This window comes from Microtus pennsylvanicus, chromosome 2 (assembly GCF_037038515.1).
Source record: "Microtus pennsylvanicus isolate mMicPen1 chromosome 2, mMicPen1.hap1, whole genome shotgun sequence".
NCBI lineage: Eukaryota > Metazoa > Chordata > Mammalia > Rodentia > Cricetidae > Microtus > Microtus pennsylvanicus.
The window spans coordinates 142415298-142476245 of record NC_134580.1 but is presented as its reverse complement, the minus strand read 5'-3'; the positions used below and the strand labels follow the sequence as shown (position 1 = coordinate 142476245).

Here is a 60948-nt window from a genome sequence, read left to right as displayed (position 1 = left end):
TCTGCAACACAGGCATTTGGAGGTGGAAGCCGTAGAATCAGAAATTCAAGGTCATCCTCCTCTATAAAGTAAGCTCCAGGTCAGCCGGGCTACCTGAGATCCTGTAGCAAGCAAACAAAACCCCCTAAAAAAGGCTGAGTGCATGCCTCAGGAAGGTTCTCAAGCCCCGAGCACCGTCCAGTCTCATCAAACCTCAGGTCCCCCGTAGCAGCAGCGACGCCGGAAACAAGATTGTAGCGGCCCACAATTTGACCTATTGAGGCCTCTCGGGTGTTTTTAATTCTTAATTCAGGTACCCCATAACAAAGAATAACCCTCGGTTCATATTCTGACTCAGCAGCTGAATTGAACTTCAGCTCTGGGCTTCTTAATTTTCACATTAATGACCTGCTCGCTACGTGGTGAGGACGCAGAGAGAGGGGAAGCCATCGAAGAAAGGCGCCGGGTCCGCAGCCCTTCCCCCTCTTTGCTCTCCCAGCTCAGCGTGGTCACCCCGTGCCCCGGCGCCGAACACCTGCACACCTCCCCGGTGCCCGGCTGGGAGGGACACGCAGGTTGTCCCGCCCTCGTGCTCGCTCACTGAAGACCGGGGCAAAACCCTTCCCGCCCGGCTGGTGTGAACCAGAGCGGGCGTCAGCGGCATCGTCTGCGCCTGCGCTTGCGCCTGCGCACCAGCGCTCAGCAGAGCTCAAGGGGGGGTGAAGAAGGGGCCGGCCTTCGAGCGACAGCGACGCAAGATGGCAGCCACCACAGGCTCGGGTGAGCGGAGGCGCCGGGCGTGCTAGCGGAAGGGGTGCGGGCTGGCTGGGCCGGGCCCGGGGCTTGCGGAGGCCATGATGAACCGGCCGGGGCTCCGCGCTCTCCCTACGGCTGCTCTTGGCGGCGCGGGACGAGCAGGCGGCGGCCGGAAGCCCGGGCGGGGGCAGTGGGGCCGTGGGCGGTGCGGCCAGACCGGAGGTTCCTTGGGCGCCTCCGGGGGGGTGGGGGTGGGGGAGGCCGGCCGAGGGGCCGAGCGAGCCCGGGAGCGCCCGGACGAGGCCCGGCTGAGCCGGCCCGAGCTACGGGGATCCGCAGATGCTTGTTGGGGGACGCGGGCGCAACCCTAGGGAGCACAGAAGGAGACGGAGCCTCGCGGGCCGCAGGCGAGGCCACCTCAGGGCCCCGCGCCAATTTGGGGTCGGGGCTTCGAGATGGAGAGCTCATGGTGGTCGCTTCCTGGGGAAACCGGGACATCTGCACAGGCAGAGGCAGGGCGTCCGCAGCGGGAGCAGGCCTGGGTGGTGGAGGAGACCAGGGTCTGCCCAGATAGGTTTCAGAGGGCGCGCTGGGAGCCGTGTGCAGTATGGGGTGGGCACGAGCAGGTGCCTCAGGAGCTCTGACGGGAGAGGGGGGGTCTGTTGGGGCGTGTCATCGATGGGAAGCCTCCTGCAGTGGGGAGCATGGGATGGGTGCAGTCCGGCAGATGTTTCTTTTAAAGAAGAAAAACCTCTTCCTGCACTGGGCGGATGGAGGAAATGCCTGTTTGGTGGAAGCGCTCACTTAGATAATTGGAGAAAAAAAAACATATGGGTTCAACTCAGAACCTCCCCACAATCTGGATGGGTGGGAGAGGAACACTGAAATGGGAACCTTTGGATGACACGGAAGGACTAGCAAGGAGGGGAGGAAGGGTGGTTTTTTAGGGGAGAAGCTCTGCCAATCTCTGGTGGGCTAAGAGAAGCCTGCAGGGTCTGCCTCCGTGCTGAGAACTTACACTTGGATATTGGAGCCTGAGCTCTGTCGGTCTGGGGGTGGGATAGGCATTTGCAAAGGAGATCCCCTGGGGTCTGGGCAGGCAGGAGAGCCTGGCTCTTCCAAGTGAGGGATTCAGGAGAGACTGGGTGCCCCATTTTGATGAGGAGCTTCACCTTCAGGAGTCTGGCGGTGGAGGTGGGCAAGGGGTAAGGATGGGCCACCAGCCTGGACACTGGTTGGCTTCTTGGAGCTGTGGGCAACCCCAGCAGCAACAGAATTAGGGGTGGGTTGGTTAGAGGGAAGTTTGTAAGGGAGCCATCTTTCCAGGGTCCTTGCAATTGTATTCCAAGGAGCCCTCCTTGTGTGGGGGGGGGAGGGGTGGGGGACGGGCAGGTAAAGGAATGCAAAGCAGACAGCCTCTGCCTGGAGTCTCCTGGAGAAGGCTGTGCCCGGTGCTAAATCAGTTCTTTCATCACATGGCAGTGGACACTCCAGGAAGACCAAGGCTGAGGCAGGCTGGACTGGGTTGAGGCAGGAGCAGTGTCCCTGCCAGGCCTGGGAGTGCAGTGCCCGGCAGCCAGTATTGGGGTGCCACTGGCACTTGGCTTGTAGCTACTTGAGACCATCTCACAATCAGGTTTGACAGCTACTTCTGACTTCTGAGACCCTGCCAGTGCTTCATAAGCACAGGGGAGGGAAGACACAGACAGCAGCAGCTGCGGTTGACTGGAATCCGAGCGCCTGGGCTGGAATGTGGCTCATGGTAGCGTGTTCATCTAGCATGGTGGCGGCCCTGAATTCCATCCCTAGCATGGCAATGAAACAGAGTGCCTAGCTGCTTAGACACCATAGGGTAGGCTTTGAGGTGCAGCTCTCCTCTCTTCCACAGATAGCTGCTGGGCCCTGTTGTGTCCTGTTGTGGGCAGCAAACGAGATAGAGGCAGTGCTATCCTTGAGTTTCTTTTATTTTTTTAATAAATATTTATCATTATTTTATGTATGTTGGTGTTTTGCCTACTGGTATGTCTGTGTGAGGGCATCAGATCCCCTGGAACGGGAGTTATAAACAGCTGTGAGCTGCCCTGTGGGTGTTGGGACTTGAATCCAGGACCTCTGGGAGAGCAGCCAGTGAGTGCCCTTAACCACTGAGCCATCTCTCCAGCCTGCTATCCTCGAGTTTCATTCAAGCCAGACAGAAGGCCATTCAGGGTGTAAATAAAGTGACTCCAAAAAGCAGGAAGTGCTGTGAAGAAAATTGTGTGCTGTGATAATCGGGCAGGCTTCTAGGGCAACATTTGAATAGACCAGTGGTGGGGAAGGACTGGTGCAGTGGCCGTAGTGAGGACGACTTGTAGAGGTGAAAGATCAAATTAAAAGGCATGGAACCAATGAGATGGTTCGGCAGTAAAGGTCCTTGCTGAGCCTTGGGCCACGAGCTTGATCCCCAGGACCCACATTGTTTGAGGAAAGAACCAGCTTCCACAAGTTGTACTCTGATCTCCATAGGTGCTCCTTCCCCCTGTAAGTAAATGTCAGGGGAGAAGATTTAAATGCCTTAGTGTTGAGCTGGAGAGAGATGACATGACTTTGGGTTTTACTAAGTGCAGGGGGAAGCCATGGAATGGAACAAGTGTCTGGTATGAAGCAGGCGCTCAGTGTATGTTGAGTGAATGCTTGCCTCGAAGAGAAGGAATGATGGGGTCTGACCTGTACCCCAAGGCAACAGGAGGCTGAGTATGGAGTGTTAGAGTGGAAGCAGGACTTTGGTTGGTTAAACTGGAGCTTAGCCTGTGCTCCCCTCTACATCCTTCAGGTACGCTCAGGCCTGTCCACCTTTAGACTGAGCGTTTTCATTAGTCTGTGCTCTGGTTGCCAGGAAACCACTGTGTAGCCTTGGAGTTCCTGTAGGGGTTGAGCTCGGGTTTTGTGGTCACTGCTGCTGGCACCTTCCCACATGGTTTGCTCCCGTGATCTTGGCCTCGGTCTCAGAGAGAGGCAGAGACAAGCACACTGCAACAAACCATCAAGATGTCTGCAGTGGTAGGTAACTTCTCTCCTGTGGTTCCAGGACTGCAGGATATCACACAGTGGCCCTTGGCTGCCAGGCTCTTCCTCTCATCCAGCAGCCCACATACTGTGCTGCCCTGCCCTGCCCTGACAGATAACCAGATACCAAATGCCAGAGTGACAAGCCTTGGCAGGGTGCCACTGTAAATATGCATGCAGGGGCGTGGCCTCATGCACACATCCAGCTTCTAGAAATGTCACCATCTGGGCAGTAGAGATTGTAGTCTTTCCTTCCATTCACGGGTGTCCCCAGGCAGCTGAAGATGGGAAAGGAGCCCCAGTTCCCTTGGGTCTCACTGTGAGCCATTTCAGGTCCCTCCCAGCCAACACCTTTTCTCCTCCATGGCCTGCCCTCAGGATAGCTGCTTCCTAATATGTTCAGCCTGAGAAGCAGAAGCCTGCCCCAAAGTGGGATCTGCTTGATGAGCCAGTCCAAGGGGGATTTCTTTTCTTTTTTGATGTTATTTTATCCTTTTAAGACAGGATCTCATGTAGCCCAGGTTGGTCTTCAACCCCTGTGGAGTTGAGGATAACTTTGACACACCCCTGATCCTCCTGCTTCCATCTCCTGAGTGCTGGGGTCACAGATGTGTGCTACCCGCCACCATTGCATCAAGACTTACCACTTGAGGGCTGGCGGGGTTGCTCCGTGATTGAAGCACTTGCTGTTCTTCCAGAGGACCAGAGCTCTGCTGTCAGCACCCACTTAGGGCAGCTCACAACTGCCTGACTCCAGCTTCAGGGGATCCACTGCCTCTCTTTTGGCCTGTGGGCACTTTGTACATATGTGTCATATACACAGACATATACATATAAATAAAAAAGGCCAGGATAGAGCTTCAGAAGAGAATTGCCAAGTGAGTTTTCATGGAGCTTTTGTTCTTTGTGTTAACTTACGGGGCTGAGAATTTAGCTCATGTAGCATACCTGCCTAGCACAGCCTTCGGTTTGGTTCCTCACATCAACAGAACGACAAAATCATATTTACCTTCCTCTACCTTCTCCCTCTCTTACTCTGTGTCCCGAGTTGAAACTGCAGAAGTTTGATGACAGTGGAATAAATACAAGCTAGGAGTCCTCAGCGTAATCATGAAAAGGCCACAACACCTAGAGATCCCTCCTCCCCAGAGGGTCTCACTATGTAGCCTCCTGGCTGACCTGGAACTCACTCTGTAGACCAGGCTACCCTCAAACTCATAGATCCACCCTGCCTCTGCCTCCCCAGTGGTGGGACTTACAGGTGTGCACCTTCTCTGAGTAATCTGCGCCTGCTGAGCTAGGGGCAGCTGTGTGCCCACATAGAGAAGTAGGTCCTTGTCCTCATCTGTGCGCAAGCCTTCAGGCTTCTTGATTTTGTTGGGGTTTGAGTGTAGTATTTTTGTTACTGTTGTTTTGCCTCATGATCTCACTGTGTAGCCTAGACTGCTCTCAAACTCAGGCGTTCCTTCCTGAGCCTGGGATTACAGGTGAAGCACTGCATGCCTCACTCTAAGACTTAAACTTGAGCTTAGAGGGCTTACTGGGTGCCGGGTACTGGCTTGAGCACATCTTTTAATTTTGCCAAACCTGTTGAGGCAGAAACCTCTTGGGATGGTGAGGGAACTGAGGCCTGGGTGACATAGCAGGTATTCAGTAAACACCATGGGCTGTCGTAATGAGTTCTCTGACCAGACGCTTGCAAGGGAAACTGACAGGGTGGTGAGGAGGTGTGGAACTCCAGTGTGGGACTGTCCCTGAAGAAAGGGACAGAATTCAGTGCTCCTTTTGAACTGGACTTCTGGCTCCTTCTACCCCATCAGAGAAAATCTGATCTTTACTTGGTCACTGAGCTACCAGCAATCTTCTGTCCTGTCACACTAAGTTGTAAAGATTGGTAGACATGGGGACTGAAGAGATGGGCTCAGTGGTGAAGAACACTGACTGCTCTTGGAAACCACCCGGGTTGGACTCCCAGCACCCACAACCATTAGTGAATTCAGTTCCAGCAGATGCAATGCCCTCTCACTTCTTAGGGCACCAGGCACACACATGGTTCACTTACATACATGCAGGCAAAACATAAATAAATCTTAAAAAAAAATAACAGGCTGCCATGGAATCTTCCATAGAAGACTCTCTATCCTCGGACAGTTTAGAGGCCTGTCCTAGACATTGCTGGACCACGCTATGAAGCTCTCCTCCTGGATTCCCGGAGGACATCCCAGGCCAGCTCTCAGGAAGACTGGCTATCAGAACAAAAGGCATCATTTGGCCGCTGTCCAGCTTCAGTAATACTGCCTCCCAGGGCACCTTCCAGGCCTTGTCACTTCTGAGGCTAGAGCAGCATTCTAGTCCTGGTCCCTGAACAAGCACCTAAACCAACAACTGGTCTCTCAGGACCCAGAAGTCCACCCTCATAAACTGGGGCCTGAGCCAGGCAGTGGTGGCACACTCGTTTAACTCCAGCACTTGGGAAGCATAGGCAGACAGATCTCTGTGAATTTGGAGCCAGACTGGTATACAAACTTAGTTCTAGAACAGCCAGAGCTGTTACACGGAGAAATCCTGTCTCAAAAAAAAAAAAAGAAAAAGAAAGAGGGCTGGAGAGATGGCTCACAGGTTAAGAACACTGACTATTCTTCCAGAGGTCCTGAGTTCAATTCCCAGCAACTACATGGTGGCTCACAGCCATCTATAATGAGATCTGGTGCCCTATTCTGTCCTGTAGGCAGACATGGAAACTAACACTGTATACTAAATAAATAAATATTTTTTAAAAAGAAGAAAGAAATGCTAGAAAAGTTAAATTGAAAAACAAAAAAAAGGGAGGGGCTTGGGTAGGACACACAGTCTGCCAGAACTAAGAACCATGGCTATATGATCACCAGTTCTCCAAAGACATTTGTATTGTAACTATTTATTTGTTAGACAAAGTCTTACTCTTTAGTTCAGGCTGGCCTGGAACTTGTGATAATCCTCCTGCTTCAGCCTCTTTAGTGCTGCAGTTACATATATGAGCCACTGCATGAGGTTCCCAAAAGATACTTTTATTTTTTAGACAGAGTTTCACTACAGTTGTAGCTGACCTCAGACTCAGATACTGCCTCTGCCTCTTGGGTGCTGGGGTTAAATCCATGTGCGTCCTTGTCTGTATAAACCGGGCTGGCCTCAACTCACTGCGAAGTCCAGGCTGGCCTCCAACTCAGAGATCCGCCTGGCTCACCTGGATTTTTTGTGCATTTGTTTTTGAGGCTGTATTTCATGATATCAGACTGATCTGTGCTTTCACCTCCTAGATGCTGATGTTACAGGCGCACACGCTATGCCTGGCTTTTGTTGGTGCAGACTCGGAACTTGCATCCTCAGACTTGCATGCTAAGCTCTTCACCAGCTGGGCCTGCTCCCCTCTGCCTTTTTAACCTTCAGTTTGTTTTAGAGACAGGATCGTGCTGTGTAGCCCTGGCTGGTCTCAGTCTCCCTGCCTCAGCTTCCTGAGGGCTGAGATTGTAGATGTGTAGGCACACCCCAGAATCCTTTTCCCAAGATTTAAAAATGTTTCTTTTTATATTCCTTTTATTTATTTTTTAAATAAATCTTTATTTAAATCTATTTATTATGTACAGTCTTCTGTCTGCATGTATGCTTGGATGCCAGAAGAGGGCACCAGATCTCATTATAGATGGTTGTGAGCCACCAACTAGTTACTGGGAATTGAACTCAGGACCTCTGGAAGAGCAGCCCGTGCTCTTAACCTCTGAGCCGTCTCTCCAGCTCAATTTAATATATTTCTGTGCTTTGAATTACTGTGTTACCCTAGGATACCGTGTAAAACATTCAATGCTTTTTTAACCTGCATGTCGTACTTTTTTTTCTTAGGAGAGTGGTATATGTTGTGGTATACTTTTGGAGGTCAGAGAACAACTTAGTGATAATTGGTTCTCTTCTTCCACCATATCAGTTTCAGGGATTGAACCTCGAGTCAGGCTTGGTGACAGCTTCTTCACCTTCTGAGCCATATTTCGAGCACCTAGGTTATCACTGCCTTTTGTTTTTAGCTACTTTGATTTGCTTTGTGTGGTTACATGTACCTCATTGCAGGGTTGGAGGTCAGAATCTGCATGGACTAATTCTTCTGCTATGTGGGATCCAGGCTAGAACTCGAGGAGTCAGACTTGGCAGCCGGGCCTTGACCCTTGATTTCAGTTCTTGATGTAGCTGCACATCTCATTTTGACTCAGTCAGTGCTTGATTGTGCCCTGGGGTCCCAGGACTGAGGTGCCCTCAGGCCATATGGTTCTCAGCACTTTGTTAGCTGCATTAGCTTCCTGTGCCTTTCTAAGGTGTGGGACACCAGTGACACACTCATGGTTTTGCCCCGAGGAACCCTTTCTAGGTACCGAGCTTTGGAGAGGCTCAGGCCCAGCACAGAAAAGAGCCCTTTTCTTGTGAGGTTTGGTGAGGAACCAAAGCAAGACCTAGTGACACAGACTGGTAAACCAGTCCGGCTGCCGGAAACGCAAAGGCAGGAAGATCAGAAGTTGAAAGCTCACTTCAACTGGAGAGGCAGTTCAAGATCAGCCTGCAAACCAGTGAGATGCTGCCTCAAAAGAGGTGATGTCATAATATAGTTCCACCGTAGAATACTTGACTGGTCAATCTCCAGCACTTCTGCTCCATCCCCCCCAAAATAAGTTTCACTCGGATTGCTAATTTTTTTTTCATGGAGAAGGCTTTTGGAACCATCTATAGTGTCGCACACCTTTAATTCCAGCACTGCTGCTGCAGAGGCAGGTGGATCTCTTGAGTTTGAGGCCAGCCTGGTCTACAGAGGAAGTTCGAGACAACCAGAGCTATATAGAGACCCTCTCTCAAAAAAACTAAATATAAATTTTAAAAAGCTGGGCAAGTTGTGACATATGCCTTTAATCCCAGTGCTAGGGAGGCAGGAGTAGGTAAATCTCTTAAATTCAAAGCCAGCCTAGTCTACATAGCAAGTTTCAGGCCAACCAGGACTATAAGCTAGGCTGGGGACTGGGAACAAATTGCAGAGGAAGGGCTCTTGCGGCCAAGACTGACAACCTGAGTTCGTTCCCAGGACCACATGGTAGAACTGACTCCTGGGTGCTACTACATGGCCAGCTGTGGCACCAGCACATCCAAACACAATATGCATACAAAATAAAATGTAGTCATTTAAAAAGCTACCAGATTTTATGATAAAACCCTCTGAGATGACTCCGTGGATAGAGGTTCCTGCCACAAAGTCTGGTGACCTGAATTTACTCCTTGGAATCTACATGGTGGAAGAAGAGAGAGCTGGCTCCTGAAAGTTGTCCTCTGACCGCCTCAAGTGCATCATGGTACACACAAAATAAGTAAAATGTAACTGAGGACAAAACCCTGAGATGGAGCCAGCGAGATGGCTCTGTGGATAAAAGCATTTGCTGGCTAAACCTGGAGACTTGAGTTTGATCTCCGAAACCATGTAAAAGGAAGGAGAGAATTCTGTTCACAAAGTTGTTCTCTGACCACACACACACAGTAAATTGAAGACACTCAGATACCTCAGTTGTATGATGTCATCATCTATTGTTATGGTCTCGTATGTCCATCCCGGAAGCATTTATTGAGCACCATCGCTTGCCAGGGGAGGGGCAGGTTGAATGAGTCACCAGGCGCAAAGATGGTGTGAGATAGATAAAGAGCAAAGTGGGGGAAACAGAAAGAGAAACTGCTGTGTTGTAAGGAGCCACTCAGCCCCAAAATAATCACACAGAAACTGGTTCATAAATCACTGCTTGGCCCATTTGCTCTAACTTATTATTGGCTAGCTATTATATCTTAATTTAACCCATTTCCATTAATCTGTGTATTGCCACGTGGTTGTGGCTTACAGGCAAGGTTCTACACATGGCTACCTGGCTTCTCTCTGACTCTGCCCTCTTTCTCCCAGCATTCCGTTTCGTTTTCCCCACCTAGCTCTGTTCCCCTATAGCTCTACTATAGGCCCAAAGCAGTTCCTTTATTAATCAATAATATTCACAGCATACAGAGGGGGATCCCACATCAGTACTGGTGTGTGGGACAGAGCTGGTAGGGCACGGTGCATGGCTACAAGCTCCCGTTGGCCTCTGCAGTCAGAAGATTGACAGCTATAACGCATGTTCTGTATGCATGTGGTATGGAATTTTGCTTAACTTAAAATTCATCCTTAACCCTTTGATAAGATTCTTAAGGCAAGCACGATGGATGCACATGTAATGCTAGTAGGACTTGGGAGCGGAGGCAGGTGGGTCAGGGCGGCCTGGGCTGTGTAAAACCAAATATTTCCTGTATGTGTTTTCCAGAATCTGTTAGAATTTTGTGAGTCTGAGGGCTTGTCAGCACACATCACATACCTGTTGGAGAAGACAGTGAGCAAACAGACTGACCCGAGCTCTCATGAGCAAGTGTACTCAGATGGGAGGCGAGACGGATGTGTTCAGAGTGTCCAGTTGGCTTACATTTGCTGAACAAGAGACGAGGGAATGCACGTTGAGGATGAACTAGTAACTAGCAGTCCTCTGGCCTGGGAGCAACCACAGTGAGCACAAAGGCTGGAAGAAGACAAGCCTTCTGCAAAAGCCTGAGGAGCTGCTGCTGTAGCAGCAGTGGGGCAGAGCCCGGCTGTACAGGGCAGTCGGTGGTGGCTTCATATAAGGAAATGACAGTGTCCTGTCCATGGAGAACAGGCAGGACCCCCGCAGTCATGAATGAGGTGATGAGCATGACAAGAAGACCAGCCTGAGATGGCAGGAGCCTGGGGATGACAGAGACTGGGGTGGGAAGTGTCTAGTGCCTGAGGCCTGTTGGCAGGTGTCTAGGAAGGCCGTTGGCGTCAGTTTATTGGGGGCCATGGCTCCTCTGGAAGCACTTGAGCAGTGGGGCCTATCAAGAGCTCAAGGAATGGATTCACAGGCCAGATTGAGTTTGGAGGCAGGAGTTGAAGGGGCAGGGGCATGGAACTGACTGTCTCATCTGATGGTCAGGGACTTAGGTACAGCCTGTCCTGATGTGGATGACCCGGTGGAAGGTACAAATAGAGCTCCTGCATGAATGACCTTTTAGGATTTTAACTGCTGAGCAGGAGAGGGTATGGGTCAGGGTATGTTTTGGTATTTGGAAGATGCTACATTGTACTGAGGGAGGGGGTACCATAGCAAGGTGGCCGTGTACCAGGCATCATCTCCACAGAACTCTCAGGGCGAGTATTGTGCCCCCTGCCATCCTGGACCGAGGGAAAGTGCTCAACTCACAGCAGAACTGTTGTGGAATGAACAGACTGCACACACATGCGCACTCATACACTGACCTCTTGGTTCTCATTGGTGACAGCGTGGGTGCACTCTGATCTGTGCCTGGTGGCTGCAGTGGAGCTCAGTAGAGAAGTGTTTTCCTGGCACGTGCAGCTGTCATACATGCTCTGCACGCTTTACTTTTCAGTCTTGGGTGTGTGGCAGGGGCAAGTCTCCCTTTGTAGCCCATGCAAGTGCCACCAAGCCTGTCTTCTCCTTTTTGGTGCTGAGCGGAACCCGGAGTTTCACACAGGCTGTATGACACAGTGTTCTGAACTCTTTGTGCCCTCACTCCACTTTGCACTTTCTAAATATTTTGAGATGGGCTAAGTTGCCCAGCCAACCCTTGAACTTGCCAAGCCTTCAGCCTCAGCCTCCTGAGCACATGGGTTGCAGCCCTGTATTGTCACACCAGCTTCGGTTTTATCAAGTGCGTATCTGAAGCCTGTCAAGTCCAGAATGAGGGCGTGGAAGTATTGCCCCTTTGGTAACCTGGGAGTGACGCCTTGCACAGCGCTGTGCACAGCACATGCCTCCCACCACCTCCCCACCATGGTGTACACAACCTGCTGACTCAGTTTAGATTCCTCCTTAATACCTGCCAGGCCTGCAGGGAGTCAGTGGCAGGTGATTGTCACTTCCTCTTCTGGCAGACACCATCCTGAGCCATGGTAGAAGCAGTCCAAAGCTGGGCCATGCCTGCTGGCTCATCCTGACACTGGCCAGAGACTTGGTTTCCCTTTTCTCTGCTTCTCCTCAGAGCCACGTGCAGCTCCCCACATATCCTTAAGGGGTGGCCCAGTCATTGGAGTTCCCATACCTGTCACTTCAGAGCCTGCCAGCATCCATGGTTAGGAAGGCTGTTCAGTTTCCTCCCATTGGCTGCAGTTAAATGTTGGTTTTTGTACTGAGATTCTATGTTCTTTCCTGCTTCCCATGTTGTCTGGCATGGTGCTAGACACAGGGCTGCCACACTGAATGAGAGTGGATACCCATTGTGTTGTTGATTGTTTTTGAGACCAAGTCTTATTAATTAGCCACGGCTGACTGGAACTTGCTATATAGACCAGACTGACCTTAAACTCACAGAGATCTTCCTGCCTCTGCCTCCAGAGTGCTTGACTAAAGGTGTGTGCCACTACATCCATCCAACATGTTGATAATTTACTTAAAAGGGTCCTGTTGTTTATAAACAGGGTCTTGAGTAGTCTAGGGTAGCTTCAACTCCCTTTTATGCTAAGGATGACTTTGGACTTCTGGTCCTACTACACCAGCCTCCAGAGTACTCAGATACAGGCATTAGCTACTTCTCGGCTGTCCAGAGGTGAAGAGCCTAGACAGCTTTCCCCTGCAGCCCATGAGGGGTTGGCACAGGAGTTCAGTGCATCCTCAGGCTAAATGGCTGTCCTGTGACCCTCACTCCTGATTTCAGCCAGCTGTCACTATTCTCCCAAAACTTTTAATCAAAATTTTAATGAGAATTAAAACTTGTTTAGAAAATAAATAAGTTGTAGCAAGGCATGATGACACACACTGTTAATCCCAACAGAGGCAGACAGATCTTTGTGAGTTTAAGTCCAGCTTGGTCTACATAGTTCCTGGACAGCCAGGACTATGTAGGGAGACCCTGCTGTACAAAAGAAGTGGGGGAGGAGAATGAATTGGAAGGTAACATACTAGCCAGAGACAGTGGTGCAGACCTGTCATCCCAGCTGCTCCAACTGCTGAGGCTGGAGGATCAAAATCATTGGTGAGTTTGAGATCAGCCTGAGTTACAGGAGACTGTCTCAACAGATACTTTGGACCCGGTGTGTGTGGGGGGGTATCAAGGGCTGGTGGAGTACTTGGGGTATATGTGTATGGGCATGTGTGCCATGGCTTGAGGACAACTTGTGGGAGTCGGTTCCTCCTTCCACCATGTGGCTTCCAGGGGTAGGTCAGATGGTCAGGCTTGGTGGCAGCCACCTTTACATGCTGAGCCAGCTCACTGGTCCCCAGCCCGACAGAAGAAAACAGATTACTAAGATCAAGTGTTCTAGATCTGAGTCCCCGGAGAAGGTGAAGGAGTCTGTCTTAGGGCTGTCAGAAGGACGTCGTCTATAGAGATTAAGAAGTGCAAAGGCTGGGTGGTGGGACCTTGCTAGGAGTGCCGTGGATGCACACGCTTGCACGTGAGCTCACACACACCATATTTTCAGCTAAGGAGGCTGAGGCAAGAAGGTAATGTAGATCTGGGCCAAGGCGCCGAAGGAAGGAGGGAATCACTGCAGCCATTGTGTCCACAGATGCCTCTGCTAACATTATCCCAGTCTGTGTCCTTCCCGGCTTTCTTGTTATCGTCCACCATCTGAACTGCTGTAACCAGATACCCAAACACACACACCTCTCTCTCTCTCTCTCTCTCTCTCTCTCTCTCTCTCTCTCTCTCTCTCTCTCTCTCTCTAAGAAGTCCAGAGTCAAGCCCTCTGATGTCTTCTGAGACCCCTCCCTTTTGCTTGCAGGTTGAATCCTGTGTCCCTACGACCTTTCTGTATCCTAATGTCCTCTTAAGGAGTCTGTAATTTGGTTTAGGGTCCCAAGCTGCCTCCTCCTTAGTTCAGGAGGAACAAGAGTTAGTCCATGGATCCATGACTGTCTTACCTTTACCTTGGTAGGGTTGAAACCCAGAGCCTCATGCCCACTAGGCAGGAACTGTTGCTGAGTTGGGCCTGGACCATAGACTGTCCACTAGCAAAGCCCTTCAGATAGGGTGGTCATGGCGGTCTAGCAGTGTAACTGGTGCTCTTTGGTCCTTCGTTTCTGCTCTTGTGGACTATAGTGACAGCCAGGAGTGATATGCAGTCATTTGTACAGCCACGTTTGTATTATTATTAAACATTTAAGTTTAGGGCTGATTTAAATTTAATTTTGGAGGCTCACGACCAGCTATAACTCCAGCTCCAGGGGATCTCTCTTCTGGCCTCTGTGGGTACTGTTCATCCTGGTTTGGAGCTTCATCGTGTGTGCCTCAGAGAGCATCTGCCCTGGAGAGGGGAGCATGGCGTCTCTGAGCTCACTTCCTCTTCCTCCCAGCATTCTGTTCTGTTTACTCCTCCCACCTATGTTTTAAACTATCAGGGCCAAGCAGTTTCTTTATTGCTTAACCAATGAAATCAACAGATTGATATATGACACTCCCACATCAGGGTACCACACTCAACATGCACAAATACACTTTATCTATATCTATGTGGTTTTGTTTTATTTTTTTGTTTGTTTTTTGTTTTTAATTTGGCTTGATTTTGTCTTTGTTTTTTGGTTTGGTTTGGTTTTTCAAGACAGGGTCTCTCTGTATATCCTTGACTGTCCTGGAACATGATCTGTGTGTCAGGCTGGCCTAGCAAACTCAGAGATCTGCCTGCTTCTGCCTCCCCAGTGCTGGAATTAAAGGTGTGCACCACCACCACCCGGCTATATGTGATTATTAAAAAAAGAAATTAAGACCGGGCGATGGTGGCACATGTCTTTAATTCCAGCACGGGGAGGCAGGTGGTTCTCTGTGAGTTCAAGGCCAGCCTGGTCTACAGAGTGAGTTCCAGGGCTGGCTCCATAGATACTGAGAAACCCTGTTGAGAGAGATGGGGGGGGGTGTGTGGTACATGCCTTTAATCCTAGCACTTGGAAAACAGAGGCAGGAGGATCTCTTTTGAGTTTGAGACCAGCCTAGGCTACATATGAAGACCCTGTTTCTAATAGCAGTAGTAGTTAGATTTAACTCTGAGGCGTGCAAGCACATGAGAATGCAGGCACGCACACCTGTCCACACGGTACAGGACACAGTTTCACAGTCAGAAGCTCGCCTGACTCCATCCAAGTGATGGGGTCACAGGCACATAGGCTTGTTCACCCATGCCCCAATGTCTACATGGATGTTGGGATTTGAACTCAGGTCCTCGTGCTTGCAGTGCAAGTGCTCTTGTCATTGAGCTGTCTCCCAATCCTCCCCTCTAACAGAATAATTGTGTTGTTTTTGTTTTGCCTCTGATATCCAAATCTCTTTTAGCTTCATGTGTGCTGTAGAACGTCACCAGCCAGACCATGCAGTTGGCTCTCCTGAGTGTGACAAATGCGGGTGGTTCCCAAGCCCGTGAGTCAAGTATGCTTTTAGATTTTTGCTGTGCCGTTTGTCGTCACCCGGCCCCCAGGACCACATGTGCTGTTGTGTAGTGTTCTCAGTCAGGTGGCTCTTTTGTTTGCACACTTGTCCTGAGGATGGCTCAGGTAATACTGCCTTGTAAGACTGCTGACTTGGTTTTGAGCTTCAACACTCAAATAGAAAGCCAGGCAGACAGGCATGGTCTATGATCTCAGTGTTTGGAGGTGGGGGCAGGATCCCTGGGGTTCAGTGGCCAGCCTTTGTAGTCTGTCGTGAACGTCAGGCCACTGAGAGACCCTGCCTTAAAAACAAAACAAAATAAAAAATAAAAGCGAGGTGGCCAGCTCCTGTGGAATGACACTGAGGTACATGCATGTGCACAGTTCTTTGAGACAGGGGGTCTCTGTACAACCCTGGCTGCCCTGGAACTCACTCTGTAGTCCAGACTGGCCTCAAAATCTGCCTGCCTCTGTCTCCCGAGTGCTGGGATTAAAGACATGCACCAGCATTCCCAGCTTCAAGCATGATTTTTTAAAAAAGGACCTTTACTGTTCCTGTAAATGAGAGATAGGATAATGTTATTTGCCTTAAATAAATTCTGTAGTACTGGAGATAGAAGTGGGAGCTGCGTGCTGGGCCATGCTCTGCCTCTGAGCTACTGCATCCCAGCAGTAAGAAGTCACTCTCGCCAGGAGGTGGTGGCGCACTCCTTTAATCCCAGCACTCAGGAGGCAGAGGCAGGTGGATCTCTGTGAGTTCGAGGCCAGCCAAGGCTACACAGAGAAACGCTGCAAAAAAAATAAAGTCACTCTGATTTTAGTGAGAATGGAATCCAGATCCTTTCAACTGGTAGGCCCTGTACTGCTCCTAGCCCAGTAAGTCACAATAATTGTGGCTCTGGAGGATGAAGCACTCCATCACTGCCAAAGTCATCTCATGGTCCATGAGCAAGTTTGTTCCAGATACTCACACCAAACCTTTGGATGCTAGAGTTGATCTCTCTTAAACACCACAGGCCACTTGACAGAAATCCTGTCCGCTTGAACCATGCACTCCTTGCTACATGGCCACTGGTCCTTTTTGGCACCTCCACCCCCAATAGCACTTGGAGTCTGTCTGAATTGGGAGAAAACCTCAGGTCACTCTGAGGGCTCCAGTGGCCTCTCCTGTTCCCCAGGTGCTGCACTGTCAGAGCTGTTTCCTCTGCTGGGTTGGCATCTGCACTCCGCTCCTTGGCACTTAGAAATATCAGAACTTATTATGTCTGTCCCATGCCTCCCCGGGGTGGTGGGCTCCATGAAAACAGGCACCGCTCTCTGCCTGTCTCCCAGAGTGTGGGACATGGCTGCCACAGTGGGGCAAGTGAGCTGGTGCTGGCCTGTGCTTTGCACGTGAGGAAGCTCAGGCCGCACCAGGAGCTCTCTTCTGGTCTCCTCGGCCTTTCCTCGCTGTGCTACAGAGTGAGTGCTGGAGTCGGGTAGGTGAGGGGCTCAGTGTTCAAAGAGAGCCTGTGGCTTGTGTAGATCTTATGGGTCCCCCCCCCCCTCAGGGAAAGTCCAGGGGAGTCCAGGAGTGAGCTGTCAACTGCCACCGCTGGCATTTGTGCCCCCAGTTTGAGCTCTGTACAAGACACCTTGCTTGACCTTGACATGGTTCAGGGCTCAGGCTCAGTTCAGGGGCTAATATGACCTGGTAGTGCTTCTGTGTTGCCTTCATACACAGCTTGCTGGGCTTTGGGACTAAAAAGTGAGTCAGAACCAGCTGTTCTTGTGGCATTTTTTACAAATGAGGAGAGGAGCCCTGGCTTCCCAACTGGGAAAGCCTTGAGAGCCTGTGCTGACAGCCACTTGTCGGGACAGCATTTCTTGGGGTACAATGCTTGTTCCTCTAAGGCCACGTGAGTCATCCCAGCTAGGAGCATCTCCAAGTCTCTGCAGCCTCCAAAATGTGCCGTGCTGGGACCAGGTGAAAGAACGCACTATGTTCCAGGCCACAGTTTGCATTTGGTGTGGCGTTTCCTCTCAGCCAGCTCTTGGACCCAAAGGAAGCAGCATCTAGATTGGGAGTTGGGATGGGGTGTGTGGAAGGGCTGGGGTGACTGAGCACCCCTTCAGCTTCCTAGGGTTCAGTGAGCGCTGCCAGGGAGACCTGGAGTTGCCTGCATGCTGCCCTCCTGTTGAGACAGAGGCGATGAGCAGCCTGCTCTAGGCTTTCAACTTCCCCTGGACTTGCTAGCATCTTGAATTTCTTTCCATTTGTTTTAGGAGTAAAAGTCCCTCGAAATTTCCGACTGTTGGAAGAGCTGGAAGAAGGCCAGAAAGGAGTAGGCGACGGCACAGTTAGCTGGGGTCTAGAGGACGACGAAGACATGACACTTACCAGATGGACAGGGATGATAATTGGGCCTCCAAGAGTAAGCACCAAGCCATGACTGCAACTGTCTTTGTCTTAAGTGCACTGTGCCTCCTTTTAAAGCAATGGTAGCCTTGTGGGCAAATGCTCACCAGCAGTGTTTTCTGAAATGTGGCTGTTCTCTCTCTGGCCAGTTTCAGTTTATACATTTGAGCCCCTCTGGTGAGGTCTAACCTTGGGTGAGTCGATCCTGTACAGTCTGTAGTATGAGTTTATATGACAGTGTAGACCTTTGAACTGGCACGTCTCAGGCTGAACAAGCTCTGAGCACCTGGGCTGCCAGCACACTCCTGAGGCAGCAGCCACCACTGCCCAGCTGTGCCCTGCTCATCAGCTGAGCATAGGTTCTGTTTCTGCCTGTCAGCGTTGCTGGGTCCAAAGGTATTTTTAAAAGCCAGGACCTGTGAGAGCTCTGGTTTGTGAGGTCCTGGCCAGTTGTGTCTGAGTGCATAGTTAGCCCTCCAGAAGTGTATTTAGTGCTGTAAGGTTGTTGTCAGGTCCTCCTACAAAGCCACATTCCATGTCACAGGTGGGGAAGCTGACCCAGGAGTGAAGTCACCTGCCCTGGGTCTGGTTGCCAAGCCTGTGCTCTCTGCCTACTAGGCTACACTGACACGCTCCACTGGAGAAGTTGAGTTTTCATTGGTCAGCCCTGGGGGGGTGGGTAGATGTACGTCTACTTCCTGGTGCAGGAGAGAATCTGGCAGAAGGAAAGACCCTAGAATGGGACACTCCTGCAGATGAGCACTGGGAGGTGTGGCCTGAATGTGGCTAGACCTGTCTAGTGTGTTTGTGCCTAAGGGTGACAGCTTCCTTCCTTTTTAGCTTGAGCAAGGTGCTGCGTGTGCACTTTGGAGATAGGAGGAGTCCAGATGTAGGCAGCAGGAGCTGACACCTGCCGCAGGCTCGTTTGCATTCAGAGACTTGAAGTTCCTTTTAGAGGATCATTGATACTGTTGGGGAATGGCTAGCCCTGCACCTTACTGTGGCTTCCTAAGTCACATTCATGATTCTGTTGCCGGGTACAGAGAGTTAGTACAGTCTGATTGTGCCCATTTCCCTTCTCCCTGTGACAACAGCATACTGACTCCCTAGGGCACCAGGGTGCTCATATAGATGGCTCTGCAACCCTTTTTTTGCTGAGGGGATTCAGCCTCTAGAGAGTCCTTCTCTCCAGAGTATCTGCACAACTGGGGGTCAAGCAGTTGCAACGGCTGTGAACCAGCAGACAGGTTCCCAGGCTCAGCAGGCTGGCCACCGCTACACTGGGTGCTGATTCCTGTTGAACTTGCCGTGGCTACAGTTGCCTGAATCCGCATGTGGCAGTGGAGGCAGGAGGGTCCAGTCGTGGTAATCTTTATCACGTGGGGAATATCAAGCCAGTCTGTATCCTTGATGCTATCTCAAGAGACAGGTGGGCTGAAGATGGCTCAGAGGTCAGGAGCGCTCGTTACTTTTGCAGAGGACGCAGGTTCCATCCCGGCACTCATGTGATGGCTCACAAATATCCATAACTCCAGCTCCAGGACCCACATAAATGTGAGCAAAACGAAAGGAACAGGCAGACAGAAATCTAGAACAGCCCATAAATGGTATTGAAAATACTCTGCTCTGTTTAAATGCGGGCTGGGTGTGGTACAGCGCACACCTGTAAACTAGAAGGGGAGGCACAAATGCTACAAGTTCAAGGCAGCTTGGGCTACACGCCAAGGCCCTGTCTCTAACGAGCAGAAACTGATGGATTACCCTTTTCTGAGAGGGGCATAGAGCCGAGAGAGCTGCTACAGCACCGAGTGCTCTCCCTATGCTACTGTGTACGCCTGCCCTGCAGCCCTGGTATGACAAGGCCACATTAGACCTCACAAATGCTTGCTTGGCAAATCATGCATCGTGCCACTGAGCCACACCCCAAACATGCCTTTTATTAAGACAGGGTCTTGAGCCAGGCGATGGTGGCTCGGACCTGTAATCCCAGCTCGTGGAAGGTCGGGGCAGGATGATCACTATTGGTTAGAGGCCAGCCTGGGCTACATAGCCAGATCCCATCTCAAAAATAGAGCAGGATTTTGCTTTGCAGACTACACTGGCCTTGAACTTGGCATCTTCTTGCCCCGGCCTCCCAAATGCTGGGGTCTAGAGCTTTGCACAAGGCGGGCAGGTGCTCTGCCACGGGGCTTTTCTTAGTTTAACTGCGTGTTTGGTATAGGGAATGTGTCTGCAGATGCCCAAGGAAGCCAGAGGTATTGGATTCCCTGGAGCTGGATTTAACAGGAAGTTATGATCTGCCAACAGAGGGGCTGGGAACCGAGTGGGTCCTCTGCAAGAACAGAATAAGCTCTTAATAGCTAAGCCGTCTCTGGCCCGCAGTCCTTGATTTCTGAGATACAGGTGGACAGTGTAGTGCAGGCTTCAAACCAAGACTCTCTTGCTCTGCTTCTGATGTACTGAGATTACATGTATGTCACCGTGCTTGGTTTAGAGTGTGCTCCTAATATGTATAATCTTTTAGATTATACACTTTTAGAGTGTGCTCCTAATATGTATAAGTTTTTCTTGGTGCCCTGACAAAAAGAGGAGAGGGTTGAGAGCTGGTGCTCAGTAAGCACCCTCCATGTGGTCTGGGGCCCCAGTCAGTGATGGTGTTACAATGTACAGAGTAGCTCAGTGAGCAAGGAGCTACCATGCCTGGCAGCCAGAGTTCAATGTGTACACACATGTGCACACACAAATTAGTGAACAAATGGCATTCAGCTAACAAGACCACCACAGTATCCGTCACTTAACATGCTGGCGGTGACTTCTTCCCCCTCCCACCCTGAGCTGCACCTGCAGTACTTTGTACCTTTGCACCGCCCAGAGGAACTTCATCCTGGGTGTGCCTGCTTAGTTTACCCGCTCATCGTGGTAGCATTGGGACTGACACCTATGGCACGTGATGAAATTTTTTGTGTTTTCAGTTTTTTGGGTTACATACCTAGGACTGGCATTGCCAGATTAGTGACAGCTGTTCAGCGTCTGAGGAGCTGTCTGTCCCACTGTTACTAACACTTTCTTTCCTGGTCCTTTCTTCTTTTAATGTTTTATTCGAGACAGGGCATCTCTGTGTAGCCTGGTTGTTCTGGAACTCGCTCTGTAGACTGAGCTAGCTTGCCTCGAACTCCAGAGTTTCATGTGCCTCTACCGCCTAAGTGTTGGGAGTGCACTGGGCATGCGCCATCCCTGCCCAGCTGGGATGTTTTGCTTTGTTCGTTCTCAAGACAGGGTTTCTCTTGTATAAATGGCCTTGAACTCAGGGATCTGCCTGCTTCCACAGCCCTAGTGCTGGGGCCAAAGGTGTGCTTCCCGTCTACCCAGTCAGTCTGTTCTCCTTTTTTATTCATTTATTTTTTTAATTTTATTTATTTGTCTCTTTGCAGAGTTTTTTTGTTTTGTTTTGTTTTTTTGAGACAGGGTTTCTCTGTGTAGCTTGGAGCCTGTCGTGGAACTCTCTCTCGGTAGACCAGGCTGGCCTGGAACTCACAGAGATCCGCCGCCTGCCTCTGTCTCCTGAGTGCTGGGATATAAGGCTTGCACCACCACCAGCCAGGTTTTTTTTTTTTTTTAATGTGTGGGTACTCTACATGTACAGCTGCAGGCCAGAAGAGGGCATCAGATCCCATTATAGATGGTTGCGAGCCACATTTGGTTGCTGGAAATTGAACTTGGGAACCTCTGGAAGAGCAGCCAGTGCTCTTAACCACTGAGCCATCTCTCCAGCCCCTGTTCTCCTTTTAAAACCTATGCCTTCATTGTTTTGCTTTAGGAGACATTTTAGAGTCTATAGCCCAGATTGGCCTGGAATTTAGAGCAATCCTTCTGCCTCAACTTCCCAAAAGCTGAGTCATTGTCGTGAACCGCCACACCTGACATCCCAATAGTTTTGATTAAACTTGGTTCTCTGATGTTAAAAACAGGGTCATACAAGCAGCTATTTCTAGGTTCCTGGTGTGGGTGTTCTGCTCTATGATTGGCTCATAAGGTGTGTGCTCTGGAACTAAGAACCAACTTGGTGTTTTGAGTTGGAATCTTATGTAGTATAGGCTGATCTTGAACTCCTGAACTTCCTCGTTCTACCTCCCAAGTTATGGGTATGTACCGTAACCCCCACATGATCTCTGACATAATCAGATTTTTTTTAAGATAGGCAGAGGCAGGTGGGTCTCTGAGTTTGAGGCCAACCTGGTCTACAGAGTGTGAGTTCCAAGACAGCCAGGGTTACACAGAGAGACCCTATCTCATAGCATCTAAGATAGGGTCTCAGGTCTCAGTCGCTGCTAGCCTGGAACTCACTATGTCAGTTTAAACTGGCAGAGATGTGCCTGCCTCAACCTCCTAAGTGCTGAGATGCAAAGTGTGTGCAAGCAACTTTATTTATTTTTAGCATCTAGTTGTTTATGGGGCTGGAAAGAATGGCTCAGCAGCTAGAGAGCTTGCTACTCCAGAGGATCACGATTCCATCCCGGCTTCCATGCTGTGGTGGTCTTGTTAACTGAATGCCATTCGTTCACTAATCGGTGTGTGCGTGCGTGTGCGTATGTACACTGAACTCTGGCTGCCAGGTATGGCAGCAAGTTCCACCTCAGGCCTTTCTGGCTTCCATGGGCGTTGCACACACATACACAAACAAATTTATATATATTCATAATAAATTCTTTACACATATTTACCTTCATATGCATTATATGTATGTGCATTACAGCGTGCATGGGGTCAGAGGCCACTCTGACATTCTCTTACCCTGTGGATCCCAGGGAAGTGAGCTCAGGTGTCAAACGTCTTTACCTGCTGGATCAGCTCACTGGCCCTTGGCAGAGCATCTCAGTAGAACCCCTAAGGGACTCAGCTCTTTGCTTATTCATTTTAGTGTTGGGGACTGATGTTAGGGCCCCTGCATGCCAGGCAGGTGCTGTTTTTGAGACAGTTCCTCACCACAGTGCCCAGGCTGCCCTTGAAAACTCTGTAGCCCTGGCAGGGCTGGAACGTAAATCATTTGGCCTCAGCCCCCTGTACCTCAGTCACAGGCCTGGACTTCCTGGCCCAGGTTGCTTGTTTATTTTTACTAGTTTGGTTGGGTTTTTGTGTGTGTGTGTGTGTGTGTGTGTGTGTGTGTGTGTGTGTATTCATTTATTTGTCCTGTGTTAGATGAGACCGCCTTTGCACAGAGCTGTAGGTGTACATGCAGATGTACATCACTGCATTAATGAAGCTGTAGTTGTGTTGGTTGGGGTTTTCTGCTGTGATGGGGACGGAGCACAACACTGTGTACACTAAGCAAACCATACCCCAGCTGCTGGGTTTTTAAGAGGGCTAGTCTTTTATGTAATGTATTAGCCTGCATGTGTGTCTGTATACTATATGCATGTCTGGTGTCCACTGAGGGCATCAGATCCCCTGGAACTGGAGTTACAGGCAGTTTTGGACTGCCATATGGGTGCTGGAGCTGAACCACGGTCTTTTTGGTTTTTTCGAGACAGGGTTTCTCTGTGGCTTTGGAGCCTGTCCTGGAACTAGCTCTGTAGACCAGGCTGGTCTCGAACTCTCTGAGATTCGACTGCCTCTGCCTCCAGTGCTGGGATTAAAGGCGTGCGCCACCACCGCCCGCCTGAACCACGGTCTTATACAAGAGCAAGAGCTCCCTCGTTTGTTTGTTTGCTTGTTTGTTTGTTTTTGAGGCAAGGCCTTACTCTACAGCTCTTACCTGGAATTTTGCACTTTGGCAATTTTGCCTTGGCTTCTCCTGGATGTCCCTGGGGGTTACGGCTCTTCATGGAGTCTGTGCTGGGAGCTGAGAGGCTAACATGCAGGCTTAGGGAGACCTCAGCGATGTGAACCCACAAGCTGTGAGGGCGCTCTTCCACCCAGACCCCCAGCCCTGCAGCTAGGTTTTGGTTGACCATGCTGGATAGCTGGGTGGCAGCACTCCCTAGGGAGGGAAGGAAGGAGGGAGAGAGGGGAGAGGTTGAGAGTGGCAAGATCATGTTTGAGCACTGGCTTAGTCACTTGGCGTGAGAATGGTTTGCGTAGGTAGGTGAGTGAGCTGTGATGAGTGACCTGAAGAACTGGCTTCTTAGACATGTCCAGTGGTTTTTTAAAAGACCCTGAGCCCAGTAGATGCCACTGTTTGCATAGGAGCAACTGTTGTGCATGCAAGACTCCTAAGGAAGGGACACTGCCATGTGCGAAGGGCTCACGAAAGAAGGGTGGCCCCTGATTCAGGGCCAGGCTACCATCGGGGCGGTCATGGCAGTGTTATCTGAGGGCGCAGAGTCAGTGGTGCTAGTGTAGGGGTTGGGCCTGCCTGTGTTCTCATGAAGGCATGATTGCCTTTTTAGAGACCAGCAGACATTGTTCGTACTCTTTTCCTCCTTTCGCCTTGGCAGACTTGCATAGCAAGCACCTCTATCCACCAAGCCATCTCCACAGCTCTCAACAGTTGACATTTTTGTTTATTTGAGACAGAGACATACGTAGCCCGGATTGGCCTCAAAGTCACTGTAGTTAGAGATAGCCTTGCTCTTGGGGCTACAGGTCTGCACCACGATGCCCAGCCATGGCTGCCATTTCAGAGTTGATGCGGCCGCTGGTGATCCGGTGCATCAGCTGCATGGCCTTCTCGCACTAGATGCTGGTGGCTTCTCATGTCAAGCGTTACTAGGACATAGAAGGTTCTGTGGCCAGGTGGCACATGCTGTAGGAGATGTGGCCTCGGGCTGGACTTGTTGACCCTCACACCTGGGCGACGCCAGCCTCGTACATCTGTCCTTTGCTTGTTTCTTCAAGGTCAAGCTGTGGTCCAAGGGCAGCAATGTCTCAGAAGTTGTCACAAGTTGTGCGTCTCTTAGCTCTTTGTAACTGATATCTCTGTACCCTTTTTTTTTTTCCAGACAATTTATGAAAACCGAATATACAGCCTTAAAATAGAATGTGGGCCTAAATACCCAGAAGCACCCCCATCTGTAAGATTTGTAACAAAAGTCAATATGAGCGGCGTGAGTAGTTCAAATGGCGTGGTAAGTCCCTCCTGCCCACGGTGCTCTGCCGGCTTATCCTCTGCAGGTTATCACAGTGTGTCTTCAGCACTGGGGCAGGGCTACTTCCATTGTGTCTTGTCACTCCTCTGAGCTCACCCCTGGAGTCCTGTACTGTCGCTGATAAGAGTGTTGACCGGATGCAGAAACTGAGGCTTAGCCTTTCCGACATCTTTACATGGCCCTTGACCACTGCCATGCGACGGCTTTAATTTTATTTATTTATTTACTTATTTACTTATTTACTTACTTACTTACTTACTTTGTGGCATTGGTGTTTTGTTCGTTTATCCTTGTTACAGTGTCGGGTCCCTGGAAACTGAGGCTACAGACAACTGTGAGCTGCCATGTGGGTGCTGGGAGTTAAACTCAAGTCCTCTGGAAGAGCAGCCAGTGCTCTTAACCGCTGAGCCGTCTTTTCGGCCCGTTTGCTTTTTCTTTCTTTTCCTCTTTCTTTCTTTCTTTCTTTCTTTCTTTCTTTCTTTCTTTCTTCCTTTCTTTCTTTTTCTCTTTCTTTCTTTCTTTCTTTCTTTCCTGTCTTTCTGTCTTTCTTTCTTTCTCTTTTGTTTTTTGAGAGGATCCTGTTCTGTAGCCATGTCTAGCTTTGGAACTCAACTATGTAGCCCAGGCAGTCAGTCCTCCTGCCCCCTCCCAAGTGTCTAACTGGGACCTTACTTTCTAAGTGCATTTTTAAAAAAGATTTACTTATTTATTATGTATACAATGATCTGCCTGCATGTGTTCCTGCAGACAGAAGTTGGCACCAGATCTTATTACCGGTGGTTGTGAGCCACCATATGATTGCTGGGAATTGAACTCAGGACCTCTGGAAGAGCAGTCAATGCTCTTAACCACTGAGCCATCTCTCCATCCCCCTTAAGTACATTTTGACAACAGAATCTCAAATCCAGGCCTTGCCCTGGACTTCGATGCATTAGAGCCCAGGGCCTTACTCAGGCTAGGGATCTGCCATGGAGCCACACCCCAGCCACAACTCCTGAGTCTATGTTGCTTGCCAGAGGCTTGGGGGCACCATGCCTCTGTCCTTGAAGTCTTGAGAAGATGGATCAGAGAACTAGAAATGAACTGTCCTGTGTGTTGCTGTATTGGAGCCACCAACCCCTTGGTAACCTGAGAGACCTGGCTGCTCTTGCTGCCACTCCCATCTTTATCAGCCTCACCCTGGGTGGATAGTGGAGAAAGCCAGGGTGTGGACGCCCAGGTGCTGATCCATCAGGATGGCCTGAGTTTGACCAGGTTAAGACTTCTGTTCCACAGAGCTCTGTTCGTTCTTCCGTGGTGGGTGGGACCCAGAAAAGGGAGGCGGGCTGGCTACAGGGCAGGGAGGGTGGCTTGGCATGGCCTCTGTGTTGATGGAGTCATGTGGGCTCAACATAGCAACCTCGGGGAAAGCTTTGCTCTGGAGTCCAGGGTAATGTAGGTGTTTCCCCTCTTTGCAGGTGGACCCAAGGGCCACAGCGGTGCTGGCAAAGTGGCAGAATTCCCACAGCATCAAAGTCATCCTGCAGGAGCTCCGACGCTTGATGATGTCAAAAGAGAACATGAAGCTGCCACAGCCGCCAGAAGGACAGTGTTACAGCAATTAGTCACCAGGGCCCAGGCCTCCCCTCCCCAATCCAACCTAAGTCTTCATTTTCCACAGTAGTGAATTTTCTAGATTCATCTTGTAGACCTCAAAGTCCTGGAGAGGAAGCTCCACTGAGACTTCATCCTGAGACACTGTTCTGATACTAATTTCTGTCCATTTGAAATACCTGAGTTGTGCTGTGTAACATCTTCTGTCAAGTGTAACCGCTGGCTGCCTAGTTGAACTTCTGGGATCAAGAAGGTGTGTTGAAATCAATTTCCTTTGGGAGCGGTGGGCACAGCTAACGCAACTGTGAACAGACACGTCACACAATCACCTGCTGCTGACACATGGCCTGGGTCTGCCTTTGCCCGCCCCGCCCTCCTGCCACAGCTGTGTGGTGGCCCTTAGACTAGATGGGAAGGCTTCAGGTAGCAGCCGTGGGACTACTGCTGGGCTTGGGGTGCTTTGGCTGTACCCCTGCTTCCTTAAGTCTTAAGTGATGCCCCGTCCAAGCCATCGTCCCCCCATTCCTCCACTCCCGCCCTTGGCCAAGTCTTAGATTGTAACCCTCCCCTCCCTCTGAAATTGGCCGTGGGTGAGGAATTCAGGGCTTCCCTTATCCCCACCTTTATCAAGGGGTGCTGCTTTTCCCCTCCTCAATTCCCTTGTTGCCCATCACCACCCAACACTTGCTGTGGCCAGAAGCCATCAGATGAGGTTGGAAGAGCCTGGCCTCCCTCACTTAGCTCTGGACCACACATTCACTTGCCACCAGCCTGGGAAGGGGTGCTGGGTCCTCAGCCCTGCTGCCACCATCAGCCGATGCACTTTGAGCTCAGGTCTCGAGGTGAACAGAGCAGTCACGAGGCAACAAACCTGCCAGTGTTCAGGGTCCTTGGTGATTCCGCCTAGAGAAAGGCCATGCGGAGAGTCCTAAGCGCACGGGGTTCTGTGTCGGTTCCTTTTCTCATAATCGCTTTGCTTTTACAAACTGAAGAGGTTTGGACAGGGCTCCCTGGCCACCCATCCGGTCTGATGTGGAGCCTGACAGCTGGAACAGAGGCCCTGACCCTGTGGACTCAGGTTTCAGTGTTGCTGCTCCTCAGACCCTCGGCAGGGACCTGGAGGAGCTCCGTATCACGAGTTTTCAGTGGGCCTAGCCTCCTGGCTCGTTGCCATGTTCCTCACTCTGTTCAGGACCACTAAATGTTGAAATATGGATGCATACCGAAATAAAGGCAATTTGTTGTGTTGCAAGGGTTTTTTTGGGTTTGGGTTTTTTGTGGGGGGGTGAGCATATATGTGAACCCACCTGTTGAAGCAGCAACTATCAGGTCTGAAGTGTGGCTCCTGTGGCCATTGGTCTTTCTGGGACAAACTGTAGCTGTCCGGGCTAGGCATCCTGTAAGTCAAGTTTACCAGTGTTCCATAAGCAGTGTGCTGTCGGTCATTGCCTGGTTTTACTGTAATAAACAAGTGTGCATTGATACAGAGTAGGCTGTGCCCTTTTTCCGCCAGGCTTATTCAGCCAGAGGGTCAGATGCTTTTGATGCTGTGAGAAGAGCGTGTCTGAAAGCATCAGGTAGAACACTCCGGGTGTTCCAGCCAAGACTGGGCTCTTGATCGCTGAGCTTGAAGTAAAGGGACCCTGCCAGGGGCATCTGTGGGTGAGGGTTGGCCTGTGCACCAGTTTGTTGTCCTGTCTCAGAAGAACTGAGGGGTTTTTGTTTGTTTTTGAGACATAGTCTCTGTTGTGTAGCCCTGGCTGTCCTGGAACTCACTTTGTTGATCAGACTGGCCTTGAACTCTCAGATTCTGTCTCTGCCTCTCAAGTGCTGGGATTAAGGGTGTATTCTCTACTGCCAGCCAGAAGATGAGTTGTTTTTATTTGGGAGGTGGCGGCAGCAAGGTTAGGACTTTGACGAGGCCCTGCGGGAGACAAACAGCTGGTCATGGTTGTGCATATGTGTAGCTCTCATATTTGGGGGTGGAGGCACCGGTGAGCCCACCATGCCTCAGTGTATGACCCTGGCTAAATCAAATGACCCTTACCAAACACTGGGTATGAAAGGGGCACTTCTTGGTAAAGGCTAAAAATGCCAAGGTGAGTTTGGGGTCCTCTACCTACTCGATTCATTGGGAAGAACCCGCAGTGGCTGAACTTTGAAAGCCAAAAGTAAGAGTACTAATGCGTTGTCATAGCTGTAATATTACAAACAAGAATTTTGATTCTTGTTTTGGCAACTGGTCCACAGCCGTCCACTATGCAAGGAGTGAGGACATGTCTAGCTGCCTTGACCCAGGAGCTGAACTTCATCCCGTGGATCTGCTGTCACTGGAAACAGGCCAACCTGCAGGAGGAGCTGGCCATGGGGAGAGGCTGGACCAGACCCCAGGTGGATAACCACTTTGCCCTCTCTGGTGCCTGCCAACAGGTCCCCTGCCCTCAGGGGACCCCCCAGGGAGCAAGAGGGTGCTGACACTCAGCAGTTTGTAGAGCATCATGTTCTCTTTTGGGAGGTGACACCACCATGAGCCAACAGGACCAGCTCTGGGCGGTGGCATCCACATGGATCACTTGATATCCACCAGTTGCAATGGCTTGGGGGACAGATCCTCAAGCTGGAGCCAGCCTTGCAGCTGCTGCTATCAGCTGTCATTGAGGGGGGCACTGCCACACAGCTGTGAACATCAGACCTCTGCAGAAGCGGATGTCATGTGATGTCTCCCCGCAGCCTCTGCACAGGGCACCTACCAACCCCAGGTCCTCCTGTGATGCCTGACATGCCTTTGGCTTCTTGGGAACCATGGGCCTAGGAGCTCTTTGAGGAGCATGCTATGGCCCCAGGAGCCTGGGTGTTGGCACCTGTGTTCACAGGCTGGGCCCTAAATTGCCCTGCAGACTCCAGAAGCTGACCAAGGTACCATTCATTAACAGCTACAAGATGCCAGTCATTGTGAGAAAAACTAGATATGCAGTAAGAAGATGGGGCCCCAGTGTCATTTTTAATTTCTTTTAAAATAACATGAACAGTAAATGGTTTTCATTATGACATTTTCACACATACTGATATCTTAATTATAGGGACCCCAATGACTCTCGTGATTGCAAGATAAGGTTTCGTAACCCAGGCCTTTTGAGCGTCCCCAGTGTATCCTGGGCAGATACAGAGCTAGACCATCCCCACTGGGGACTAGCTTTATCTTGGAGGTCTCAGGGGTACCCCTTCTGGCTGTCGAGGACACTGGGTTCTGAGCACAGTGATAGGACCCCATCTCAGATGTTTCGGGTTAGACATGTGACTGAAACTGGGACAGACTGAGGCTCTATCACACCCGATAGGGACATATTTACTCCTATTGTTTGCCCGTACCATCCCACTGAACGTCAGCCATGAGCAGCAGGGCAGGGCCTATTGTGTTGGTACTGTCTGAGCTCACTCTGGCATTCCCTAGGAACTCCATAATACTAGTGATTGGGAGTGGGTGGGTGGGGACAGGCATTGTTGAGGACTCCAGGCTAGGCTCTGCTGTGTGACTCCAGGCAGGTTCACTAACCCCTCTGTGTCTTTCTACCTACACGAGTTATTCTAATGCTTAGACAAGATTTTAGGTAGAGAGCGCTCACACACAGCTGGTGTCAAAGCTCTCCTTCCTGGCTCAAGTCTGCAGTTCTGACCTCCAGGTTCAACTCAGGCCTTCGTACCCATTGGGGCCAGCAGAGGGTGCGCTTGCGCTGTAGAACTGCCGCCTTGAAACAGTTTCCCCGGCAGCAGTACTAAAACAGGGACAAGTGGGGACAGATATGGCCACTAAGCAGGAGATGAACTGGTGGCTCCCAGGTGTCCTAAAAGTCAATACCCCCAGGACCCTGAAATTCCAGTGAAGGTGGAGGCGGGGATGGGGGTGTCCTCCAATGGCCACTGACTGCAGTCAAAAGCAAAACCCAGAGGGCCCAAGAGAAGGCAGAAAGTGAGTGAAACACAAGCCCCATGGGCCAGCCTTTCCCCTCGCAGAGAAGCCAGGCTGCAGGTGAGGGCTCTTGCTCCGTGGGAACGGTGGACTGAGGGTTTTATTTCTGTTGCCACCACTTGGGCTTTCGCCCCTGAACTACCTCGCCCTCCCCTGAGGCCTGCCCCCCCCCTCCCTTCAGCCCTTCCCCAGGCCACTGGCCTGACAGTCCCTTAAACATCCGGTCAAGCCCCAGCCCTGAACTGCCCCCAGGACCCTTGCCTCCCTCAACACACTCACCCAGCAAGCATTTTTTGTGTGCTTACTGTATGTCAAGGCCTGTGCAGTGAGCAAGAGCCATGAGCTGGAACAGGAGGCAAGATGGGAGACAAGGAAACAGGTGCACACAGTGTGACTTCAGAGGTATCTAGCAAGTGTCCTGTGGGACCGGGGACCCAGAGTGGAAGAGAGCACAGGCTGAGTTCTAGGTGGGGGACGGCTGAGAACAGGCCAGAGTTGAAGACTACAGGTCACACTAAAGTCCCCAGCATGCAGCACTGAGCAGGCATCCGAGGAACAGATAAATGAGGGTGTGACAAGCTGGGGGTCCCCGCAGCCCCCACAGCAGGAGCTGGAGCTACCACACCCACCCACTCACAGTTTGGGGGAAACCTCACCTCTGGCCCAGTGAACTCCCAGCATTCCTGACCCTGTAACTTGAACCCATGCCCTTCAGGCGGGCGGGGTCATCATCTTCCTCGCCAGCCTCCCACCACACCCTGTGGCTCTGGCATTCGCTTAGAGCACAGCTTCATGGGAACATAGTTATTCCTTCTCCCAGATAGTTCAGGCTGGGAGACTCTGGGCCCCTCCAGCCACAGTGCCCTCGCGTGACTCCTGACACCTACCTCCCTGACTCCTCTGGCACCGTGCCTGCTTCAGGTTAGCGACTTGATGCCCTGAAGGCCTCTCCTGGGCCCAGCCCCAAGAATCTGGCTGTGTCCACCCGAAACCTCCAGAAAGCATGGCACTCTACAGTTTAGACAGTAACCCACATTACAGTGCCTTTGCTTAGCCAGGAACATACTTCTGGGTTCACCTGCTCCACCAGGGTTCAGTGAGCAGCTACTCTGGGGGGGGGGTGCTTCCAGAGGCCCAAAAGGTATAGGAGCAAGCGGCCCAGCAGACTGCCCCCCCCGTGCTGGCACAGGTGACCTGGGACATCAGTGGGCACTGCAGGGACAGGAAAATGATAGTGGCAGATGCTAGCGGGGCATAAGGCAGGGAAAAGGCTCGAGTGACAGAGACGAGACAGGACTGAGGTGTCACTGGAGCTAGAGGAAGCCAGGGAAGGTGGCATTTGAACAAAGATGTAAGAAGAGCAAGGGAGTCTGCCAGCATCTAAGGGAGGAGGCTTCGGAGAGATGAAATCAGTGCAAAGGCCCTAGGCAGGAGCAAGCAGGAGTAGCTGGGAGGCCAGCATAGCTGGGAGGGAGGAAGGAGGCAGGGGACAAGGAAGTGACCATGTCCCTCCCTGAAGCAAGGCTGGAGTCTACTGGTGACCTGGGAACCAGGTGTTCCCTATAGCCTGGTAGAGCAGAGGCCCCTGGGGACTCAGTCCCACAGGTCAGCCAGAGCCTCGCAGATGCAGGGTTAGCATGGCAACCACTGAGTCCCACCCCATCACTACTTGAAGTCTGCAAACCCTTAGCCAGCTGTTTGCCGCTGAGGGCGAGCAGGGACTCAGATACCCAGAGAGGGGCGCCCTTTGCTCAAAGACAGCACGCTTGAGTGTGAGTGTGAAAGCGGGGGGGGGGGGGGCAGCGGGGGGGGATCTCCTGCTGGCTGATGTACCCTGTCCTCTGGAGTACCCTGGAGCAGCGCACTTCCCTCCATATGCCGTGACACGACATGGCTGAGCATGGGCTTTGAGTTCAAATCCCAGACTCAGACCTACTGCCGTGTCCTATGAGTGACAGCGGCCGAAGTGTGACAGGGCCTCCAGAATTCCTCACTCGCAAGAGCTATGTCCTATGGCTGCTACAGGGGACTGACCTTCTCCCCTGCCACCTTCCCTTCTTTCTTGACACCCCTTGACACGGAAATCAGGACTTTCTACAGGCACTGGGTCAGAGGTCATCCAGATGAGTACTGGAAGGAGACACCTGGTACACAGCCCAGGGCGTGACACTCACTCCCCATACAAGTCACCTGTGTTCCACAGGACTCAAGGTTGTCTCCCCAGTAGCACTAGCCAGGGACTTCCTGCTGCGAGAAAGGGGGTCTTTATGGGGCTATGAGTCCTGTCACATCAGAGCAGCTTCTCCAGGGACACTCGGCTGTCCCAGCTGGGGGGTTCAGTGGGCAGAGCCAAGGAAGCTGTCAGTCCCAGGCGCCCAGGCAATGTCCACACACAGAGGATCTGGACCCAGCGTGGTCTACACCAACACAGCTAGCGGGCAAGGTTCTCTTCCGCCGAGCTCTACACACAACCTGGAGGACCAAGTGTGTGTAGGGCAGAGTCTGTCCCAACGTCGCTGTCACTGCAACTCAGACCCAGCATCACCTGGGAAGAGGGACCCTCAATGGGAGAATTGCCCAGAGCAGATTAACCTGTGGCCACATGTGTTAGGCAGATGTAGGAAGACCCATCCCACTATGGGCGGTGCCACCCCTAGGCAGGTGAGCCAGAGCTGTGTATGAAAGGTTGCTGAAACCAGGCATGGTGACACACACCTTCAATTCCATCACTCTGGATGCAGAGGCAGGCAGAGCTCTGTGTCTTTAGCTGTAGGATAAGTTCTAGGATACCCAGCCCTACATATAGGGACCATGTGTCAAAAAAAAAAGTAAATAAATAAATAAATAAAATGAGTGTGGTGGCTGGGAGTGGTGGCCCATGCCTCTCTAATCCCAGCACACGGGAGGCAGGGGCATGCAAATCTCTCTGTAAATTTGAGGACAGCCAGGACCACACAGAGAAACCCTGTCTCCAAAACAAACAAACAAATAAGAGTATAGTGGTTTATGCCTTTAACAACCCCAGCAGTCGGGATCTCTGAGTTTGAGGCCAGCTTGGCCTGCATAGAGAGTTCCAAGAGAAACCAAAACCAAATAAATAAATAAATAAATAAATAAGCAAGCAATTAGGGCCAGAGAGATGGCTCTCAGCTGGTAAAGGCATTTACTGCCAAAGTTAATGAGCTGAGTGGGTACCACATGATGGGAGGAGAGACCCAAGTCCTGCACGTTGCTCTCTGACGCCACACATGCGTGTCCTCCTGTGCACATGCACACACACAGAATGAGTAAGTGTGACAAAAACATTTCTAAAGCACAGGATGGTAGCTGAGCACGTGCCAGAGGTGGTGGTAAGCAGACGCTCCAGGCCCACTTGGTTTCTGCTTCCGCTGCAGGAGGACGGACTGTCTCCTAAATACAGCCCGCCCTCCCCCAAGTTGCTTTGGTCACCATGTTTATCCCAACAACAGAAGGAAAAGTAGAACAGGGTTCGAATCTTAGCCATGCCTTCTATCTGCTGTGTGCCCCAGACAGGTGTCCTGCAGTCTCTCATCATCATCGGTTTCCATGACGACAGGCAGGGCCTGTGCCGGGGGGCCCACCTCAGGTGTGGGAGATTAGTAAGACGGGCTCCACGGAGTTAGTGAAGGTAGAACAACCAACAAGGGCAGACCACACCAGCACGCCCCATGATGTCATTCGTCACCTTCATCCCAAGCCTGAGGCCAGGGGCACCCTTTCCCTCCGTTTGGTGAACAAGGAAGCTGACACACCGAGAAGTTAGCAGCCCATCCAGCACTATACAAGTCCTGACGTACAGTGTGGACAGAGCCGGGCCTGATGTCTGCATGCCAACCAGCCTCTCCCTGCCTGTTACCACAAAAGTGCATCTGTGCCACTTCTTGTCCAAAACTTGGGGATTCTGTCTCCCAAATCTGACAGAGCTCAGTTGCTCCTAAGTTAGCAGCTGGCCCTTTCAGCTCCACCCTTCCGCTGCAAGCAGGTCCTCAGGAGGGACAGACACCAAAATTTCACACCCCCTTCCCCACCCCAGCCCCTTCAGAACCCTCCTGGCCTGAGCCAGCTTTAATTCTAGGCCTTTCCACAGCAGGAAGCAGACTGTCCCTCCGAGGGCAGGACGCCTGTGCCTGTAGCCCTGTGAGGCCGCTGGACAGGCCTCGGGACAGGCCTCAGGGCAGAAAGCAGATCCGACCTTGGCAAGTCCATCCCTGCAGCTGGGGAAACTGAGGTTCAGTAGGGAGTAGTCAGGACCGAGCCTGGCTTTGGGCCCTTTTTTGAACTGTCTCCTGCTGACTTCCAGAACCACAGCAAGAAGGACTAAGGGCAGACAGGTGGGGAACTTCCCTCCACCTGCCTAACTCTGGGCTGTGCCTGAAGGGACCGAGTACTAGCTGCAGCTTCTCTAGAGGCGTCCGTCAGGAGAGTACGGCCCTGAAGTTTTCAGTGGGTACGTGCTTCACTTCTGTGGTTGAGGGGTGGTGTCTGTGTCACCAGGTGGCCCCTATCCAGCTCCCCTAGGTCATCAAGTAGGGGAGCAGCCTTGTTCCATCTCCCCTGGCCCCCGGTGAGGGTCTCAGCCTTGCCTGCCCGGTTCTTCCTGCCGAAGCTCTTGGTTTCAGCCTCTATCCACTCCTTCATGGAGACGCCCCCCCCCCACCCCCGACTAGGGTAGCCACAAAAAACTCCCAGGATCCACAGCTTAAACCTAAAGAAATGCTTCCTGAAGCACATGCTGTAATCGTGTGGAGGCAGGAGGATCCTCAGCTACGTAGGGAGTCTGAGGCTAGCCTGGGCTACACATGACCTTATCTAAATAAACATAGAGACCCACAGAGACAGAGAAACATTTCTTCTCATGTTTCTAGGGCCAAACTTTGAAGCCCAGCTGGGGTACAGTGCTGCTCCCCCGAGATTCCATCTCCTGGTCCAATGGCTCTCAACCTTTCTAACGCTGCGACCCTTTAATACAGTTCCTCATGTTGTGGTGACCCCACAAATTATTTTTGTTGCAACCCCATAACTGCAGTTTTGCTACCGAGTGGTGTCTCAGTTCCTAAGACCATGGGGAATATGTGTTTTTCAAGGGTGACAACCAGAGGTTGTGATGGGCCGCCCCAGCGGCACCTGGCTCTCCCTGGCTTCCCACAGTGCCACACTAGACTCCTGCTGCCCCGTCTCCGAGCCAGGTCTCTGTCTCTGTTTTCCCTCTCTCAGTGGCGTCACCGTCTGCCATTATGTAACTGTGTCTTGAGACCCTCAGTTAGTGGGTCTATGAGAGTCTGTTAACTAAGTCCCACATACAGCCCCTCCTGGGGTTCCAGTGCACACGGATCAGGAGGAAACACAGCCCAATCAGCTACAAGCACCCTCTGTGTTTTCTCGGATGGACTGGTAACTGGGCAGGCTAGCTGGGGTCCACCTTGGAGATCCAGTTCTGGGAAGGGGCCGACAGGGGCAGAACCAACAATTACAGAACTGAATGTGGCTTTAATTATAGCCTCTGAGACCCCACAGGAGACACGGCTGGCCTAGTCAGGCCACCAGGCAAGAGTTGACCTTGGAGTGGCTGGGGGCTGGGCCCTCCGCGCCAGTCAGCTCCTGTCCCCTCTGCCCTGGGCTTCCCTAGCTCCCCTGCCTCCCTCCATTTTCTCCCAGCGTCCACAGGGATGGTACATTTTCACTTTGGGCTTGGGTTCTGGAGATGGAACCCAGAGGCCCATACAAGTTAGGCGCGCGTTTTTAAGCCCCCCAGCGCCACTTGGAAATGTTTACTTGCAACAACAACAACAAGTGGTTTCCGGGCTGCAGAGCCGGCCCAGCGGTTGAGAGGATCGGCTGCTTGGACTCAAGTTCAGCTCTCGGCTCCCACGTCACGCAGCATGTAACCGCCTGTAACTCCAGTGGATCTGACGCCCCCTCCTGCCCCTGTGGGCAGCTGTGTTCACATGCACAACAGCCATGCCAGGAATGATAAACTAATAATAAATCAACCAGGCAGTGGTGGTGCACACCTTTAATCCCAGCACTTGGGAGGCAGAGGCAGGCGGATTTCTGAGTTTGAGGCCAGCCTGATCTACAGAATGAGTTCCAGGGTACACAGTGAAATCCTGTCTCAAAAATAATATATAATAATAATAATAATAAAATAATTATAATAATAATAATATATATTTTAAGTTTTTATGACTGGGTGTGGTAGCTCATGCTGTTAATTGAAGCACTCAGGAGGCAAAAGCAGGGAGATCTTTTTGAGTTCGAGACCAGTCTGATCTACATAGTGAGTTCCAGGCCAGCCAAAGTTACACAATGAGACCCTGTCTCAAATAAACAAACAAAAATAAGAAAGGTTCTATGGTGTGGCTTTTAGCAGGGGGGCATCTCCATCCCACTCCCAGGTTCTATCCGGCACGGCGGCTTTGGTGACGAGATCTCAGGTTTTAGCATGGGTAAGTCTGGAACTGCTTTCAAAGGAGGAAGAACATCACTTGCAGGGCTGCTAAGACTGGACCCCCAAAGCCCAGAAAATACTTTGCCAGCCCTGGAACAGAAAGAAACACAGTGAGACCACTGTGGGCAGTTACTGTGTGTGCCACAGGGGAGCGACCTAAACGCTCTCTCATCACCACAGGCCTAGGAATCAAGGAAATTCATACTGTGGAACACTACACAACTGTGAAAATTGCTTAGCTTTAGAGCCTTGGATGGGTAGACTCGCAACAGGGGTATGAACGTGCAGCCCGGCCCTCTCCATTGGCAGAGCAAGGTCCCTGCCACCCTGCCACACTCCCAGCCTCGAACAGTTTGTATTTTATACAAAAAAAAAAAAAAAACAGCTAGGAAGAGGCTGGTGTGCTCGGACTAGCTGTCAAAAGCGGCTCATGGCAGCAAGCAAGGCTGAGGCTGCAGCCTAGGCAGGAGTCCTGGTCTCTATTTGTTTACTTTTTGGCTATAAGTTTTAGTATTACCAGGAGCCAGAAAAGAATGAGCACCCTCGACAGCCCCATCCAACCAGAGAGTGGAGGGGACCTCCTGCCCCAGAAGCTGGCGCCCACCCCACAGCCCTGCTCTCTCCCCATCTTCTCCCCCCCCCCTCAAGGCAAGTGGGAGCCCTGTCGGTGCGGAGGGGAGCTGCTGGCTTGGGCCCTGGCTGCAGCAGCCGGGTGGGGCGCAGAGCCAGCAGGCTGGAGCCAGGCAGCCTCCCGGGCCTCCTCGCAGCCGCTTTTGATAAAGCCCCTCTGTGCGTGGGGTGGGGGCCCGGCCGGCTGGAGCCAGCGCACATCTGGAGGCCAGCAGAGGCCCAGGCAGCCGGCGGCCGACAGCGGCGCCATCCCGAGCCACACGCCCGGCCCTGGGTAAACACGCCCGCGCCCACCCAGCGGCTCACCTTTCGCCCACAAGGCTGCCTTTCTTCTCGGACCCGGGCCCATGCCACCGCGAACATTCCTCCCGGGCACAGGGCAGAACAGGCCGCTCACCCCAAGGCTGGCTGAAATCCGAACCGGAGCAGGCGCAGGTTGAGGTAGAGGGGGGACTCAGGGAAGAGTCTCCCGCTTGCCAGGCCCTGACTGTGGTTCAGACCACCCCCTCCCCACGTCCCCCGGAGTGGGGACGTGTGGGTGAAGGTGATCCACGAATTCCTTCGGAAGCCAGAGTTGAGATCCTGGTTCCAGCTGCGTGCCCTTCGGAAAGTCCACTCGGCCTCCCTGAGCCTCAGGCTGGGGCACACAGCTGTCCTACACGCAGAGGACCCGATGGGCTTCAAGAAGTCACCATGGGTGAAGTGCTGGGAGAGAAACTGGCTGAGCCTCAGGCTTCCCAGGTGGTTAGTCCCATCACAATCTCCAAGGTCACTCCGTGCCAGACACAAAAACGAGGTGGTGGAAACTGAGGCACAGGCCTTGGAGCCTTGTCATTTCTCAGAGGAGCAGCCCCTCACCGTATCTGGCTGCTGGCTACCCCAGGACTAGACTACTCTCACTGCGGCCCACTTGGGAAACTGGCAAGCTTCTCCATCCCTTTCCCTGGTGGATTACTACACAGTTCCAGCCATGGGACAGCAGCCTGGAACATCACCATCTGCTCCAAGAGGAAATGGGGTCTCCTGGCTTCAGCCTCAGCAGGTTCTGCCGCCTCCGTGACTCCTTCTTCAGAGAGACTCCTAGAGAGTGGGCCCTGCTGGGGTGGTGGAGGCCACAAAGGGCTAGAGGTGTGGGAACTAAAGGTCAGGGCACTTCCTGGAAGAGGGGGCCTTGGGGCTTTCAGGTTGGAGGTTGGCAGCCCTGTACCTAGCATGGCTTGAACACCTACTTCGTGGAGTTTCAGCCTTCCCAGCTGACCTAAGAGGAAACTGAGGCACAGAGGGGCAGGTGCTTCATTCACTGGGGAGGGTAAGGGGCCATGGGCATCTTCCCGCCTGCCCATTAGTACACAAGTCTACTGTGTGCCTGGTCCCCCTTGCTGAAGTATGCTTCCCTGTCTCTGCCCCTGTCTCTTCTGGCCTCTGTTTCCCTCCTCTGAGCAAGAGCTTTGCCCTCCAAGGTGCCTTTCTGGCCAGGGTCCCTGAGGGCTAGGGCACGTGAAAATAGAAGCTGGTTGGTGGGGAGGGTCCTCCACCTGCTTGGCCCCCCCTGGTCCCATGAACCTGCTCGCCAGGCTGGAGCCAGCCACCATCTGGAATGCCGGGCGGTTTATGGAGCCAGGCGGCTGCGGCCCTGGCCCTGACCCGGGCAATCTGGAAGCGATTAGCAGCTGGGCCAAGGAGTATTAGGAGTTCTCATGAATGGTGGGGTCCACCGCCCACCTCCCACCCCCACACCAGTGGATCCCAGGCTGCGCTGGGGGTCTCTGGGAAGTCTCCCCCAGCTCCTGCTCCACGCCAGCAGTTCAGAATCCCGTGATCCACAGTGGCAGGAGCTGGGCCATATGCAGGCCAGGGGTCTGGGTGGAGCTGCGGTCCAGAATCTGGGGCTTTCCCCAGGGAAGAATGCCTTTTTCAGAATATAATGTACTCAGGAAGAAATACTAACCCCATCAGCAAAGCCCAGAGGCATACAGAGCGAGCCACTGTGACCAGGGTCCAGGGTCTCTTGCTGTGGTGGGAACACCCACCCATGAAGACCAGCAAGTCTTTCTTCCTTGTTTCTAGGAGGAAGGGGAGGTGGAGATAGGGCCTCATATACCCCAGGCTGGCCTCAAACTCCTTATGTATCTGCGGATGACTTTGAACTTCTGATCCTCCTGCCTCCACCTCCTGAAAGCTGGGATTACATGTTTGAGCCACCATGACAGGTTTATAACGGGCAGGCTGGGATCCAGGGCTTTGCGCATGCTCGGTAAGCACTATACCAACTGTGCTACTCCTACAGCCTTCTCCCTTTTCTTTCAGTGCTGGGAATGGGTCCCGGGACCTGCTCCTGCTGATGTCGAGCAAGCTCTCTACTTCTGAGGCCTACCTGCTGGTCCCTAAGCTCTCCCTGAGGAGCTGAGGCTGGAACTGTCTTCCTGCCTCTTCTCCTAAACTCTGGGATTCGAGGCCTGTGTCACCACACCTGACTTCTCTCTTTTTTCATTCAGTGACAGTCCTCTGTCCTGCCCCTGCCTTGGCCCCAAGATGAATCCACACTTCTGTTCCTGCAGCTCTTGAGAGTGAAGCTAGAGACTGCGGCGTGGAGGGGAGGGTGTCTTGCTGCGCACCCCCTATGTCTGAATGTTTCCCGTGCATTAATCACATGGTCGGGAGGTTGTCCACATCATCGCTGTCCCCCATTAGAGGAAATAGAAGTGCAAAGGTGAGGTACCTGCCTGGTGTCACACAAGGTGACAGGCAGACCTGAGGTGCAGGATCTGGCTGCCAGCCTCCAGGACCGAGTTCCAAGCATCTTTACCATGTTGCCTCTTCCTGGGCTATAGAGAGTTCTGGAGAGATCTGGTATCTGGACAGGCCTCCAGTGGTGCACAGCTGGCTTGTGTCCATCGTGGGCTGGCCAGACTACATCTGTGGCAGTGGTGGGGGTGTGGGGGTGTTTCCATTCCCAGAAGGGGCTGTTTGTCACCATGGTGACCATTTCCTGGGCTGAGGGCCATCCGCCCAATGTCCTCCGTGGGGAGGTGTTGCTGATGCTGACCTGGACCCCTGCCCTCAATCCCATGTCCTAGGCTTGCTTCCAGAGACCTCAGGGCACGAAGCCATGCAGCTCCTTCCCACCGCACTGTCGTGACTCCTCCAGCTTCCCTTCCTCATACAGCCTTCTCCCATCCCCGGCTCCCACCCCAGCCGGAGAGGAGATAGCAGAGGAGGGAGGAGGGGCTGGAGAGCCAGCTCAGCATTAAGAGCACTTGCTGCTCTTGCAAAGGACTGGGGTTCAATTCCCAGCACACATGCCAGTGGCTCACAGCCACCTGTAACTCTCGCTTCAGGAAATCTGACCCCCCATTCTGGTCTCCCTGGGTCCACACACACACACACACACACACACACACATACACACACACGCGCGCGCACCCACACAAACGAATTAAAATAAAATAAAGCTAAATAGAAAAAATGGAATCATCTCCCACCTGAGCCCCAGCTCAAGCCCAAGTCCTCCTCTGGCCAGCCCCCCAACCCTCTCCCATCCTCGCTCCAGGACACAGATAACCATGACCAGAGTGAATCCGTGGCAATGCCTTGCAAGGACTCACCTGTTCCTCGTTCAGGTGTCTAAGGGCCTAGCGCCTAGCACATGCGCTAGCGGTACCTGATGATGTACTCTGTCATGCCACCCACTCAAGAAGCCGAGACAGGATTGCAACAAGGCCTGCGGGGGTTGCATATAGAGCAACTGTAAGGCTAACATCTTAGGCCAAAATAAAAGATAAACGCAGGGTTGGGCCTAGTGGTGCACACGCCTTTAATCTCAGTCAGCACTCAGGAGGCAAAGGCAGGTGGATCTCCGAGTTCGAGGCCAGCCTGGTATACAAAGCGAGTTCCAGGACAGTCAGCACTGTTACACAGAGAAACCCTGAACCCTGTCTTGAAAAAAAAAAAAAAAACCAAAACAGGAAAAGAAAAGGCTAAAGGCAAACCTGCAATCTTTGTCTGTCAGTTGTGGGTGTCCCTGATAGTGTATGCCCGGCTCACTGGATTCTCGGCTTACTCCTCCAAAGGAACGACTATTACCAGCCCATCTTACAGATAGGCAAGCCAGGGCTCAGAAGGGTACAAGTGGTTCAGGTACAGAAAGAGACCCAGGAAGACATACACACTGGTTATGGAGGGAAGAAAGGAGGGACCACAGAGGCAAGAGAAATCTCAGAATTCCCATGGCCTTGGCAGGCCTGCAGCTTTCTGTCCTCTGGGAAGTGGGGGTGTGGGAGCTCAAACTCCATATTCCTGAACTTTGTTGCAAGTCAAAAGAGCCCGTCACAGCAAGTGACCACGTAGCCCCACCGCAAAATGACTAACAGTGGACACGGGGCAAGCCTTTGGTTAATTCTGTGGCTGAAGCTAGCCTGGGTGTGGGCCCTGCCTAGTCCCCCTCAGCCATGGGTCCTCCTGGCCCTTGGTGACGCAGCTGTGGCGGTATTTGGCAACTCCAGCTGCCCACAGTTATGACAGCTGGGGGTGGGGTAGCTGGGCAGTCAGTCCTAGCCTCTGCCAGTGACCCCTCCTGACAGACTAGCAAGAACTGGACATCCCTCCCTTCCCTCTTCTGAGACTCTGCCTCATATGCCTTCCCAACAGGATTGTTAGCAAGGACTAGGAAGTCAAAGCCTTGCTGGCAGGGCGCTGTCTGTCACCCTTCACCATTCTCCCCAGAACTAGATGGCACCTGGCCTCTTGTTTCTTTCTCCTAAGACAGAGTGTTACTTTGTAGCTCACGCTAGCTTTACTATGTAGCCTAGGTTGGCCTCAAAGTTCTAGCAATTCTTCTGCTTCAGCCTTTTCAGTGCTATAGGCAAGAGTTACCAAACCCAGCACAGCTGGTACTTAGTACCAAATAAGGAAAGGAAAAACTGAACAGTCGCTGGGTGTGGTTTAGTACACCTGTAATCCCAGTGCGGAGGTTCCGGAGCTCAAGGCCAGCCTGGGCTACTTGAGATCCTCTTTAATCAAGTAAGTAGGAAAGAAAAACTGAACAAAGGAATGTAGTAATTTACCCCCCGCCCCAGCCCCCCAAATAGCTCTTAAGCACCGACTGTGTGTGGGGCACCCGTCTTAGCCCCGGGGTGTGACAGTGTCTGGAACATTCCTCTGCTCAGAGCAGAGCGTGTTGAGGAGCAGCAAAGGCACAGATGTCCGCCGTGCAGTGACAGGGTGGGTCACTCCCACAGGGCAGGTGAGCACCGGCTCAGGCACAGCTCTGAGACTAAGGGACAGGGACCTTCGGTTGAGCAGGACATTCCTTATGAAAACGGAAACCCTCAAGGCTCTGAGCAAGTGCCTGGTCAGGAAGGTCCCTGAGGAAGTGACGTGTGTGCTGAACTGGGACGGGGCAGATCTGCAGGCCACTGGAGGAAGAACTTTCCCAGCAGGGGCAAAGCTGGGGCAGAGGCAGGAAGACAGTCGTCACCCAGGGGAGCTGGTGGTCAGCGGGAACGCCCCTTGGCCTGGCATTGGGTTTCTCCTCTGTGGAGAGGGAGCAAGGGCCTTTCAGGCAGGCAGAAGGAAACATCTCTGCAAGCTGCTGGGATCCCCCAGGGCCAGGCACCTTTCCCCCAGCGGTCCGGTCCCCAGCTGCCTCAGTCTGACCCCACGGCAGGTGCGTGGGGAAGGTGTGCCTGTGGTTCACTGCCTTCCAAAGAGTCTCAGTTTCCCCATGTGTAGAGAGTGCGGAGAGCTAAAGCTGATGTCCCTGTCTCCCGCCGGTAGTCAGCCCCTCTGAAGCCCCATTTGGACTGAGGTGAAAGAGGATGGTGTGGGTGGAGTAGACCCCGCTCTCTCAAGAGGAAATGCTGCTTAGTCTCCTGTACAAAAGGAGGAAACTGAGACCACAGAAGCAGCAGCGAGGCAGGTTCTGGCCCTTGCTGGGCACTCACACTGAACTGGACATTGGGCTGAGCCCTTTGACCCCAGCTGCCTCCCCTGCTTCTCTCAGCAGGCAAGGTAGGAAGCAGCCGCTGGGACCCAAGCTTTGCAAGGGAGGAAGTAAGTGGAGGCTGAGAGGAAAGCCAAGGCCATGGGCAGGTCACCGGGAAGCCGGAAGAGCTGCCTGGACTTCAGACCCAGGGTCTCAACCTGAAGCTGCTGGCTGTGCAGGCAGGATGACGAACACACACACACACACACACACACACACACACACACACACTTGTACACATACACACACCTTCACACAAATGCACACACACATATAGATATACATGCTTACACAAATTCCCATACACATGCACACACTCACGTACACACCTACGCACCCACTCACAGATATGCATACTTACACAAATGCACACCTACACACTCACACATACACATTCACACTCATACACACGCACGCACACATACACACACTTATGTACACACATATTAAATGCACATTCAAATACACACATGTACACACACACACACACACACACTGGTGGGTGTGGTCAACGGGGCCTTATCTAACTCAAGGCCTGTGAAATAAGCAATTGCAGGAGTGAGGGGCTAGAAGGGGCTGGTTCCACGTTTTCTTTTCTTGTGAGTCAGGGTCCCATGTAACCCAAACTGGCTTAAAATTCACTATGTAGCCAAGTACGATTTTGAATTTCCAATCCTCCTGCCTCCACTTCCTGAATGCTGAGATCCCAGGTGTGCATTCCCCATGCCTGGGTTACCAGGTCAATTTTGGTTGTTGTTGTTTTTGAGACAGGACCTAAGCCCAAGCTGGCCTCGAACTCATAGCTTTCCTCCTGCTTTAGCCTCCAGAATGCTGCGATGCCAAGATGTGAGCCAACATTCATAGCTCAATTTCATGGTTTTCACAGCTGGGGAAAGCCCCAGTCTCTACTCACCCAGCAGCCCAGCGCTCAATCAACAGAACTGCCGCGTAAGATTGATGATAAAAGTGGAAAGATTAACTCAAAAAGGAAGGAAGGAGCCAGGTGTGCTGGCCACACCTTAATCCCAGCACTTGTGAGGGCGAGGCAGGTGGATCTCTGTGAGTTCAAGACCAGCCTGGTCTATAAGGCTAGGCGTGTGGCTCACTATGGAACTCTTCGTAGCATGCATGCTCAAGGCTCTGCCTTGACCTCCGCTCTGCAAGAGCAAACACGGTAAAAAAAATATCCTCAGTTGTTGGGCAAATATTTATAGAGAGCTTAATCTGCTAGAAACGCTGTTTCAGACTCTAATGAGAGTGGATAAAATAAGATCTAGTGAGGACAGAACACGGGGCGGGGGGCGGGGACAGGGAGAGAGACCTGCAGGTGCTGATGTGGAAGGTGATGGAGTCTGGAGAGGCAAGAGCCGGGAGAGGCCACCACGATTGAGTAACTGCCTGGTGGGGGAAGGGCGGGAAGGGTTTGTCAGGCAGGCCACCCTGGAGCATAAACAGGACAGTCACCCTGTCGATGCGCTGGCTCTCCAGCAAAGCCAGCTGGGGTGGGCTGGAGATCGGGGCTTCCTCCAGCTGCTTGGGCCACCCAAGGCACAGACGAAGCTCCCCTCTGGGAAGGAGGCCGCCGCATAGCGTGAGTCAGCCGCTGCTCTGCTAGATCTTTAAGTCATGTTGTTAGGTCAGTTTTCCTCCCGTTTCACAGAAGTGAAAACTGAGGCTCAGTAGGCAGCCTGGGGCCACACAGCCAGCCAATGGGTTTGGAGCTCTTGTATTGGATACTATCATGTGCCTGCTTGCTATCACATGGCCTCTTAGGGGCTGGAGATGGACAGGCCTCCATCAGCCGCGTGTCCTTATGCAGGTTTCCTCCCTATCTCGGGCCTTAGTTTGCTGCCTGGGAAACAGCACACAAGGTCAGAGTCAAAACCCTCTGTTTGGGTAACAGCTCCCCAAATGCTGTGTGGACAATTCCTCAACTCATCCCCACAATGACACTGTTTAACAGAGAAGGAAACTAAGGCACGGAGAGGGGGTGCTTGTGGCCTTGGGGTCAGCTCCTTGGATGGTTGGTCGGTAAATTCCCAGAATGGAGAAATCTGGGAGAAGGAGACTAGGGCAGTGGTGGGGACCAAGACACCCAGATGAACTGGGCTTGAGTGAGTCGGACCCAGGATGGGGGACCCAGTCCCTGCCTCCTTGATGCAGGCCTAGTTCCTGAGTGACAGGACTGTGTAAATCCCTATGTCTCCCCTCAGGCTTTGCCTGGGCCCTGCCCAAACAAACAGGAAATGCCAGGTGTTCCCACCCCCACCAAGGCCGTGGGAAGACTCTGGAAGGGGCTGTGATGTGAGGCAGGACACCAGCTCTGGCCCACAGAGCCTGGGCCCAGGAGGGCTGCCTGACCTTGGGCGGAGCCTGCCCCCACTCCGGGCCCCTGTCTCCCCATTGCTGCAGTTCTGGCAAACAGTCTCTGCTATCTCTGTGACCTGGGCCGTGGCTGTGGCTCTCTGAAGCCCAGCTTTCTCTTTCATGCTTCATCCACTGAATCACTTGTGACCTTAGTGAAGACACGGCAGGGGAAGGCTGGGCTCTGAAAGGGCAGTGGCCACTGGGGACAGCTGTTAGAACACTTGCCTAGCATGTAAAAAGCTCTGGGCTCCATCACAGCTTTGTCCCCTAACCCGCCCCCTCACTCCCCACACACACAAATTACAGGGCCTCCACAAATGGTTTCCAAATCTTCCCTGGGCCACTCTGCTCCTCCCGTGCCTCAGTTTCCCCTTAGTAAGGAAGGTCAACCTGTGACTGATTTATTGCTGGAAATCATGGCCAGTTCAGGGAATGGTACTCACGGAGTGGCGGTGGCAAGGCACACTTCGGGGGTCTGGGTCCATAGAGGACCAAAGACTCCATAGAGGCAGGAGGATGGAACGTTTACCTCCCATATATGATGAATTTGAGGCCAACCTGGGCAGCTTGAAACCCTGTCTCAAAACAAACAAAAGCCTCCTCCCCCTAGTCAGGGAACTCGCACAGAGGTTCTGGGGGCCTGTCCCCAGACACTAGGAATGCTGACAAGGGAACTATGTAATGAATGGGACAGGCTGTGGCTTGGGAAATGAAATACCAAGCTCATACATACCCAGAGGACAGAGGCACAGACAGCCAGGGCCATCCTGCCGCCACAGGAGATCTGTTGTCTTCTTCTGGGGGTTTGGGTTCCTCCCACAAGTGGCACCTGCACAACCCCCCCCACACACACATACACACACAAGGCTGAGTCTGTCCACGGCACGGCACACAGATTTCTGCCTTTGTCACCGAGAGTGGGGTCAGGAACACAGTAGGTGCTCATTGTATATCAGCCATTGCCCTTACTCAGGGTCCTGCTCCTGAGACTCAGGGACTTTCTTCCCAGCTGCTCACTCACACACACACACACTCACACACACACACACACACACACACACACACACACACAGAGCACTTAGAGGGGAGCACACACCACCCTGAGTTCCAGGTCCCCCCCCCAGAACACTTGGCGGGGAGCACCCACCACCCTGAGCTCCAGGTCCTCCCCCAAGAACACTTGGAGGGGAGCACCCACCCTCCTGAGCTCCAGGTCCCCCCCCGAGCACTTGGAGGGGAGCACCCACCCTCCTGAGCTCCAGGTCCTCCTCCCCGAGCACTTGGAGGGGAGCACCCACCACCCTGAGTTCCTGCCTCTTGCACAGACCCATGTGTCAGGAACTGGGGACAGCCGAGGGCTTGTTGGTTGCACTGGGCATGGGGTTTTGGGAATTCTGGCTTTGTGGATGGGGTAGGAGACAAGGGGACTCTGAGCAGAGGAGAGATGTGATCTGACTCAGTTTCTCCACCCCGTATGCACTGGAGGGAACAGAGGTATGGCCAGGAGGAGGTGACAGCTGCTATCCCAGCTGGCAATTGTTGTCTGAGATAGAATCTATATAGCCCAGCCAGGAACTCGCTGTGTAGACCAGGCAGGCTTGGAACTCACAGAGATCTGCCTGCCTCTGCCTCCCGAGTGCTGAGATAAAGCATGCGCCACCACTGCCTGGCTCCTTTTTCTTTTTTTGTTTTTTGTCTTTTTGTTTGTTTTTATTTATTTATTTTTGAGACAGGGTCTTGTTCCTCAGCCTTGACTGATCTAAAACTCACTGTGTAGTCCATGCTGGACTCAAACTTTGGCAATCTTCATGTCTCTGCCTCTAGAGTACTGGGAATATAGGTAGGTGCTACCATGCCTGGCTTTGAAGAAGACTTCAAAAAAATAAAGCTACCCAGGATGGTCTGGAACTTTCCATTCAGCTGCCTCAGCCTCCCCAGTAGCTGGGATTACAGGTCTGTGCCTTCAACACAGCCCTTAGCTGTCTGCATCCTACCTAACAGAACAGAAGGGAGGTTCCAAGTTCCTGCAAGGCCTTCGGGGTTCCTGGAGTCCCCAGGCTGAAGTACAGATCCACCAGAGCACACCTGGAGAGCTCCCACCTCCAGGCCCCTCTGAGCGGCATGAGAGGAGGGACATTCACTTCTGTCCCTGCCTGCTGTGGGCAACACACCCCTAAACTAACTGTGGGAACACAGCCTCTCCTCTTGACCAGGACTTGGCCAGTGCTGTCACCAACCAACCAATAATGAACTATAACCATAAATCACAATGAGAAATTTCTACAGCCTGAGGCTGCTAAAGAGGGACCATGGCCGCCCCCCCCATCTTCCAGCTAAGGGCAGGGGTGTTGGGGAGGGGTGTCGCTGCCTGAGGTCACAAGGTAACAGGGCTGTGTTTGAAGACCCCTCCCCACCTCTGTTCCAGAAAACAGGCTGTTCAGGGGCTGCAGGTAGCCAACCTCCTGAGACAAGCCAGGAAACTGAGGCCTCATAGGTTCAGGGGGAGTCCCCTGGCCGAGAAAGGCTTTCCTGGGTCCCCTTTACATCCCCCACAAGCTGGAGGCACTGGGCCCCTGCAGGAAGTAGCCTGGACTGGGACAGGCCTGCTGCTTTGATCAACTTTATGAGCCTTGGCTGTTTATGGAGTGCCTGGCCCCCACCCTGCCACCCAGGGCTGTGTCCTGTCAGTGGCACTTGGAGATGTTAGCTGTCCCTGGAGAGTCTGCTGCCGGGCCTCGGCCCCATTTCCTCCAGGCTGGCCCTTGGCCTTGGCTCCTGGGAACAGAGCAGCCCCTCAGACACATGTGGGGGTGGGGTGGAGTGGGGGTCCTGGAGCTGAGAGCTCATGCCCACCTCTGTCTTTGCCCTTGTTGCCCCAGCTGGCCCTGACCCTTGCCCACTCCCAGTGTTCCCCATTCTCCTCCCTTAATGGAGTGGCCCTCCCCTGCCCATGTGATTGCAATCCATCAATTTCACTCTCCATCTTTGCCACCAGGTTGGAAGGCTCTCATTTATTTTGGTTTCTTTTTCCCTTCCTGTGGCCCTCTGCCTTCCACCTCAGTGCAGAGACCTCACTCATCCCCCAGTACTGGCCCAGCGTGTAGCTGACACACGGTAGGTACATCCCCCAGTACTGGCCCAGCATGTAGCTGACACACAGTAGGTACATCCCCCAGTACTGGTCCAACGTGTAACTGACACACAGTAGGTACCCAACAGACACTTCTGAAGAGAAGATACAATCTTAGGCTGGGTGTGATCAAGAAGGCCAGAAATTCAAGGTGTTCTCAGCTATACCAGGAGTTCAAGGCCAGCCTGGGCTACGCGAGACCCTGTTTCATCCCCCTCCAGAGAAAGAGATGGGGAGAGGGCTCCAGCCTTCCTTGGAGACAGACCTGTAAGAAGCCTAAGCCACCATCATAGGAAGCCCCCATCCATGTATGTGCCTGGAAAAGCCACTTGGATGTAGATTCCCAGCTTCTCACAAGAGCCCGCAGCTCCTTTATGGAGGAGGGGACAGAGTAGGAGGCAACTGATTGTCCAGGGCCCCCGACCTCTTGGCCTCTTCCCTAGGCCCTGCCTTCAGTCCAACTCTCCACCTCCAGCCCCACCCCACCCCCAGCTCACACCTGTGTTGGCTCTGGACAAGAAGCTACGGGGACAGGTGTCCAACCAGCTGGGCCGGTTCCGGGGCACACATCTGAGGGCACTTCCCTAGGGGCAATGCTGGGGGATGCTTGTGGACACCTGCCCCCACACCTGTCCTGCATCTGCCCCACCTCCCCTTCCCCCAGCCATTCATGCCCTGTGGTCCCTTCTCAAGGTCTTCCCCCACAAGTCCTCCACACCCACAGGGCACAATGGCAAGCTATTCTCAGAGACACTCACCCCTCATCCTCCTGAAGTGTGCTCTGTGACCTGGGGCAGGTGCAGGAATGGCTTGGGGAGGAGACAGCAGGTGGGTTCTCTGGCCCACCCAGACTCCCCCAGCAGCGGCTCCCCATTGCCCAGCCAGCTGTGACCCTTCACTTCTGGGGGACCACGAGAATGCTTTCACAGAGACACCTGCCAGGACAGGCTGCCTCTCTGCCTGCCAGCAGCCCGATGGTCTCCGATTCTACTAGCTGAGGCAAATGGAAGTCTTGAGACAAAGGAGAGGGCACCTGCCCAAGTTCGCACAACAAGCAGAATTTGAACTCAAAATCACACGTCTTTCCGGTTCCTCCCACATATCTTTCTGTAGGGAGCTGAGGTCATGTTAGTGGTTTTGCTGAAGCCCATTCGGTAGACAGGGGCTGATGGCAGAGGCTCACCTGATGTTCCAGCTGGGGACAGAGAATCTGCCAGCACAGTAACGGTCATGTCATCTCAGATGTAAAAAGAGAAGCTAGGCTGTGGTCGGGGGCACAGGGGTAGGTGGGCTACTCGGAGGAGTGAGATCCAAGCTGAGGTGGATGAGTGTGGCAGGAGAGGGGGAAGGGAGGCTGAGGAGCCACTTCCGCAGGAAGGTAACCCACTGGAGTCCCGATCTCTCAGGACAGCTGACATTCAGCAAGTGTGGGCTCCCCAGACCATGGAAAACAGCTGTTACTTCTGATGGCACAGGCTGAGGCAGGAAAGTCACAAGTTCAAGACATTCCTGGGTAATTTTGTGGGACCCTGTCTCAAAATAAAAAGTAAAAATCGGGCCGGGGGCCTAGCTCAATGGTAGACTGCTTAGGCTTTGGGTTCGGTGCCCAGCTCCACAAAAAAATAAGCAAAGGGCCCAGCACTTGGGAGGCACAGGCAGGTGGATCTCTGAGTTCAAGGCCAGCCTGGTCTACAGAGGAGTTCCAGGACAGCCAGGGCTATACTGAGAAACCCTGTCTTGAAAGAAACAAACAAACAAAAATTAATGAATTAAGCAAGGGCTAAGGAGATGGCTCAGTGGCTTCTTCTGGAACCTTGCCTCCCAGGCACATTCTGACACCTCCTACAACAGGGTACCCACAGTCGCTGGCCTGGCACAGACGCCAGCCAAGCGGGCAGGAGGCTGGCCCAGGACACCGTTTTATTCATCAAGGTCCTGGACTGTGGCACTGACTGTCCCAGGCAGTTGGCCCCTCCCTGCTGTCTTGCCTGGCTCTCCCATGACCAATCCCAGCTCTCCGTGTGTAAGTCCCCAAGCCAGGACTGGAGGACACTGGACTCAGAGGCCACTGGGGACTTGTCTAAGGTACCCGGCAAGCCCACAGCTCTGACCTCAGCCCACAGGCAGGGGCCGTACCCTGGGAGTCCTCAGACCAAGCCAGAGCCCCTAAAGGGACAGGGGTGAGGAATGGACCCCTTTGACCTCAATGGGGCTTGAACTAAGTATCCTAGCCCACAAGCTTTCCAGCCATACCCAGACTGTCTGGTTTCCATGGCAACAGCCACCTCCCTGCTGCCCCACCTTTCCTGCTCTGGAGCACCTGCAGGCTCTGAAGTACCTACCTGACCCTACTGAATGCAGGGAAGGGACAGCAGGTGTGGGCCTCACAGGAAGAGGCATCCCGAGGAGCTGAGTCTAGCTGGGTAAGGGGGAGCCCCTGGGACCTTCAGGGCTCTGCTGAGCTGCCAGACCCACCTGGGAGTGCTCACGCGGCCTAACCCAGCGTGTACACTTTGCACACAGGTGTGTGGGGATAGGGACTTTGGGAGCCTGGAGCGTTGGTTAGCCACTTCCTGGTGGACGGTTCCTTTCAGGTCCTGGATCTCAGAGGTAAAAATGAAGCCAGAGCTGATGCCAAATGTCCTGGCGTGACAGGATCCAGGTGTGAGACTTTTGTCAGCCCACATTCCTCACACAGATGTAAGAGACAGGACCACCAACCCAGCCAGCAGGACCAACCGGAACTCAGGCTTCTTGGCTTTAGGGCCCACAGGAACCCACATGGGGTGGGGGGTGGGGGGAAAGGCAACCTTCGCTGGCAGCTCTGTAACAACTGTTGCTGCTTTCAAGATTTAATTTGATTTTCTGTGTTTTGTCTGCATTTATCTCTGTGTGAAGTCAGATCCCCTGGAACTGGAGTTACAGTGGATTGCCGTGTGGGTGCTGGGATTGAACCTGGGTCCTCTAGAAGAGCTGACAATGCTCTTAGCCCCTGAGTCATCTCTTTAGCCCTGTAACAACTGTTTTTGCTCTTCCAAGACAGGGTTGAAGCCAGGCGTGGTGGTGCACAACTCTGATCCCAGAACTCAGGAGGAGGAGGAGGCAGGAGGATCTCTGTGAGTTTGAGCCTGGTTTGATCTACAGATCGAGTTCCAGGAAGGCAAGAGTGGATATACAAAGAAACCTGTCTCTAACCCCCCCCCCAAAAAAAAGACAAGGGGACCTGGAACTCACTATAGTCCTCCTACCTCAGCCTCCCAACCTCTGGAATTACAGAAGTGCATCACCAACTTCATGGGTTTTTTGTTTTGTTTTTTTTTTGTTTTTTTGTGACAGCGTTTATAATCCAGGCGACCTTGAACTTCTGATCCGCCACTTCCAGCTCCCTAGTACCCGGCTTATTGGGTGTGTGCCACCAGCACCCGCAGCTCCTTTAGTACTCGGACTCCAGGGCTTTGTGCACTAGGCAAACGCTCCACCACCTGAGTCATAGTCCTGGCCCTCCCTGAAGCCTTTCTCCTTTCGCAGCTGAAGAGCACTTGGGGAAGAATGGATGAGCAGCACGGAAGACGGAAGGACCAAACAGCGTCAGTCCTGGACAGCTGACTAGGTCAGGAAGGAAGCCGGAAGCCAGACCAACCGGGTGTCCAGGTCCAGCTCTGGCCTCGACCTGCCCACACATCCTCAGTGGTGAGCTGGCTCCTGGAGCTGACTGAAAAGGCAAAACGATCCTTGCAGACCTTTAAGGTGTGGGGAATGTGCAGACCATGCATCCCCACCGGCCCCTTGTCTGTCTGCTTCTGCAGATGCTCTCTGAACACACCAAGCACATTCCAGCCCCAGGGCCTTTGCACTTGCTGCTCTCGTTGGCTGGAAGCTTTTCCTGTCCCTCAGGTGTCTACCGGCCTCCCTCCTCCTCCCCACTCCCTTCAGGATTCTGCTCAATGGTCGTCTTGAGGCCATCCTGAGCCCTCTTCACTCAGGATGGGAAGCCTGGCCTTCTCCTTTGGCTCTCTCCACTTCTGAGGATGAGAACATTCTGTTTGGCTTCCAGGCTCCCCACCAGCTCCCAGGGACAGGGTCTCTGCCCCTCTAGAGCCGTACTCTAGTGTTAGGAGTGTCACCTGCAGCCAGGTGTGGTGATGTACGCAACCAGGTGTGGTGATATACACCTTTAGTCCCAGTACTTGAGAAGCAAAGGCAGGAGGACCTGTGTGAGTTTGAGGCTTTTCTGGGTTACAGTATCAAGTTCCAGGACAGCTAAGGCTACATGGAGAGACTCTGTCTCAAAACAAAACAACACACACACACACACACACAAAAAAAAAAAGAGTTTGAGACCATCTGGACTATATAGACAGACACTTTATTAAAAAAAATAAAAAAAAGAATAAGCAATTAAAAAAAATACTCACTGAGGCCAGATGTGGCACACACCTTTAGTCCCAGCACTTTGGAGGCAGAAGCAGGTAGATTTTTGTGAGTTTCAGGTCAGCCAGGGCTACATGGTAAGATCATACCTTATAAGCAAACAAACAAATAAGTTTTAAAAACCCTAATCTCTGGAACATAATAGATGCTCAATAAATATTTGCCAACTAAGTAGACAACAGAATAGAAAGGAATGGAAGGTGCTAGAACCGACCAGAGCCCACAGTGAAAAGGAAGGCGAAAGAAGGGCAGAGTCCAGTGTTTGGATGAGACACACTGTAAGGACCCACATCCCACCAGGGCTGCGCTTGAGGCTCCAGTAGAGTAGCTGGGGTCTTCCCAATGCTGCCTCACGAAGACATCACAGGGCAGATGGCGAACCTGGGGGTCTTCCCTGTGCCTATCCGTGCAGGCTGCCTGGCCTGAGCCTAGAGCTCTTTGCCATTTTTGTCCAGCTCCTGTCCCCCAGATGGTCAGCGGTGGTTTCCAGTCTGGACACAGAGAGGCAGTGAGTGTCCCAGATGAGGGCAAGGCTTAGTGAGTCACTGGCTGAGCTCTGACCAGGATCCCACATCCCACAGGCCTATCGTGGGGGGGATGTCTATCACAGGAGACAACCATATGTGTGTGTGTGTCTGTCTATGTGTATCTGTGTGTGTGCCTGTGTATATCTGTCTATGTGTGTCTGTGTATATATCTGTGTGTGTGTATGCCTATGTCTGTGTCTGTCTGTGTATATATCTGTCTATGTGTGTCTGTGTGTATATCTGTCTACGTGTGTGTGTGTGTGTGTCCCTGTGAGACAGAGCCCCTGGGCTTGGGTCCTGACCACCCTTGGAGGCTGAGCAAGGTGGAAGCCCCATGTGCCAGCAAGGCTGGGACACTGTGGATCCTGTAACCTAGCCTTCACAGCCCTTCACCCCAACCTTTCAAGGACACAGGTGCATCCTCCCTCAACTCTACTCGAGATCTAATTAGGTCTCAATACCTCTGAGGCTCCTCTATTAAGGACCATCCAAGGCTCCCATCCGTCAGATCAAGATTTCAATCCTGGTCACTCTGCCTGCTCGACTGCTGACCTTGAGCCAGCCCCATTGCCTTCCTCTCCCAGCTTCAGCCACACTGGCCTCAGCTGCCTCCCTATTGTGCCAGCCGCATCATCCCTGCCCCAGCCTTTGCCCTGGCCTCCTCCCTGATGGCCCTGTCATGGCACAGCCTGCTCTAAACAAGCAGTTCTGGGGGAGCAGGTGGACAGCCCACTCCGTTCCCTTCCATCCTGGGTATCCGGGGCAGGGCCTGAGCACTGAGTTTTCTCAGTAAAAAGAATGCGAGGAAAGATGAGCTGGAGGAGGTGGACTGGGGATAGGGAGGTCACACTTTAAAGGACACGGGTGGAGGACGATTTCCTGAGATAGTGTTAATCCAGTCCTTTGGAGTGGTCCAGAAGACACCACAGCAAGAGGGCCTGAGCTGGAACTCATCTATAAACTCCGGAAAGAGAAAGCTATGAAGCAGAATTGTGGCATGGCTGGCAGAGAGGGAGGTGCTGGGAAGGACTGAGGGGCTGCCTACCTGGGAGTACCAGCACCCCACTCTGGTACGGCTGAGTGATTTGTATCTGTTCTGTCCTACAAAGGCACGGACAGAGGTCTCAACTCTCCACAGCCTCCCCTCCCTGTCTCCACCCTGGCTCCCCGATTTCCCGCCTGGTTTGGCAAACAACTGGAAAGGGTGACTCAGGAGTCTGGCCTGGGGTTCTGTAGCTATGTCCCGGCGGCTGGGCTGGTGCCAGGCTTGGCCTGATGTGTGGCCTCCAGCCCAGCGTCCACTCAATGTGGCCAGGGGCTCTCCCTTCCCACGGCAGATGTTTCACAGACTGAGCCATGGCCCCGCCTACCCACGACCCTTTCCCAGGGATGTGCCAGGCTGACCTCATCTTCCAGAGCTGGATGCAGAGGCTTCAGGCACAGAGATGCTCGTCACAGCGCAGAACTGGTGTTGTAGAGCGGAGCGCCACAGGGATTGTGTCTCCTTGGGAACCCTAGGCAGATGGGACCCTGGGTTGCAACCCTAAGCTTTCTTCCAGCCTGGCCCTAAGTTCCCAGGCACTCACAGGAGGGCAAGGTCAACAGCTGAGACAAAGGGCATTTCCGGGGGCCACGTGCCTCTCGCTATCCCATCAGCAGGGCCCACAGCGGCGCGGGCTGCAGAGACGGCTCAGCAAGATGGGTCTCCCCGCGTAAGCCTGACTTCTATCACCGAATCACACATTCGAGAGAGAGAACTGACCGTGAAGGTTGTCCTCTGACCTCCAACACACGCAGACACACTAGCAACAACAACCACACCTGATGGTGTGACATGGCTTTCGTGCTAAGCCGCATTCAGCGGCTTCTTAGCTGCACATACCTCAACAAGTATTGCTACCTCTCTGGGCACCCCTTCCCAGGTTGCTTTGTACTTTCCTGGCACATAACAAAAGCTCAAAAACATCCCTGCATTCCTCCCTGAGCCCCAAATGTGCCAGGTTTGGAGATCAGCTGGTACCCACTCTGCAGCCTCGCCTGGGGTGTCGCCAGTCATACTGTTCGCCCCTGCCATAGTTACGATGCAGGCACAGTTCCATTGTGGGGGTCCACGTGTGGCTTGGCCACAGCTGCTATTTCTGGCTGAGTGTGTGGTGGTTCTGGGGATCTTATGGGCACAGCCATCTTGGCTTTCTATGACCAGGAGTCCAGGCAGTTTGAGAAAATCGTGACCCTCTTCAGATTTAGAACCTTGTGCTGTAGCTAAGACGAGAGTTTCCAAATGGGGCGTCACTTCCTCATACAGGGCAGCCCATTCTTCTCTACCCCTAAGACTCCTCTGGAGAAGAGACTCCAGGGGACCCCAGACGCCATGTGTCCCCAGCTCCACCCTCACCAAGAGCATAAGGCTGGGGCCTCCTTTCTCCTGTATCACGAAGGAGTCCTCTAGGCTGGGCACAATGGCACACCCCTACAGTCCCAGCACTCAGGAGGATTAGAAGTGCAAGGCTGGACTGGGCAGCATGAGACGCTGTCTCAGAAATAAAATGTTGCCAAGAGGTAGTAGCACACACATTTAATCCCAGCACCCGGGAGGCAGAGGCAGGTGGATCCTGTGAGTTCAAGGCCAGCCTGGTCTACGGAGTAAGTTCCAGGACTGACTCCATAGTTACTGGGAAACCCTGTCTCAAAAAACCAAAAATAAATAAATAAAATAAATTCATAAATAAATAAATAAATGTTAAGCACATGGCTCCACTGTTTGATGTGGAAAGGGGCCGGAAGGGCGAACCAGCTTTCCCTATGTCACTCAGCCAGGAGGGACAGATGAAGCTGGCATCCAGGTGAAGGCCTGTGACACTCTGACTTCTGACCCCAGCTTCCTCTGCAGGTGGCACCTGGGGAGGCAGAGCCTGGCCTGGAGACAAACTTCCTTCTCCCTCACACTTTCCTCTTCCTCTTCCTCTCCCTCTCTTCCTCTCTCTCTCTCTCCCTCCTCCTCCTCTCTCCACCCTTTTCTGCCTTCTAGTTAGTTTGGAATCCAGCAGCCTGAGGCTCTCACATCACCAGTACAGCAGGCAAGTTCCACCTCTGAGGCCTCAGTTTCCTCCTCTGATGAATGGGCCAACACAGGCCTCCTTACTTGTTTTGTTATTGTTTTTTTTCTTCCTTTCATTTTTTTTCAAGACAAGGTTTCTCTGTAGCTTTGGGGCTTGTCCTGGAACTAGATTTTATAGATTAGGCTGGCCTGGAACTCACAGAGATCGGCCTGCCTCTGCCTCCCGAGTGCTGGGATTAAAGGCCTGCGCCACCACCGCCCGGCTGCAAAAGGCACTTGTTAGATGGAGGCAAGATCAGCACAAAACTCACTGCATGACTGACGGTGGACAAGGTGGCAGCCACAGAGGTCTCTACACAGGAGCCCATTCCACACAACGACTGGAGAGGCAAACCCACAGCAAGGGGGAGCAAGGAGCCGGGAGAGTGGAGTGAGTGGACAGAGCATCTTGGGTGAGGGCTTCCTTCTGGGGCGATGGGAATGTTCTGGAACTGGAGAGAAGTGGTAGCTGCATGACTCTGTGAAGGTGACCACTCAGCACTTGCTACCTCACCTGGAAGCCCCGCCCCTTGCCCCGCCCCCCTGGTGCTTGGCATAGCGCGCAGGTTGGGACGCTAGGCTGGCTGCAGGGAGAGCATGTGAGGCACGTTCGCAGGCGACACTCTTTCCAGTCACCCTCGGTGGCTCTGTGCTGGCTCAGCAGCTGTGTCCCTGGCGCCACAGGTGAGTCAATGGTTCCTTGTCATTTTGGGGAAAAAAGACGTTCCCATCACTGCCATTGCCAGGGCACAGAGACCCTGATGGCCCTGATGGTGTGTGACTGTGAGTATCAAGAGAAAAAGCACAGCGAGCTCAGCCAGGGTCAGCAGGGAGGTGACGAAGCTCGGGACGAGCCTGGTGGCTCTACCTGGCACTTGTACGATCCTGTGATGTCTATCACGCCTTCCCACCTCTCTCCACCATTTGTCCACTGTTCCCCAGCCCGGACCACACCTGGAACACATGGCTGGCTTTGCCCCAGGACCTTTGCTCTTGCTGCTCTTGTGTGAGGTGTGTGTCCTCTGGACTGGTTCTGTCTATTCAAGTAGCTCCTCCTGGCCTCCCTGTCCCAGGGGACCTTTATGTCCCTGCTATTAGTCCCCACTGCCACCTCAGTACTTTTCTACTCAAAATTATCTTTGATCTGTGTCTATTTTCTGTCCCCCCCCCCATGAGACCATCTACTCCCTTAGAGTCGGGCTGCCAGGCTGATTGCTTGCCGCTGCCTTGTGAGGACCCTGCACATAGTAGGTGCGCAAGAAACATCGGTGGATGCCAGGCGCAAATTAGTGAATGCATGCATGAGTACATGAAGATGGCTTCTTCGTAGAGAGGAGGGGCCCCGGGCCTAGAGAGGGCTAAGGGTTCCTTGAGAACATACAGAAAAGGGGTGACCCCGGGGCTCCCTCTCATCCCAGGCACCACCCCAGACACCCTTGTCAACTGTAGGCCACAATCAGGCAGAAGACCAACGAAGCCTTGAGGACCCCTGTGTGCCTGTGACTTCCTCCCTGTGAGGTCCACTCACTCAGCTCTCCAGCCACATCCTGGCTGGGCAGGTCTAGCTCAGGTGACCCATGGGGACTGTCACTAACTGGGAGGAACAGTGCCAGGCAGCACCAAGACAACCGAGCTTCTGAAACCCTTGCGGGAAGTGAGCAGTAGAGCAAAGGGCATTTACCCGAGGCCCCAAGGACACATGCCTGAGGGGTCCCTGAGCTTCTGACCCCTCCGGATCATTCTTGCCTTACATGGCCATCCCAGGTTCCTCCTGGATACATTGACACCAGGAGAAAGTGTAACACAGGCATGCAAGGTAGCATACACCTGTGAACGCAGGACTCAGGAGGCTGAGGCAGGAGGATCACTTTGGGTTTGAGGCCAGCCTGGGCTACAAAGTAAGACCCTGTCTCCACAAAACAAAACAAAGCAATAAACAAGACATCATGTCCACCAAAGGAATTAGTGTGGGAAGGAAGGGCAAAGCCGATTAAGGCGGTGGGCAGGATAGCCAGCCCAGGCCGGCATTGTCTCTCCTTTGGCTGACAATCCCTGCTTCCCAGCACATTCCACCTTGGCCTTCGACACCCTCTAGGGGGACGAGGAGGCCTGCGGGAAATGACTCAGCCAAGGCCTGCAGGCTGTCTCCAGCTGGGGCTGAGCCTGCCCATGCTTCCGGGCACTACTCTCCTCCGTACACTGACGAAACCAACCCAGATTTCTACACATGACTCCTTTCAAACTCAGAACGGTTTCCAATGGAGAAACTGAGGCAGGCAGTTGAGGAGATGTGTGAGCAGTTGAAGCCATTCCTGGATGTGTCCCTGGCCCAGAGGCTCAAGAATTTGACTGACACTTCTGGCCAGGCCAGAGGGAATAACTCAGCCTGACTCTACTCTATGAAGGAAGTTCGTGTCCTGGCAGCCTCCGCCTGTCCCTGGCTCCGAAGACGGGAACTACCTCCCCCAGGGCCTGTCACTCCTGGCAGCAGCAGCAGATGTGGAAATCCAGAGGCTGAGCTGGCAGACAGCGGGTGGCGGGTGGGACTTGTGCCAAAAACACTGGCTGACGGAGTGTGTGAAACGCAGCCAGTGCTGTATTTCATTCAGTCATTCAACAAACATTCATGGAGGGTCTGCTAGGCCAGGCTCCTGGCTCCCATCCCTGGTACTGGTTGTCAGGGGAAGAGGGTTAGGTAGTGAGTGTTTAAAGCGGTCCAGGACACAGGCTCATCTCATGCATCTGTCCGTCCTGTCCCCTCTGCACTGACTGCGTGCTATGAGAGAGACCGACCACACAGGGAACCAGAGGAAGAGAAGGCTAACCCTCTCTGCTTACAGGCCATCGGAAGACACACCAGGGCTGGGGTCTGCAAGGTGTCATCTTGTTCATACAGTCTGTGACAATCCCAAGTGGGAGAGATGCCAGGACTCTCTTTCTCTCTCTCTCTCTCCCTCTCTCTCTCAAGATCAGCAGGCACCAGGAGAAGGAGGGAGCTCCACTGAGGTCCCTCTCAAAGGTAAGCTCTCCTCATTCACGCATTCGTTCAACAAATCCTTATAAAACCTGCCACAGGGATCAACGTAAGGGCACAGTGAGTAAAGGTGCTTGCTGTGCCAGCCTGGTGACCCGACTTGATCTCTGGAACCCATGTAGAGGCAAAAGGAGAGAACCAACTCCACAGAGTTGTCCTCTGACGTCTACACATGTGTTATTGGTGGGTGTGTGCGTGCACACACACGCATGTGCACATACACATACACACACACACTAATAAACTGTGTTTTTATTTTTTAAGATTTTTAGCTGGGCATAGTGATGCACACCTTTAATCCCAGCAGTCAGGAGGCAGAAGCAGGCATATCTCTGTGAGTTCAAGGACAGCCAGAGCTACATAGTGAGACCCTGTCTTGAAATTTTTCAAGACACCTCCACAAAAATTAAAAAAAAAATGTGTATGTGTGAGTCTGCATGGGAATATGTGTTCCAAGTGTTCAGTACCCACGGAGACCAGAATAGAGCATTAGATCCCCCTGGAAATGGAGTAACAGGTGGTTGTGACCCACTATGTGGGTGCTGGGAACCAAACCCAGGTCTTCTGGAAGAGCAGTAGTGCTCTTAACTGCTGAGCCATCTCTCTAGTCCCCAGGTAGAATTCTGAAAAGATGTTTTGAGACAGGTGTAGTGGCTCGGGCCTGTAATCCCAGCACTTGGGACTCAGAGAGAGCAGGAGCTAGTTAGAGGTCCCTGGGCTGCATGGTGAGACCCTGTCACCAAACCAGGCAAGCAAGAGAAGAGGCAAGTGGAGTGTGGACTTGGCACAGCCTCCTCGGCCACCCACTCAGTAGACGATGGGTTCTCGTCAACTGTCTCAGTCAGCTTTCTGTTGCTGTGTTAAAGACCACAGCCAAAGCAAACTGGGGAGGAAAGGGTTGGTTCCAGCTTACAACTCGCAGACCACACTCCATCCCTGAGAGAACTCAGGGCAGGAACTCGGAGGCAGGAGCTGAAGCAGAGGTCCTG

The 60948-nt window shown here is 52.7% G+C and overlaps 1 protein-coding gene across 2 annotated transcripts; it reads left to right on the top strand.

The window, feature by feature from the left end:
* Positions 1-653: 653 nt before the first annotated feature.
* On the top strand, positions 654-27806 carry Ube2v1 (ubiquitin conjugating enzyme E2 V1). Of its 2 annotated transcripts, none has more exons than XM_075963141.1 (4): positions 654-759; positions 17514-17662; positions 24585-24710; positions 26189-27806. In XM_075963141.1, exons 1-4 carry the CDS (start codon positions 738-740, stop codon positions 26333-26335), a joined length of 444 nt encoding a protein of 147 aa, XP_075819256.1. In that variant the 5' UTR covers positions 654-737; the 3' UTR covers positions 26336-27806. The 2 variants fall into 2 exon arrangements, with proteins under 2 accessions (XP_075819256.1, XP_075819258.1); XM_075963143.1 differs by lacking the exon at positions 654-759 and adding an exon at positions 10518-10537.
* Positions 27807-60948: the final 33142 nt, after the last annotated feature.

What these genes read in the sequence shown, in the direction of transcription:
- Ube2v1 (XM_075963141.1), top strand. Translation starts at nt 738, where the DNA reads ATGGCAGCCACCACAGGCTCGG. An exon ending in GGCAGCCACCACAGGCTCGG is followed by an intron (nt 760 to 17,513) that starts GTGAGCGGAGGC and finishes CATTTGTTTTAG; the next exon opens with GAGTAAAAGTCCCTCGAAAT. An exon ending in TGAGTAGTTCAAATGGCGTG is followed by an intron (nt 24,711 to 26,188) that starts GTAAGTCCCTCC and finishes CCCTCTTTGCAG; the next exon opens with GTGGACCCAAGGGCCACAGC.